Source organism: Spinacia oleracea, chromosome 4 (genome assembly GCF_020520425.1).
Source record: "Spinacia oleracea cultivar Varoflay chromosome 4, BTI_SOV_V1, whole genome shotgun sequence".
NCBI classification, from domain to species: Eukaryota; Viridiplantae; Streptophyta; class Magnoliopsida; order Caryophyllales; family Amaranthaceae; genus Spinacia; species Spinacia oleracea.
In genome coordinates, this window is record NC_079490.1 from 178,419,027 (window position 1) to 178,491,115 (window position 72,089).

A 72,089-nucleotide genomic window follows, 5' to 3' on the forward strand; every position below is an offset into this window, starting at 1 on the left:
CTGTCTTGGCTTCCTCGACCATTGCCACCATGTCCTTGTCCTGCGCCAAGATCTTCTTAAGCAGCTCGGCCTTGTCAGATCTCAACGCAGCCACCTCCTTCGCTTGAAGGTCTATGGTCGTCTGCATCTGCAGGCGGACCTCTTCAATGGACTTGAACGCATAGTCACCATGGTGGGTGGACTCAGCCACCTGAGCTTTGAGCTCCTCAGCAGTGCGGGCCTTCCAGCTCTTGCAGAATTCCATGCGGCAGAACAACTGCAGAAGAAGCTACATATTAGTAAATGACTCTAAAAGGGAAGACAAGTACAAGCAAGTTGGAAATAGACTTACGTCGAGAAGAGTGGCCTGGATCGCACCAAACTGGGCGTCAGTCTTGCGGCCAGGAAGAGAAGCAACATACTCAGCGGGGACGGCCTTAAAAACCTTGCGGCATATAGCCACCCTATCCTTTGACGAATAGTGTGGAGTAGCAGGTACGTTCTCATCCTCGGCAGCAGCTGCATCCTTCCCTTTGTCTTTGGCTATAGGAAAAACAATGGCCTTAGGATGACGCGGAGAGTAAGAAGAACTGCCAGAGGAGGCTCGATACGTCTGAACGACGTTCGAATAATACTTACCGCCCGAAGACCTAGCTCGGCGGGCCACCTCCGCCGGTATCTGAGAGCGGACGTCGGCCGGGATTCCCGAAAGAGGGTCCTCCACCAAGTCCACCACCAGAGACGGCTTGTCCACGCCCATCTCTTCGTCATCAGGGCATCCCCCCTCAGCAACCTTCGACTCGTCTTTCTTCACGAGACGGCGAGGTAGAGGTTTTGGCTTCTTGAAGGTACTCGGAGTCTCCGAGCCAGCCGGCACAGCTCTCTTCTTCAGCTGGGACAGAGTCGTCCCCTTCTTCTTCCCTGACGCCCTAGCCGCGTCCTTAGCTTGCTAAAAAAGAAAGGACAGTCAAATATTAGGCCTCGTCATCTATCGCAAGTCACTCACCATGTAGTGGCTCGTCATTTAAAAGGACGCCCGTCTTCAAAATGACGAGGCGTACCTCATCGATCACAAGCCACTCACAAGATAGTGGCTCGTCATTAAAAAGGACGCCCATCTTAAAAATGACGAGGCGTACCTTATCAATCGCAAGACACTCACAAGATAGTGGCTCGTCATTAAAAAGGACGCCCGTCTTAAAAATGACGAGGCGTACCTTATCAATCACAAGTCACTCACAAATAGTGGCTCGTCATTAAAAAGGACGCCCGTCTTAAAAATGACGAGGCGTACCTTATCAATCACAAGTCACTCACAAGATAGTGGCTCGTCATTAAAAAGGACGCCCGTCTTAAAAATGACGAGGCGTACCTTATCAATCACAAGTCACTCACAAGATAGTGGCTCGTCATTAAAAAGGATGCCCGTCTTAAAAATGACGAGGCGTACCTTATCAATCACAAGTCACTCACAAATAGTGGCTCGTCATTAAAAAGGACGCCCGTCTTAAAAATGACGAGGCGTACCCTATCAATCACAAGTCACTCACAAGATAGTGGCTCGTCATTAAAAAGGACGCCCGTCTTAAAAATGACGAGGCGAACCTTATCAATCACAAGTCACTCAATAAATAGTGGCTCGCCATTAAAAAGGACGCCCGTCTTAAAAATGACGAGGCGTACCTTATCAAGGGCAAGTCAATCGCAGAAAAGTGGCTCGTCATTAAAAAGGACGCCCGTCCCAAAAATGACGAGGCGTACCCTATCAATCACGAGTCACTTGAAAAAACGCTAACTAAGGGGCCCGTCAATAAAAAGTGACGAGGCCTACCTTAGCAAACACGGGTCAGATATCAGGATATCGGCTCGTCACTAAAAAGACGTCCACTATAGACGCTGGACGGGAGAAGTTTAACTTGCAAAAAAGAAAAAAAACGACAACCTAAGAGAATACTCACCTTCTCCTCCAACTCGGCCTTGGCTTTCTGCATCTTGGCCTCATAGATGTCCGCCATCCAATCGGTCATATCGCCCTTCCCAATATCCGCCGCCGATAGCTTGCTCATTCCTTCCTCTGTGAACAAAAGAAATCCAAAGTTAGAAAAAATGAATAGACCAACGCAGAACGGCACATAAATTGGCATACAACCTCGAGTCATGGAATATCCTAAGCCTACGGCCGCTAGAAAGGCCTCGTTCCGAAACTGGCTAATGTGCGGCAACCACTCAGCCGGCACATGGAAACTCTTATCCACTGTTAAGTGGTAAGTGTTGGCCCTGAACAGGACCATTATCTGATCCCACTCTTCGGCAGTAAGGGGGGGAAGGGGCTAGTCACGATCCATGAAGTTGGCGTCACAGTTCCAACGGCTCATTCTCTCATACATCTCCTGGTCGTCAGTATAAAACACGACCCACCTCTTCCTCCACATATGCCACTTGCTGAGCTTGCCGACCACTGTCTGGTAGGTACCACGGCTGCTCAGATTAAACCACCCTTTGGCGGCACTGGGGGAACGAGAGAGGGAGACCAGATGCAGAAAGGCGTTGAAGGACGGCTCCACGTCGTTCAATGCACATTTGGCAATGTAGCCAAAGATATCCGCCCATGAGTTGGGGGTCAGCTGGGCCACCCCAATATTGAAACCATCTAACACCTCCACAACGAAGGGGTGTGGAGGGAATCTCATGCCGAGTTTGATTGACGCAGCATACACAGGGAATTCTCCCTCGGCAAGCAGGCTGACGGTCGAGTCCAGACCGGCCGGCACGCGCATTTGGTACCCTTCCCCCACGCAGAGGTCATCCCTCATCTTGGCTCCGTGCCTGTCTAGCCACCGCATCCAGCCCACGTCTGGGTGAATCTCTGACGGAAGCAATTGGGCCTCCTCCCGTCCTCTGGGCCTAATAAGCTGGGGAGCAGCTTCTTGTTCCTCGGCGGCCGATGACAATGGAGCGACGCTTGGCTCCCCCACTGCCTGGCTCGCTGTACCCTCCGACGAGCTTTCCGCCTGCTCCCCCGCCTCGACGTACTCGTCGATCTCTTGAAAGAGTTCGGCAAATTCTTCGTCGACTGCCGAGGCGGTGGAAGAATATCTCTCCCTAGGAGGTGTCGATGCTTCTTCCCGCAAGCGCAGGCGCGTCGGATCTGCCGTTTGCTTGGTTCTAGCCATGCCTTCTGCATAGTGAACGAAGCACGGCTTAGGGGTGACCAACAATGAAGAAAAAGACGCGATTGGACGTCCGCCCCGACAAAAGATGAACGGCGGAAAAATCTTAAATAAAACCTTTAAACCCTTACCTAGTACTAAGAGGTCGGCCGCTAACAAAGGGAAAAATGACGAGAGGATAACAAAAACAAGAAAGGCGAAAACTAACCTTGAAAGATCTGCAAAGTACTTGGTGAAGAACAGGATGAGTTTCGCGAAGAACGAGATGAGTTTCGCGAAGAACGGGATGAGTGTGACGAGGAAAAGGATGAGTCTCCTGGTGGCCGGAAATCGCCTGATGGTGGTAGGAACACGCCGGAAATCGCCTATGAAAGCTCTGTGAAAATGAAATGTAAAAAATGAAATTTACCCCCCCTCACCTCTATATATAGGGAGTGGCAAAATGGAGAAAGGTGACACGTGTCACCATCTCAACACCTGACCCAAAGATGAAGATGCAAAACAAGAGTCAAGAAGCGATACCCGGAATGTGTTTCCAGAAATGCCCTTCTTGAGGGGCAAATGTTGTGGGCAAAATTACCGTGCCTTCGTGTACCAATAAGGACGTGACACATGGCACGTATTGCGCCCCCTAAAGCAGAAATCATACGAAGTCTACTCCGAGGCATGGGTATTAATCTAGGTATCTACAGTGTATGTATTTAAGTGTGTATAAATGTATGTATAAAACCTATACCTGGAAAGGGGCTTAATTAGTATGTATCCCAAGTGAATGACTAAGCACAATAGGCCCAAACAGCCCACTATTGCCAAAAGAGGCCAGAGAATTGTAAGGAGAAAGGACACGTGTCCTCCTCCCATTCCCCAGCCAATCATGTAAGGGGAATATAATTAGGTCATTCCCCCAAAAACCTAGTACTATAAATATTCCCACTTCCCTAGAAAAAAGGGACACAATCAATACATTCTAGAGCAATTACTGCTCTGCCTTCTCTCTACTTTCTCTCTCTATAAAAATACAATCTTGTTTAATCTGTAAAAGTTACCAAGAAACCTCCCAGGTATCTCACCGGAAAAACCCCACAACAAGGGTGGAAGAGCGAACATCTATAGTAGGAGGAAGGCATGAGTGGCGTTTAGGCCAAATTATTCTGCAATTTTCCACCTCCACTCCACCTTAACTACAAATTTTACTATACACTTTATCGTGTATACAGATCAATGTACATATAATATGCAAATTCATTTTACAAAATGTTTAATTTCATTCAATATGCAAATTAGTTCTGCATAATGTCCAGTCGCATCGATCAATTTTTTTTCCTAGTACATTCAAATTGATTTTATTGCAATATGTAAATACGTCTCACGCATTACTAAAATATTTGATAACATACTTAACAACCATTTGACTATTATTAACTATCACCCCTATCCAATTAACCAGATCAATCTCCTAATCATCCATCAACGCATGAACTAACTTGATCTGGCTAATCAAATCTCAATCAAACAGAAGAAGAAAGATTTCATTTCAATAATGTGATTTTATTACTTGTAAAGTTGTAATTACCCTAATCTTGCCCTAATCTTCTCCATTAGGATGAAATGACATGAAGCAAATAAAGTAGAGGCCCAGCCCCACCATAGCCATAAACATACGCACTTGTTCCCTCTCACGGGTTCCTCGCAGTCTACAGACTACAGTTTTCCACAGTATAGTAATAATAATTGGCACCTCACTCAATCACTCTTCTTTTCTACGCTTTTCTTTTTCTTCAATTCTTCATTTCATTTACCTTTCAACTTACTCTTCTACCAAAGGTAGTTTCACCCACTTTTTTTGGGATGTTTGGTCATTTTTTGATTGACCCATTTGACTAATCTTTGATCTAGTTTAATCATTTTTTTCTGGGTTTGGTTGATTAGGTTTGTGGAAGAACAACTGAGCTGTTGATCTAAATGGGTGTAACAAGGGAAATCAGAAAGTTATCAGATTTTCAAGGTAGGCTAAAACCCTTGTTTTTGTTTTCAATTAATTTTTGTGGGTTTTTTTGTTGATTTTTTATGGTAGTGTAGTTTTTGATTTTGGGTGAAATTTTTTATCTGGGTTTTTGGTTCAGAATTTGATCAACAATGGAGGGTTTCAATGCGTTGGCTTTGGGTTGGTGGCGGTTTCTTGCTCCCTTGTTAAAGAGAGAGAACTTGGATTCTGAACTTAGATATTGCATTTTATTTTGTGAAACTTTATTTCGTTTCTAGTATTGATTTGTATGATTTGATTGAATTGTTCATTGTAATTTGCTAATTAAAGTTCAGTGCAACAACGTTTAGTTAAATAGTGATTATTAGGGCGTTAGGGTATTTGTAGGGAGTAATTGACAATGTGGACTGATCAATGATTTTTTAGTAATTAAGGATTTAGATGAAGTCGCCGAGTAAGAAAAGGAAGGGAGTAGAGGAGCTATTGAATGGTGGGAAGTACTCTTCGTCGATAGCAATATATAGGTCTCATGTATCTTTAGAAGATTACTCGAGGCTACGAAAAAGGGGCAAGGAAAATGTAGCTAGAGATGATGGTAGATTGTCTGAAAGTAGGGTGAGTGGAGTCGTCACTGCTCCACCTTGCGGTAGCTTACCTTCTGGCTCACCTGCAAGAGGTCTCAAAAGAAAGATAGGATGTATTGATGCAGCTACAAGAACAGGACGAAAGAAGAAGATTGAGCAAGATTATAATTTGGGTGCTACGATTGGAAAAGGAAAATTCGGGTCTGTAAGAATGTGCTGGAGCAAAGCAAGTGGTGAGGTGTTTGCTTGTAAAACTTTATCCAAGGGGGAAGAACCTGTGCATCGAGAGGTGGAGATTATGCAACATCTGTCTGGACATGTGGGAATTGTCACACTCAAAGCAGTTTACGAGGATGCTGAATCTTTCCATCTTGTGATGGAATTTTGCCCAGGGGGAAGGTTGCTTGACCAAATGGCAAGAGAAAGGCAGTATTCTGAACAGCAGGCTGCTAAGATATTAAAGGAACTTGTTATGGTTATCAAATACTGCCATGATATGGGTGTTGTTCATCGTGATATAAAGCCAGAGAATGTTCTTCTTACATCCTCAGGGGGGTTGAAACTTGCAGATTTTGGCCTCGCAGTTAGGATTGTTAATGGTAAGTGGTTTGTAAACTATTATGCTTGACGCTTCTTTTGACAGTGTACCATGTCAAGTCTTCTTTAGCACAATGTAATCATTTTATAGTTACGAATAGTATTTATGAGCAGGAGGTACATCATATTTTAGCATCACTTTCAGCTGGCATGACTTATGCTTTTGAATATCAAGTTCAAGGTCATGATGGGCACAGAACAGTTGGATACTTGGATGAGCTTTCACATAATTCCATGTTGTTGTACCTCGAAGAGGTGAAAAGTCTAGATTGTTTTCCTGTGTCGTTGTATGTTTTTTGTGGTATTGGTCAGTTATCTGTTGTTCCCATACTGCTTTTGTAATTGAGCTTATATTCTCCAGCTCAAACCATTCTTTTCTAGTCTCCCTACTGAGCAAGGTCACTACTCTCAAGAGTTTTCATGCACGTACACACACACACACACTAAGAGAGGGGAGGGGGCTAGATAGGGATAGAGAGAAGAGAAAAGGATATGCTATATAGATTTATTTACTCCCTGATGCCTTCCTTCAGGTCAGAGCCTGTCTGGTGTGGTTGGAACTCCAGCTTATGTTGCTCCTGAAATTCTGGCGGGTGAATATTCAGAAAAAGTTGACATCTGGAGTGCTGGTGTGCTTCTTCATGCTCTGCTGCTTGGTGTTTTACCATTTCAAGGAAGCTCTTTGGAGGCTTGTTTCGAGTCCATCAAGAGTGTGGAACTTAATTTTGATAGTGGCTTATGGATATCAGTTTCACAACCTGCCAAGGATTTAATTGGTCGTATGCTAACAAGAGATGTTTCAACAAGACTATCTGCTGATGACGTACTAAGTAAGTTCCAGTTATTCTTATTGGCCTTTCCACAACACAGTCTTGAACCCTTTTTTGCTTTTTATTTCATAGGGATGCCTCTTGCATGCGAATTGGACTTGCCAGCTTTTGCTTCTTCTAGAATTTGTCATGTCATTGTTGTTTTTAAACATTTAGTAATTTCCCTACTATTCACACGTCTCTTGATTATTAATTTTGCTCCAAAGGCTTCTAGGTGCCAAATACTTTATAATCTTGATTTTTGATGCAAAAATAATGACCATCTTTGAGAATAAGAATTACTTAGAATATCTTACTTTTTGAGAGACGGTGGGTTTCTCATTTTCTTTCCAGTTTAGTTTGCAAGTTTGAGGGTAGATCTTTTTAGGTCGTATGTGTACAACAAATTAATCAGTGGAAAACAGCTATTTGATTTCCGTCCCCTCACCTGGATCATTTTATTTTATCTCTTTGCGTTTCCTTTCCGTTTTTGTGTTTGTTCCACATAGTTTATGACTGAGAAACATGTGAAGATACCTGGGGAATCCTATGTTATTTGGTTGTGTTGTATTGTATCATTAACAATGCCCTGAAGATCTGTAAAGGTGGAAATGTGGAACATTCTAAGTTTAATTTTTGGAGAAAAGATAAAATTTTCAAAGTTAGTTAAATGTTTCAATGTCCATTAATGTGGTTATAGTTCAAGCTTGTAAAAAGCAAGTTAACAAGCTGTGTTTGCAGTGGAGATGGACCAAATGGTGACACCATCTGAGAGCTGAATTGGAGACAACTAATTTTTTTTTGAAGAGTTAATTTTGATGCTTATGCAATGGTTGCGTACACCCGACCCCCCCTTACCCTGCTTTTTGCGGGAGCCTCTTTGAGGCAATGGGGTAATGATAATGAATGATAAGTTTTGATGCTTACGCAATGGATTTATAACCCCCATCAGGTTATGACTATTAGGATTGGGATTTGGATGTGATGTGCTGAAACTTTTGGGATATATGATTTGGGTAAAGCCTAAGTTGAGGAGATGGTGCAGCTTGATGATGCTTAAGGTACTTTACTGTTGCACACTCTTGGTTTTCTGTGGAGAAGAATTGATGATGATGGTGCTGGTAATTAGGGACAAACTGAGGATGGATATTGTTCCCTGTAGTTGTTCTGGCTGTGCTGTTTAGTTTCCGTTATTCGTTTGTTCAGATATAATGCCTGCTAACCAGAATAGTTGTTGCAGGTCAAATGATCCAGACTAGAGTTGATGTTGATAGTGAGAGCACTAACCAGCAGGCTCTGTAAGATATAACACATCCTCTCATTTTTCATGGCAGCAGGCCTGCAGAAGGGGTGAGGGAAATAAATTTGGGGTTAGGGCATGCTTGGAATGTGAAAAAACTTGAAGGGGGTACCAGGATTTTGTGGTGGTGGTTAGTAATTGTTGGAAAAGAGATGAGAAAGATAAGGTTACGTGAATATCCCCAAATGAGCGCAACAATACTCCTCTCTTTAGTCTTCCCTCCAATAGGGTAAATATAGATTACCATTACCTCCAAATAGGGGTACTAGTTTCCCACCAATATATCTTCCTTCCTGCACCAATAAGTGGTCGTTTGGTTGAACACAGGAAGTAATACTTCCTTGTAAGTTATTTTTTTCCCATGGGAAGTTCCACTTACGGACTTACCTAGAGGAAACTTCCTTCCCCCCAGTTATTAGCAAGTTGCTGATGTAGGGTATAACTACTGAAGGTTAAAGCTCATTTTTTGTTTGTATATGTTTGTATTTTGTTTCTTCCCTTCCCTTCCCATCCCTTTCTTCTTTTTTACTTTTTATTTACTTGAGATTTTGACGGAGTCTGTTTTGTTTGAGGGTAGGACGAGCCTTTATCAACTTACTAGGTGATATTTCTTGTGTGTGTTGATATTATGGTGGTCTAAAACAAATATCTTATTGTGGCAGAACATCCGTGGCTTTTGTTCTACGCTGATCCACCATTGAAGACACTGACCTCTAAATCAACACCGAGCAAAAGTAGGAGAATGACTTTACGTGACATGACTGTAGAAAGGACTGAATCAGGGAATAAATCAGTTGGTTCTCAAAGAGCTGACTCAGACATTGACTCGTCGACAAGTAGTTCATCCAAGTTAGAAGAGGACAGTGGATTAGTGGATGCTCTAGCAGTTGCAGTTTCCTGCATGAATATCACTGAAACAAAGAGAATTAGATTATTCAACCCAACAAGTTCTATTTCACATGAGTGTTCCTCTAATATAAAAGCTAATCTCTGTACAGCTTTCTGAAGTAGTGCTTCTGTAACTGTTTTAAGCTGCCGGGGTTAATAATAACTTAACCAAGGTAATGTTTACCGGCCCAGAGCAAGCTTAAATCAGAACTTAGATTACAGTTACGACATTAATATATTCTTGACCTGTTAAAATGTTTTTATGAATCGATAAGAAGGTTCTGATCTTTCTGGTAAGGTGTGCATATTTTCTTATGTGAGTTAGCTAAATTTCTGTAAACAATGGGATGTGATAAGTTACTATCTTTATTTGGGTGCATCTTTTGATCTTGATTCTTTTGTGCAATACTTCCATTTTGTATCATTTTTACAGCTGCTATTATCCGTAGATTGATTGAAGGCAAAGCGCTTGAAAAGAGCCATAAGATTTTCGCCATCCAGGTGCCACTTTACTTGCTTATTTTCTATATTAATATTTCCTGAGTATTTAGATGTAGCGTAGACCAATACGTGGTGTCTGAATAGACCTTGCAATCCCTAACACGACAGGAGGGAGGCTTTACCAGCGATATAATTACCCCATACCCACCTTTAAAAAAAAAAAAAAAAAAATTGGAAACATGGCCCACCTTTAAATAAATGTGTAAAAGTGTTGCTAACTTGGTATATACTGCCATTGGTGATATAAGTATTGTCATTGTTGTATATATACTGTCATTGTTGTATTAAAATACTGTCACAATCACCCAAAAAAAGGAAATTATGTATACAACTGTAATGAAATATAAAAAGTAAAGAGACCGCTTAAATGAATGGATAAAAGTGTTGCATATTAAATGAATGAGCAAAAGTATGTATACAAGTGTTATATAAGTATTGTCATCGTTTGCATAAATACTGTCATTGTTGTATTAAAATACTGTCATTGTTGCCCATACGTAATACTTTGTTTGACTTTTCAACTCTTGAGCGGAAATTACAATTTTACCCCGGGTATGGGGTAATTGTGTCGCTGGTTACCAGAGATATAGCCTCCCTCAACACGACAGTAGTCACTACTCACTAGTAGACCTGGTTATCAGGCGGGTCGGGTCAGGGTCGGTGCGGGTCAAAAGAGGGTCGGGTATTGAAAGGATCATTTATAGCGGGTCGATAATGGGCGGGTCAAAAGCGAGTCGTGGGTCGATAGCGGGTCATTAGTGGGCGGGTCAATAAACGAACAATGAAAAATGAAAAACAAAAGAGCCATGTGAAAGTACAAGTGAATACGAGTTATACACGTAATTTTTTGTATCATGACTATTTTAATTTTCAAAATAATTATAGTATAAGTTTGACCCTATAATGACCCTGTCCAATAAAAGCCCTATTAACTTGACCGTAACCCTATATCCATTAGACTACCTTGTCCAATAACCAAGTCTACTCACTAGTCAGTCAGTGGTAACTAGTAAGACACGAACACGATGTGATAACCTGAAATTGATACAAAACCAAACACGTATTCGAAATCCATTTTGCCAGCTCTGTCTGAATAAACAGTTATTCCATCTGTCTACCCTGTTGAGTGTTCGACCCCTAGTGAGCACATAACTGTAAAAATGGTGTCGTTTATTTATATTTCACCATATATTATGATTAATTATGGGGCAAACATGCACATAATAACCAACGAACTTTAGTTATTTTTTAATATCCAGATCATGCGAATATTCCAATAATAATCATTAATCAAATAACAATATCATTATTAAAACAATTACTTATTTTCGGATGCTCCAATAATCAAAAGCCATCGGAGTAATAAATTGATTCGTATTAACGTGGCATGACACGATGCTTGTAAAAGTTCATTAATTAATCGCAATTTAGAATCTCAATTAATTGTCTAATTGCAGATTAGCTGATATACTCCATGTTCCTGATCCGCGGCATCGGGAAAATGACTTTAGAAAAAAAGCCGTACTTAACGCATAAGATACCTGCTTTTAACATAAGGGATTGAACATGCGACCTAACAGATAGTAAGTAAACACTTGACCATTACGGTCAAGGCAACGACCTTCATCAGAAAAATGATTGTCATTACAAATTTTATTCATACAGGAGTGTTACCTCTTTTATCTTTGCTGATGCACAAATTGCTCATCATCATTTCTACCATAGCCATAAGGCGAAACAAGGCTTGAAATGCAGGTACTGATCATTCCACGGTAATCTGGCAAACCGCGAATTTCAACACTCCTACCTCTTTTCTCCCTCAAATTATACCAAAAAACACACGATTCCTCGTCTCTTCTTAGCAAAATCTCCTTACCATTTTCGGAATAAGCAATGGGAGCAATCTTTAAAGACCGAGCAACATCCATATCTGACATACTCAATAATTTCATCCAAGAGTTTTTAACACCATATTTCTTCATCACCCATACATCAACATCACCCAAATTTCCTCCAAAATTCTTAGTCACCAAACATAAACATCCATCCAAATCCCTTAAGTCTACCACCGTATCTAGTTTCTCGTGGCGTATAGGACCACTTTTGACATAATCAGGCATGGGCACCTCACCCCATTGTTTACTACAAACATCGAAACTCGATATTTGATGTTCATTCATGGAAGTACACCAAAACATCCAATCAAGTAGATGATTGTTTATAAGGGGGCCATTTCTAGTAGATGTTATTGTAGCATAATTACATACCTTTTCCTCCAAAAATTTCCAAGAATTAGCTCTTAAACTATATACCATAACTTCCCTAGCATTATGAACAGAGCCATCATAACAATCATACACAAAATTCACAATCCTGACAACTTTATAATCATCAGCTATATAATCATATCCAAACCCATAAATCACTTTCAAAAAATTTCTAGGTACCTGCAATTTCGGAATCCTTCTGTACTGTAGCGTAGATGGGTTGACTAAACAAACATCAGAACGCGAAGTTTTAGCGTTGCAGATGCAGAGAAGCAAACCATTACAAGAACCAGCAATACCGGAGAAACTTAAACCCCCGTCGAAGAAGCTGAGTTCCATGGCGTTAACAGGAGATTCAAAGCAGACCGAGTAAAGGGAGTGATCATGGTTACTGGAGAAGATTAGGAGTTGATTTGAGGAGGAGAGAAATTTATTACGGCGAAGATGAAAATTGATGAAATGAGAGCTGGTGATTATGGTAAGCCATGACTTGGAAACAGTTTTCGAGCGAAGAAGACACTTGACAGGCAAGCGTGCAAGAATGTCGAAGATAATGTCAATGGGTAAGGCCGCCATTGCTGGATTTTGTCTGCTCAACTCCTCCATGAATGAATGAAGAATGAGCTACAAGGTTTGCTATCTTCAAGTCTTAAAGTAATGGCCTTTGACTTATAAGGTGAGAAACCATGAAAATATGAAAAATACTTTGTACTACTTTACCTAAAGATTTAACAACTTATATATCCAACCATCCTCTCAATTCTTAACATTGAAAGTATTGGTTATTGTTTTTGACCAGGAAAGTCTTTAAGTATTGTTACTAGAAGCTAGCATTTTATAAGATGAATTGCATCTCATGATAAACGGGTCTTTAACTCTGATGATAAACGGGTCTTTAACTCTGTGTACGATATGTTACAAGTTCGAATCTGCGTACCATGATAAAGACTAAAGCGAGCTAGATCTGTACATAGTATTATATAGATAACAAGTTCGAATATTCTCTCCTCCATTTACATTTGTAATGCAAGAGTCATTAATTAAATGTTTAATATATGGAGAATGGAGAAGCCTATTATTAATGTAAATTAGTCCTCTATTACATTTTGGTTAGATTGACTAGCCTTTTAACCCTTTCTTTAATGACATATCCATTATTCAGTGGTTGCGCGCAACTTGCAAAAATAATAATTAAATAAAATGTACTTATTCTTTATGGGAACATTATTACGTTACCCTCAACCAAGGCAACTGTTTATGCCAAATTTCGTATGGACGACCTTTGGTTGGGACATAGACGACTAGATAGAATAATTATGCAAATGACAGGAAATAAATGACAGAAAATAAAGAGAGACGAGACAAGAGATGGTGACGCGGAAAACCCGAAAGGGATAAAAACCGCGGGTGGCAATGAGTCCACCAATCCACTATGTTGCCGGCATAAAAAGCCCAGTTAAACACGAGTACATCGTTTATTTGCGTGTATGTAAATATACTAGTAACTCATAATAAAGCATGAGCACGAAAAGGTATTTGGGAGTAGTGATAAATGGATCGGGGACGATTATATAAAGTATTCTGATTAGCACGGTGTTAGCTTTTTGGTGAAGTATAATGGATCTTAGGGAAAGGCTTTTAGCTTTGGATGATATTAAATAATAACGTCTAGGGATTAGTGATGATGGCATTAGGTAGTTTTGCCTTGGGGATAAGTTACGGAGAAGAGGTAGATAACAAGTAGTAGTGGACTTAGTGGAATGTCTCGGTGGAGTTAAGGAAGAAGTAAAACATCTTGTAATTCTTTAGGTGCCATGGTTACGAGGAGAGTATGTAATAAGAAGTATAGGTTTCACTGTGGGTCTTGGCCATAGGTTTTTTCTGCCCCCCTGAAGTCTTCTTGGTGAGGCTATTTATACAGAAGTGTAGGTCAGATAAATGTGTTGGCAACTGCCTCCATGATCTTTTCAACTGCCTCCATGATCTCCTCAAATAATTCCTTGATATTCTCTAACTGCTTTGACCTTGACTCAGCCACAACGACTCCCTAAAAGTAGGAGTTAACTGGTACGATCTGATTCACGTTGACCCGTTCATGCCGTCGACCTCACGTCATACAAAACGACCCATAACAATAGCCCCCATTTTCCTAATTGTAGCAAGCCGGAAGTTAGGAAAATAATCTTCAAAGCTTGTCACCATCTTCGTTTGTTATCGACGCTAATCTGTCACTGTCTTCGGCCTGTCCGTCATCTTTCGTACTTAACCTTGTTCAATGACGTCGCCGCCTGGTGTCATCCACGATTTCTGACAGCACTCGATGTCATCATGCGTATATTGGTGTCTTCATATCGACGTTGGTGTCCTCAGCTTAATTAGATGTAAACCTGTCATCTTGTGAAAGAATTGTTTCTCTTAACGAGCGTAAGACAATAGGATGTAGTTCTTAAAAACCTGTGCGAAAACATGTTGAGACATAACGTTAGTTAGGTATCTAGCGTCATGGCCAACTTTTGTATCTTCGTCCGTAGTTTGATGTTTGCGGGCGTCACGGCCAACTGTTGTACCTTAGTATGTCATTTGACGTTTACAGGCGTCATGGCCAACTGTTGTATCTTAGTACGTCGTCTGATGTTAACAGGCGTCATGGCCAACTGTTGTATCTTAGTCTGTTGTCTGATGTTTACAGGCGTGCATCTATTGTCGCTGTTGTGTGACATCTACCGTATGAAGGCGGTATAAGCCTCTTCATTTGTTCGTAGTCATGCGAAGAATTTAGAGAAGGAAGTTGCGTCGAGTGTGCGTATGTTTGAATCGTTTTAGATGGTTGCAATGACATGTGAGGATAGGTAGCAGACGACTGAGTTGAAGTTACAGGTGAATGAAGTGGATGGTTCGAAGCAACCTTATGACGAATGTCAAGAAGAGTCGAAGGGTTGTGAGGTTTCCTATAACACGAGGACAAGGGATAAGATGTTTGGATGGCGCAATCTATGGAAGGAGACTTTAGCCTATGGGATATTCAGAACAACAGTTTAAGTAGGACATGAGTATTCTGGGTCAGCTTTGTTTGTCGTCAGTGTTGAGGGGGAAAGACGTGTGTTTCTCTGTTTTGTATCTGGCGATTGGTTAGGAGTTTGGACAAGCGTCGAGGGTGCATACACGTCGTTAGCTTAAAATTTTGTTTACGTTGTCTCTGTTGTTCGCTGTAGAATAGATGTCACCTGTGAGGTACTCGAAAAACGAAGTTACGTGCACATAAATCGCACTTGCGTCGTCTGTAGTGGTCGCGCTTAGAAGCGACATGTCGTCGTTGGGATCCAATAAGTTTAAGGGTCATGACCATGGAGACGTCGTCGCTTGTAGTTGATAGCGTCGTTCGTTGATGTCGTGTTCTGATGATGTCGTTCGTTGCTGTTGCCGTTGGTGACGTGGTCAACAAGTGATCTGTAGAAAATACAAAAGGTAGAGGTGGACGTTCGCTTGATGCGATGTTAGCGTTGCTTTTCAAACAAGTGAGATGAAATACGAATACAATATAATTGCGTTTGGAAAGATATATTCAATGCGACAGATAACAAAAACTGAAATTGAACTTTAATCGCAGTGTAGTGAAAAATGTAATAAATTAATTAACGCACGAAGTAAGTGTTAGATATTACTTAATGTGGGCTCGTGTAACGAAATTGCGTCGTGTCGCTGACTGTCCCTTGATGACGATTCTACAATTGACAGCATTGTCCTGATGTCGTGACATCTCTGGTCGCCGATCTTGTTTTCGTTTCTGAGATCACTGTCATCGCTTGTACCACCGTCATCCCATCTGGCGTCGTCCCGTTATGTTGAACGATGACGCATCGCTGGTCTTGACACTGTCCATTCCAACGTTGGTCGACTTATTGGTTGATCCTCGCAATGTGGCACAAGAAAGAACATATGGTTAATGTGAATTCCTTATACTGTCTTAAGAAGTGGACTTTTTCTTAACGTCTTTGGTAAAATCATTTGAAAAACTTACATTACAATATGTCGTAAATTCAAATACATGTGAACTCTTTATAAATTACCTTTCTTGTTAATCGGTTGACGTCTTATCACTTGTCGTCTTTGGGAAACCCCATGAGTTTTCTTTATCCGCCTATTTCAACATGTGATAGTGGTTGAGCCCCCAGTGTTCGTACATTTGTCTTAGCATCGTACCTGTTACCAAAATCTTACGACAAGATCATCATTAAAATAGATTGTATCACATCGTTAGTTAAATCTCAAAGTTGTAACAAGTATATTAAACTGAACGGGAGTATGTACTATCTTGCCCCCCTGTGGCGGCTTTAGGAAGATATCATGACTGAAGTCGGCCATAGATATGATGACGTTCGTTTATATCTGACGCCGCACATGCGTGCCAGCATGATGCAACCTCTAAACGTCCTGTCGAGTCAAATTACCTCAAAACGATTTGATAAAATGGTTTAGTCATTAGAGAAATTGAGACATTCATGGTGCGATGCAAAAATTTATTAGTTAACTTGATGAACGTGGAATACGAGACATATTAATACAAGAGAACAACAATGAATGAATTGAAATGAGAAAGTGTGTGAAAAATAGTTTAGAAGTTACTCATGTGTCATCATGGTCATTGATGATGATTATTCGACATTCCGATTTCCTTAGCTTTCTCGGTAGTCTGGTGGCGTCGTGTCATCGGTCATTGCCATCTCGTGGCGTCGGGGCATACCATCATGATCAAGGTAATCTGTTGTCATTAATATACATACTAACGCGTATAGTCGCGGCATGTCGTTAGTAAATGAAAAATAGTTATCACGGATGATATATGAGAAAATTTCAATAGGGTATGAGATGTTAGTTTATAAAATTTTGACGTCACTAATAAATGAATTGGGTTACTCATACCATTCGATTGTGTTGATGACCCTCACGATCTGCGATGTACGTGGCAGCGACAATACGTGTATGTTATAAATAAAAGATAACTTACTTTGAAAGTATGTTCGTACCTTTAGCCCCCATTGATATTCATGTATCAATCAACGATCTGTTGGCGAACTTACGAAGAAATATATTGTTAAAATAAAGATGTTCGATAATTACTTCTATGTACCATGTTTAACGCCGAGAAATTTCTTGTCGTCATAGGGGTAACCAGAATGGTCGCGTCCTGCTGTTGTGACTTGCTGTCGTGGCGTCGTGTTGTGTCGTCGTGACCTCATGTCGTGTCGTGACCTCGTGTAACACTTCTAACGTTGGTCGCCTTCTTTACTCACGACCTTGCCAAGCGACACGTCAGTACCTGTAGACAGGACAGTACCTTGTCACCTGCATTCAAACGTCGGTCGCCTGATGTACTCATGACCTAGCCAAGCGACACGTCAATACCTGTAGACAAGATAATACTTGGCGACACGACATGATCAAACGACAAGTGGTGACGATGTTAGTACAAAAAGTAGGATAACAACGTATAGCATATATTTCAAAGTGCTTTTGGAAATTAAAACAAGCAAAGTATACTATATAAAAAGCAAATCAAGTATACTATATGAAAATTAAATGAGATAGAGTATACTATATGCTCCCCTGTGGCGACTTCAGGACAACTACAAATTCTCCTATTTGATACTTGGACTGAAGTTAGCCACAAAATCTAGTATTGCCGACAATTTGTTGTTGAATCTCCATTTGTCGCCTTCGTTTTTGGAGACGTCGTCGACTGATGTGGATGTGACGTCGGACGAAACTATGTTGACGTCATGTCATTGGTGGATGACGTCACGTGTTCGCATCTGTTTTAGTGACAACAAGGACTAGAAACAATATTAGTTTAAATTAGAATCACTGGGGTTGAGTTTTATACCATACTTCTCGCGACGTCAAGTGTCAAATCGTCTCGAGATCTTATCAAGGTACGAGACAACTCATATTGTATCTTGTTTGTGGTGACATCTGCATGATGGTCCGTGACGTCTATTTTCGATGTCATCAAGCGTTGGTGTCATTGTTGTCACGATATGCATCATCTAGGTTGAATTCGACCACTCAAACGCGTCACTTCTAGCTATGACACCTGCTGATGTCAACACCTTATCTGGCGATGGCATGTACCCTGACGTCATTCCATATTCCATCGACCAACGAGCCTGGCGACGACACCTGATCCGTCGACGACACCTGACCCGTCGACGACACCTGACCCGTCGACGACACCTGACCCGTCGACGACACCTGACCCGTCGACGACACCTGACCGTCGACGACACCTGACCGTCGACGACGCCTGACCCGTCGACGACACCTGACCCGTCGACGACACCTGTCATGTTGGCGACATGTGCCCTGACGTAGCTCCATCTCATGGTGGCGACAAAGTATGACAACAATCCATAGCCTGGCGACAACTTTATTGGTGAACCCAAGTGGGTCGGATATTGTGTTTGAGAGGACATTTGTGGATATGTGTTTGAAGATAAATCTAGCCATCTCCCCACAGACGGCGCCAAACTGTTTATGCCAAATTTCGTATGGACGACCTTTGGTTGGGACATAGACGACTAGATAGAATAATTATGCAAATGACAGGAAATAAATGACAGAAAATAAAGAGAGACGAGACAAGAGATGGTGACGCGGAAAACCCGAAAGGGATAAAAACCGCGGGTGGCAATGAGTCCACCAATCCACTATGTTGCCGGCATAAAAAGCCCAGTTAAACACGAGTACATCGTTTATTTGCGTGTATGTAAATATACTAGTAACTCATAATAAAGCATGAGCACGAAAAGGTATTTGGGAGTAGTGATAAATGGATCGGGGACGATTATATAAAGTATTCTGATTAGCACGGTGTTAGCTTTTTGGTGAAGTATAATGGATCTTAGGGAAAGGCTTTTAGCTTTGGATGATATTAAATAATAACGTCTAGGGATTAGTGATGATGGCATTAGGTAGTTTTGCCTTGGGGATAAGTTACGGAGAAGAGGTAGATAACAAGTAGTAGTGGACTTAGTGGAATGTCTCGGTGGAGTTAAGGAAGAAGTAAAACATCTTGTAATTCTTTAGGTGCCATGGTTACGAGGAGAGTATGTAATAAGAAGTATAGGTTTCACTGTGGGTCTTGGCCATAGGTTTTTTCTGCCCCCCTGAAGTCTTCTTGGTGAGGCTATTTATACAGAAGTGTAGGTCAGATAAATGTGTTGGCAACTGCCTCCATGATCTTTTCAACTGCCTCCATGATCTCCTCAAATAATTCCTTGATATTCTCTAACTGCTTTGACCTTGACTCAGCCACAACGACTCCCTAAAAGTAGGAGTTAACTGGTACGATCTGATTCACGTTGACCCGTTCATGCCGTCGACCTCACGTCATACAAAACGACCCATAACAGCAACCACCACGTAGTTTCATTATCAGTCATTGCCACATTTAATTGTGACCCGTTGGCCACGAGGCAGGTGAGAACCATTTCTATTAATTTTCTATTTTTATCACGTTTTTTTAAAAAAAAATTGATATTACTAAGACCCTTTTTGTTTGACGGAAAACACTTTGTTGCAAAATATATGGGAGTTACAACATTACTCGGTAATTAGTACTACAATATATTGCGGAAAGGAAACTACAGTGTCCTAATTTTAGCACATTATCGGAGTATTAATTATCCAACGGCTTGGGTTATTAAGTCACTAATTAACAAAAGGCCGAATAATTAGCTATAGAAACGATGATGATGGTGATAAGAAAGTGATTAAACCATTTGTAATAGGAGGTGGAGGTGGTGGTGGTGGTGGTGGTGGCGGCGGCGGAAGTGATGAGGGTAGTACTAGGATTTGTTGCGGAGAAATCATCAGGAGGTAAGGCAGGAAGCAGTGGAGCATCTTGGACGGTAATGGCAAGCTTGATCCCACGAAAGCAGTAACCTCTACCGCTGATGAAGTAGTAAGGCCTTGCTACCGTCAGATTGAAAACATCTCTTCCTCCTCTTGTTATGTTTGTTATGTAGTTATTCTCTACGCAGTTTTCGTACCCCGTTTGGTTCACCTCTAGCACACTTATTTTCTGCTTGTCAAATCCAAAATCTGCTCCAAAAACACATAACACTTTAAAAAAAACCCAAATAATATAACGTAACAAATTTAAAATCAATAAAAACATAAGATTAATTAATATATACTACTACTTACAAAGCCAATCACCAACATAGAAACGTTGATTAGCAGCCCAATTAGACAAGTTAACATTAAGCCTCCAACCAAACCTATTTCCTCCAACCTCATGTAACACCGGAGCTCTAGCGCCTTCTCCTACTTCTACCACTATCCCCATTCCCAACCCTATTATTATCATTCCTATTATTACCATTTTTATTTGTGACTCCATTTTTGTTTAACTTTTGCGACAAATATAACAATAACATGATTGGGTGAAATAGCAATACAAATTTATACTTGGAATATATGAAGTTGGCCTTTTTACGTACAAAAATAACAGAATTGCACATGCATGCTAATTCTATTTCCGCACTATATATTCTTATGACTATGCTTCAAAGTACGTTTTAAATTCAACATTTTAATTTGGTTCAAAACTGCATCTCTTGCATGTCCCTCATGAGTTCCTCGTGATTGTACCATACACATTGTCATGCAATTATTCATGCTTATGATAAGTTAACTCAGACTATGAGACTACTAATTAAGCTACACACGCTGAGTATAATGTCTTGAGCGGTGGCAGTTCTTGTCCAAAATAATATGAGGATCAATGTTTGAAACTTCAATGTCTTACCGAATATATTTCAATAAATATTGTAGGAACTATGACTAATAAGAACAATAATTAGAACAAGCTTATCTGTAACAATGTCATGGCGTGACACCAATCACTGCCCTAAAGTCGAATTTGCCCCGCTAAGTACACGCGGACTCGTAGCAACCGACCCCCAGGGATACACGACTCCAATCCTTCGGTGTACGACGAAGAACTAGATTGAGAACACCCTTAAGCAATGCCCAGAACAATGGAGGTTTTGTGTTTTTTATTTCGGAGAAGAGGAAAAGAACAATTTTTCTGTGTGTTTTCTGTGGAAAAAGATGATGAATTTATAGAGAGGTTTTTGGGAAACTGTAACAGCCATAAACGGCTAGTGGAGCAGTTACCGGAGTAATGGGGAACTGCAACAGTCATAAAACGGCTAGTGGGGTTAATGGAGCAGTTTCCAGAGTTAGTGGGTTGATTAAGTCTCCTGACTTAATCAAACCGCCCTTGACCAAAAAGAATAACCCGGTCCACAAAACCCACCCCACGCCCGCGAACCGCATTCGCCAAGTACCAAGTACCAAGGCCCAAGGCCCAAGGCCCTCGCCCGAGGCCGGCCCGGCGCGCGCGCGCGTGTGTGTGTTGTGACCACCCATGCCACTCTCAAGCACTCTTAAACAAATGATTAAAGGGTAGTGCAATATATAAAGAAGGTAGTATGTGGGTTTTTTATCAATGTGGGACAATTGGTTTTTCATTCTTTTGAAGCATTCCTTTTTGGAGGAACAAACTCCAACATTCCCCCACATGATTCAAAAGAAGGACGGCTTTGGTAATGAAAGATGTTCTGGGCAAGGGATACTTAGTTTTGCAAGTATCAATGTCTTGTGGACTTGAATTGATACCTAGTGCATACTAGTATGTCATACAGCCATATAAGGTGGATTTATCCTTGAACCCTGCATGGGGATTGTAGTAACACAACAGCGCACCAAACTTTTCTCAAAACAAGTAGTGTTCTCGCGAACTTTAATAGTCAGTGCCCCACAAGTTCCTGGTATTTCATGAACGCTCTAGAGGTCCTAAGCCAAGGGACCTCATAGGGGGTTGGGCGTAGCCCCCACATTCACATAGGTAAGTTCATCAGGTTTATACTGTCATAAACCACCTCAATAGGCTATGAACTTATTAAGAGCTTTGGCTCATCCTTACTCATTTGACAGTAAGACAAAATACTACATCACTTTATTAATAGGAATGGCAGTAGTATACAAAACGCGAGTTCTTTTGTGACTTAGTTTGACCCATTGAACTTAGATTTCTCCAAGATGGGTATCCATCACAATTCACTCCTCAATAGGCTTTAAACCCATTCCTTGTGCTGACTCATGCACCATTTTCTTACAAAGGCCTTTGGTGAGAGGATCTGCAATATTCCTCTCCGACTTTACATACTCAAGTGATATCACATTATTTCTGATCAGATCTCTAACAATTGCATGCCTCACGCGAATGTGCCTCCTTTTTCCATTATAGGATTGATTGTTCGCTACCCCAATTGCAGCTTGTGAGTCACAATGCATGGACACTGATGGAGTTGGCTTCCCCCACAATGGTATGTCAGCTAGCAGGCTCCTTAGCCACTCGGCTTCTTGACCTGCCAATTCTAAAGCAATAAACTCAGATTCCATTGTAGATTTAGCAATACAAGTTTGTTTGGATGATTTCCATGAAATAGCACCACTAGCAAGAGTGAAAACATAGCCACTAGTAGAATGAATCTCATCATTATCTGACACCCAATTAGCATCGCAATATCCTTCTAAAACACATGGTGTCCTATGATAGTGCAAACCCCAATTGATAGTGCCTTTCAAGTACCTCAATAGTCTTATTAAAGCATTCCAATGATCACGATTAGGACTATGAGTATACCTACTCAATCTACTAATAGCATATGCAATATCTGGTCTAGTATAATTCATTAAAAACATCACACTTCCAATGATCTTGGCATATTGTTCCTGAGACACACTATCACCTTTATTTTTCTTCAAAGTAATATTAGAATCATATGGGGTTTTCGCAGGTGTACAATCAAATTGATTAAATTTCTTTAAAATTTTCTCAACATAATGAGATTGGTTTAAAGACAGCCCATATGAAGTTCTAATAATTTTTATGCCAAGAATAACATCCGCCTCTCCCAAATCCTTTATTTCAAAACAAGAATTTAAGAAGGCCTTAGTTGCATTAACAACATCTATATTGGTTCCAAAAATTAACATATCATCCACATATAGACATATGATCACACAACCAAACTTGTCAAGTTTAGAATACACACAAGCATCAGAATCATTAACACAAAAACCATCAGAAATAATAGTTTGATGAAACTTGTCATACCATTGCTTAGGTGCTTGTTTTAGACCGTATAACGATCTAATGAGTTTACATACCTTGTTTTCCTGTCCAGGAGCAATACATCCCTCTGGTTGCTTCATGTAAATCTCCTCTTTCAAATCACCATTCAAAAAAGCAGTTTTCACATCCATTTGATGCACAATAAGATCATGAATAGATGCAAGTGCAATTAAAGCTCTAATGGTAGCAACCTTTGTCACAGGAGAATAGGTATCAAAGAAATCTAGACCTTTCTTTTGATGATGACCACCAACTACTAATCTAGCTTTAAACTTGATCAAATTTCCATTAGTATCCTCTTTCTTTGTAAAAATCCACTTACTTCCTAAAGCTTTACAACCCCTAGGAAGTTCAGTCAAAACCCAAGTATTGTTACTCATGATAGACTCTATCTCACTATTTATGGCCTCTAACCAAAAACTAGAGTCAACAGACCTCATAGCCTCCCCATAGGTCCTAGGATTTTCTTCTAAAATAAATTCATCTATCTCATGCTCATTCAGAAACTCATTTTCAATAAGAAATGCAGTTATGAAATTAGGACCAAAACTAGACTCAGTTCTAGCTCTCTTACTCCTTCTAGGTTCTACATTAGATGATGCAATGTCATGATGCACAACAGAAGAAGATGGAGATGGAACAGGTAAACTTGCTTGCACATTCAATTTCATAGGAAAAATATGCTCAAAAAATTCAACATCCCTTGACTCACGAATTGGACCAAAACCAGATGCATCCTTAAGAATGAGTCTATATGCAGCACTGTTAGAAGCATAACCAATAAAAATCCCATCAACAGTCTTAGGCCCAATCTTACTCCTTTGGAAATCAGGAAGTCCTATTTTTCCTAGACACCCCCACACTTTAAGGTAACTCAGGTTTGGTTTAAAACCTCTCCATAGCTCAAAAGGGGTTTTATCTAGTTTTTTATGGGGAACACGATTAAGCACATAGCAAGCAGAAAGAATGGCCTCACCCCACATGTTAGTAGGCATACCCGAACTAATAAGCATAGCATTCATCATATCCTTAAGGGTTCTATTTTTCCGCTCAGCTATTCCATTTTGTTCGGGGGTATAAGGAGCTGTAGTCTCATGAATAATACCATTAGTTTCACAAAATTTCTTAAGGGGATTGCTATCATACTCTCCACCTCTATCTGATCTCAGCCTTTTAATCTTAAGGTTTAATTGGTTTTCAACTTCAGCCTTATAGATAAGAAACTTTTCTTCAGCCTCATCTTTAGTACTCAACAAATAAACCTTAGTAAATCGGGAAAAATCATCAACAAAAGTAATATAGTAATGCTTACCTCCTCTACTCATTGAATTCTTAAAGTCACCTAAGTCACTTTGAACTAACTCAAGTAAAGAAGAAGTACGAGATACACTTTTGTTAAACGCTTTCTTAGGGTGTTTAGCCTCCACACATACTTCACACTTATCGAAAGAAGTATGGCTAAAGTCAGGAATTAAACTAAGTTGTTTAAGTCGTTTAACAGATGCAACATTCACATGACCTAGTCTAGAATGCCATAAAGAAACAGACTCAGCAATATAAACAGAAGCAGTAGGAGTTTTATTATCAGAAACAACATCAAGCACAAACAAACCCCCATTACAAAATCCCTTTCCCACAAAATCCTCATTTCTGGTGAGTACAAGTTTATCAGATTCAAAAGTTAATTTGATGCCAGCTTTGTTCAATAATGCACCAGAAATGAGGTTTCTGCGAATATCAGGTACATGTAAGACATTTTGCAAAGCAATGGTTTTTCCGGAAGTTAATTTCATAAAAACCTTTCCTTTGCCAAGAACACTCACAGTGCTTGAGTTGCCCATGAAGACACATTCTCCTTCAGAAACTTTTTCGTACTCCTTGAACATCTCCTTGCTAGAACAAATATGACGAGTTGCACCGGTATCAAGCACCCATTCTGTTACGTTGCTCACCAAGTTTACTTCCGACACCACAGCAGCAATGATTTCATCCTCAACAAGATTGGCTTGAGCTTTATTCTCCTTTGCTTTGTTGTTCGGTCCATGCCCTTGTCTGCAATCTTTTGCAATATGCCCGAACTTACCACAAGTGAAGCAGTTTCCCTTGAATTGCCTATTTCCCTTGAAGTGGTTGTTGGCTTGTCTGGTCCCATGAAGTTGATTAGAACCTTTGCCTTTCGAACCTTTATTATAACCTGCATTTTTAGATTCAACAAGGTTAGCTGTAGAAGAGGAATGATCCTGAGATTTCCCTTTGGTTTGGATGCGATTCTGCTCTTCTATCTTGATCCCAGAAACCAACTCTTGGAGGGTGAAATCCTTCTGTTTATGCTTCATGGAGTGAACATAATTCTGCCAGGAAGGAGGTAGTTTTTCAAGAAGACAATTGGCTTGAAACTGATCACAAAACTTCATTCCTTCAGCAATAATATCAGCACATAGATTCTCATACTCATGTACTTGATCTAAAACAGGCTTATCATCAGTCATACGAAAATTTAACCAACGAGAACAAGCATACTTCTTAGTCCCAAAATCATCAGTACCATACTTAGATTTCAAAGCATCCCAAATATCCTTTGCATTCTTTGACTTACTATGAATCATGTAAAGGGAAGTAGTCATATAATGCAACAACATACCACGACAGGTCTTATTATCCTTATCGAAATCCCTAATAGAATTAACAGGGGCTACATCAATAAGAAGAGTATAATCTACCCCAATTTGACCCAAGAAAAATTCCATTTTATCAGACCACATCCTATAGTTCTTCCCATCAAAATGTTGCATTTTCGACATATCAGGAATGAAAGCATGGGAAAGCATGGATGAGGAAAGGGGTACAGCAGTAGGAATATTATCAGCCATAATTCACGAAAAGAAAAGAAATTCGACTTTAGATTGTAGGAACTATGACTAATAAGAACAATAATTAGAACAAGCTTATCTGTAACAATGTCGTGGCGTGACACCAATCACTGCCCTAAAGTCGAATTTGCCCCGCTAAGTACACGCGGACTCGTAGCAACCGACCCCCAGGCATACACGACTCCAATCCTTCGGTGTACGACGAAGAACTAGATTGAGAACACCCTTAAGCAATGCCCAGAACAATGGAGGTTTTGTGTTTTTTATTTCAGAGAAGAGGAAAAGAACAATTTTTCTGTGTGTTTTCTGTGGAAAAAGATGATGAATTTATAGAGAGGTTTTTGGGAAACTGTAACAGCCATAAACGGCTAGTGGGGTTAACGAACTTACCAAGTACCAAGTACCAAGTACCAAGTACCAAGTACCAAGTACCAAGTCCGAGCCCGGCCCGGCGCGCGCGCGCGTGTGTGTGTTGTGACCACCCATGCCACTCTCAAGCACTCTTAAACAAATGATTAAAGGGTAGTGCAATATATAAAGAAGGTAGTATGTGGGTTTTTTATCAATGTGGGACAATTGGTTTTTCATTCTTTTGAAGCATTCCTTTTTGGAGGAACAAACTCCAACAAATATGTCATCTGCATTTTATATGTATTACTAGATTAGGTCCCGTGCATGCACGGATAATTTAAAATTATGTGACTAATTTTTTATATTTTTTATATTTCGTAATATAATTTGACTGAAATATTTCGCTCCTTAAAGTTACTACATTATTAATAAACGTATTTATATAATCATCTAACTCAGATGACTCAATTTTCGCCATACTACGTATTACGTATTTTATATGCTTGATACGTTAATTTGACCAAAATACTTGATTTACTAATATATGTTGATTTTTATATGTTAAGTTATATACTAATATGTTGATTTTAATTTAGGTATATAATTTCTGTATAGAAAATTTCCATAACGTGCACCGTAGATTATGATTCTATATTTTTTTCCTTTTTTTGGCAGTTTCACGATTCTCTATCAAATCTATTACTATAATCTATCAAATCGTTGCAAAATGCCTTTAATATCGCGGAGTACACAATTTTAGTTTTGGTAATTTAAGAGAAAAAGGGAAAAAACTTTTTGGCGGGAAAAAATCGCACCAGGAATTGACACGTGTCATTCCTGGTGTCTCTTTTAGTATATAGTAACTAGTCTTATATGCACGCGATGCATGCGAGATTATACAAAAACTAAAAATCGTAAGAGTACATCTATAACCCAAAAGTAAAACAGAAACATTTGTCACACATGATGGATTACTCAATATCAAACCTCATAAGATATTGTCTAGCTCCTATTCATGCTTATACTGTATAGATATTGTCTGGATTACACATTATGGATTACTCAACAGAAACCTCATATTACTCAATTTCATTCTTATACTGGCTGGCTCCTGCCCAGCCTAAGTGCAATGCATCAATTGCAATAACTCTTGACACATGTCTTCCCATTGGATATATTTCCTTATTGTCCACGTGATCCCCATCGAATTGAAATTTAGCATCATACCTACAATTAGTTAAAAGATTCAAGATGAGAATATTGCATATATAATTGTAGGATCATCTAATAAAGGGACACAAATTCTGTAATTGTAGAATTTTAACAAAAACTCTGGTTTTCACCAGTTTTACAGAATGGTTCTCAGTATTGCAGTGTATTTGGCTTACTGTTTACAAAATGGTTCTCAGTAAAAATTGTAAGCAATACTGCTGCTTTGCTGGTGCTTAGCTACTGTGGCTTGTCCAACAGTTGTTGTGTGGAGTGATGCTGTTAGTGTGCAGCATGTTCATTTTTTTGGGTGTTAGTGTGCAACATGTTCAGACTAATTGCACAACCAAAAATTACCATCAATCAAAGTTTTCCCATAAAAATAATAGAATTAGGGAAAAATAAAACAAAATTGAGAATACCTTTGAAGATCTTCATATTTTTCGGCAATGTGTCATGAATGGATCAAACACAACAGGGATGCAACCAGCAATGAGAGAATCAAACATGGACTTTCTCGTTGGACTGTGCCTTGGAGGCTGAAGGCTGATGCCATGAAAAGTTTCTCAAAAAGTGCTGATTCAACACATGATTCTCCTATACAGTTTAAGAAGTTGCAGACTTTATTAGGAGCAGAAGTGCATTGTGCAATGAGGATCGATCTTATGCTCTCCCAACGCTTGTGTGGGGTCCCAGCAAAGCTGATGAAGTACTTCCGATTCATCTTCCCGATGTTAGACTGTCATGCTATGATCTCCTCATCTGAGCTGGGATTGAAGTAGGTTGGGTATGGGAGTCCTACCTCGTTAATTGACCATGGTTGTCGTTCAATTATAAGCTTCATCGGGTTCTGGAGTTAGCAAGTATTTCCACAAATAGATAATTACAAAAAAAAAATCACATACCATCCTGGGTAAGCAAAAGATAATCAGAAGCACTCAAAGTGATTACATTTTCGATCAATAACTTGAAATTTCCTCAACTAAACTAATTAAATTAAAATTCCAATTAAATAAAACGACATGAAGAAAACAGAAAAAGATAAGGGGACTTACATGGGGATTAATGGCTTCTCAAACACTGATAGTGGTGTCTCCGGACTCCAGCTAAAAAATCTAATGAGAATTTCCTGAAATTCAGAAACACCCATTAATAAGCAAAATGATATTCGATCCAGATAATAATGCTGCTAATTTCAAATTCTTAAACAAAATCCACCCAAAAAATAAAATTTATCACTACAATTTTAAAACCCTAACTGCCAAATAAGGCAAAAACACTATAAAAATAAAAGGACACATTTTTAGTCAAGCGAAAACTTATTAGGGCCATTCATAAATCTCTAGAAATAACGGATCTGTACAGAAATATTAGGGCCATTTACAAATCTCTAGAAAGAAAGCAGCAAAAGCCACCATTTTCAGGATATTTAACTACAAATGGTATTATAAAAAAAGAAAATAGGGAAATTAAAGCTTACCCATGTGAGAAATTTTGTCGAGAATTGATAGAAACCCACAACGTTTTATGAAGAAGAGGGTTGAAATTCAATTTGGAAGATAAATAAAATAAAATGGGGAGAGAGAATAAATACGAACTTCAATTTACAAAAAGGGGAGACCAACAATTAAAACAACTTTGCATTCTCAATTAGTAGATGTTCAGCTGTTACCCATCACTTAATATATAAATAGATGATACCTTTACATTAGGATTTTGAGATTTGAGATAGCGTCCAACACCAGACACAATGCCTCCACTTTCGATTCCCATGACAAAGATGTCCACTTTCCCTTGAGTGTCCTCCCATGACAAATATGTCCACTAATCTGAAACAAATGAACAAATCTGAAAAAACTGAACTGAACAAACGAAAAACTTAACGTAGTTGACCAGATTAAATGAACTAATCAGAACAACTGAACTAATGAAAACAAAAGAATCTAATTGATATGTTTATTTTAATGTAATTCTGCTTCTTTCTATAGAAAAAAAACTTGCACAATTCTATGTTGTTTAGACACTTTTGTCTTTAATAATTGTTCACTGATTGTTCATTCTTGCTATAGAAAATTCAGTGATTGTTCATTCTTGCTATAGAAAATTCAGTGATTGTTCATTCTTGTCTAAAGCTGCCATAGCCAATAAAGACCAAAACAATCAACAGCTACCCACAATCATTAAGGTAATGAACAAAAACTTAATCTCAGAAATTCAAAAAACAAACAAATTTTGAGGCATTTCTCAATGTTGTCATTTGATCAAACACGTTACAACACTCGTCAACATTAGGGAGAGTCAATGAAGGAGAACCAAACAACAGAACTGAGAGTCAATGAGGGAGAAAAACTGGCTTACAACAGCATTGAAAGAGTGGATTTGTCAACATTAGGGAGACCAACAATGCCAGCTCTCAAGTACTGATCTTCCCCTACTACCGTGATTCGTGAATGGGTGGTTTGCGACTAAGAAGAAGAGCTCTTGGTTTTAAGGCCGCGTTGATCACTCGTAGTAATCATCAATTCATTAAAGTTTCTTATTTACTAAGTTTAAATTAATGGTAACAATTTGAATAAGAAGATAATTTAAATAAACATTAAATAAAAACAAACAACCAAAATCCAAAACAGGAAGAAAATATTGAATGACACGAATATCCGATTTTAGAGATAACCTAATTGATTGACCATGGATTGTAAACAAAGATCTAAGGTAATGCTAAACTACCCACCCTAAATTAATCATTTCTAGACTAAACACTATAAAATCACATCAACAATATCCAATCAAAACAAATTTATCCAAAAATCATAAATTCGCCTCTTTAAAAACTTCACCCAAAAAAAAAGTCCAAATTCACATAACACCAAATTGACATAAGTAAAGCAAAATTGAAACCGTAATTAAACGAAAATAAGAAATTGTGAAACTCAACTGGTTAGATGATGATGAGGGTTTTGATTTTCGAAGAGATTCAACGTGAAAAGGGCCGAGCGATTCCGCCTCCTTCTCCATCTCCACCAATTGATGATTAAAAAACCTCAACACAAAGATCAAACGAATAAGAACATGAGTTTTAATCCGAATTTATCGAACCTCTGTGATGTTTCTTGAAAAATGAATAGAACTGGAAAAGCGGCCAGTGAGATCTCGATGCACGTGATGCGTGCGGGTATTTAAAAACTAAATATTGTATTAGTATTATATTACATTTAATCACCTCAAATAATAGGCAAGAAATAATGTTCATAAATTTTATATACAACAAATTTGACATGTCTATAATAAAAATATCTAAATAGTGCAACAATGTACGGATATATACACATATTTTTATATGATGAAAAAGCAATGGTAAAGAGTAGTACCAAAGTACAGAAATAAAAGCATAAAAAGCAGAGTACACTTTGTAACTTAAAAACTTTAATGTGGCAAATTTAGTTACACCACATTTTAGCTAACCATTGGAGTTGCACTAAAGACTTCTTTTCTTATTAACGTTTCGTATCAGGCTTCTAAAATGCTAGGACCGGCCATGGCTCTAAATACATCTCGTACATTTCGATGCCGATGGTATCGATGATATAAAAATCAGTAGGCCATTGTTTGATTATTATTTTTTTGGTGAAAATAAACATTATTAGACCTTAATGAAGATCTATTCGTATTTTTAATTTACTCCCACTTGAGGGAAGTCGTAAAAAGATAGTAACGCATGTTAGTTCGTCACTAATTAGTAATTTTATTCATTTCTTAATCATTATTTGAAATCGACTTAATTAATCCTCTAAAATTCCAATTTTGATCACTTAAATTTAACTACTTTATGTTTATCACACAAACAATTACTGAAATATGGACCAAATGACCATGCTCCCTTTCATTTTCTCTCTCCTCCTTTCCCACCTTTCCTTTCTCTCTCTCCATTACAGTGAGTTTACAACAACCAATTAACATCAAAATTACCAACTAAGAGTTTGTTCGGCATACGAATAGTTTTTTTTAAAACCATCAACATTAGTTTTCAGTTTTTAGTTTTTTTTAAAACCATCATTATTACTTTTCAGTTTTTAATTTTTTAAAACTCAAATCCAATTTTATTTCATTTTTCTCAAAACTGAAACAAAAATACTTTTAGTTTTAGGCTCCCTTGAAATTAAATTACAAAATTTTGTTAAAAGTATAGATTATTATTTATTAGATTGTCATCATGTACCCACTTAGGTCCCAGCCACCTGTATTCTAGCTTATGAGCATGCTATACACTTGTATTTCAAAACAAAGAGTGCAAACTGTAAACCTTCTTTTCAATAATAAAATTACGGAGTATGCCTTCCATTCTTCCTTAAAACCAAAAATGAAAAACTTTCTTTATCCAAATCCATAAATTTATCACCAATTCACCATAGTTGAGTAATTTTGAGATTAACTTGAAAAAGATTCGAAGCAAAAAACTTTAGGAAAATTACCCGATGGCTATGTTTCTGAATATGATCATCATTCCTTCTTTTAAATCTGAGGTTCGGACTGCCATGATTACAATTGGGTGGAGATTAAAAAAATTTCCATTGTTTATGGTGCCGATAACCACAAAAATCATCACCATTTTTGGCGATAACCATGGGAGGAGCGAGAAGATGATTAGCGGGGTAATGGGGTAAGGGGAAAAATAAAACAAAAAATATAAAACCACTAAATGATTGTAATTGTTTTTTAAAACCATTTTACCGAAAAGGTTTTGTTTGCAAATTGCAATATCTCAAAATCAAAATAGGAAACCAAAGCATTCTCGAACAGCCCGCTCCATTGATTATATCTTCAATGGCGGAGTATTAGAGAAGATACAACCAAAATCATAGATTACGACCCGAAATTGATGCTTTCGGTATTAGAGGTAAGCTTGAAATGTAATCGAGCCAAATCCCTAACGCCGCCGCAGCAACAACACCGCCAGTAGCAGCACCGTTAGCAGCAACACCAGCAAAAGCCGATCAATTTTGTTCTCGTTGCGTGGCTGCGTGAGGAAGGCTAACGATTCATTTGTCTTTTATACAACCTGGTTTGGCCTAGTCTCTCACTTTTACGATGTGGGATGAGTTGATTTCAACTTCTAAATTCAAATTTGACTGCCATAAATTTCTGTCCGTCAATTATGGAGATTTTGGCGTTAGAAATTGGAGGGGTCTGGCACACTGTTAAACAGTGAAGGGTGTTATTGTAAATTTCTTGGGGGACACGAAAAGTTACTTTACTAAAAAGCCCTCGGGATAATATACCAAGAAATATTTTGCAATCTAAGGGATGTAAATATTTCTTGTTATTGTAAATTTAGTCAACTGAAGGTTTCGTACAAATGGGTGGCTCGATTTTTTGTGCTAATTTAGGAAATTCATGGGTAATTGAAATTATGTCTCATGATTATGCTATGAAAAGTATTAATTTGTCTCCTCAAATTCAATTAGAATTGGTTCGTTTTAGTTAAGCGAAAGGTTTTGCATAATTGGGTGACTCAATACAAATTTTGGAATTTAATGGATAGCTATGAGCTCTTATTTTCGTCAAACATGGAATAATCTGATCTGGGGTTGCTGTAATTTGATTTTTGGATGTGAACATGTTCATTTTTGTTGACGGAGTAATCTGATCTGGGGTTTGTTGTAACATGTTCATGTCTGTTCATTTTTAGAGTTTCCTGTCACAGGTAATTGCAAGAGTAAGCTGCTATTCACCTGTTTTCGTAATCCTTCTTTTCCTTGATTTATACAGAACATGTTCATTTTTTTTGATGGTTTTTAGATTTTGGGTAGTTTGGTTGTTTACTTGATTGTGTTTGGTTGATCAGACATGAACATAACTTGCTTCCTGCATTTTGGTTTAAGTGATTATGTAGAATGATAAGAAGGGAAGCGTGTTGCTTGGTTTATTTAATACTCGACTCTCAATTTTTCATGGTTAAGCACGAAGTTGTTTCAGGTTCTTTAGTGTGTGATTGTTACTTTGCAGTATCATGCCTTGAATATCATCGGAAATTATCATGTGGGTCATCGTTTATGTTCGATTCGAATGTTCTGTAGTATGAATTATAGTTGGTTTTTATTAGGATTCATGTTGTTTTAGATAGTTAGGTTTTAATAATTTCAATACACCTACTGGTTCGGTTTTAATCAATTTTTTGTCTATGGCGGTTTATTCAATTTTTTGTCTATGGCTGTTTTAATCAACTTTTATGTATCTTGCAATTCCTTCAGTGCTCCTGTATCGTTATTATGGCGGTGAACCCATGACTATGAACAGTGTTCTCATGATGATTTTTGGGTTGTTTGTCAATGGATTATGTGCATTCATAATTAGTGTTGTTTCTGCGGATTATAACAATCATAGCTCAATATTACTGTTATTATTTATGGTACAGGATCAGCGGGTGCAGCATTAAGTCCTAAATATGCACACGATGCCTCTGAGATGTGGATGACCGAGGCTGAAATGGCTTTTCCGAACTAGAGGTATCCACCATTAGCCAATCCCTTCATGATTTGTTGTTCTTTGAGGTTTCATGATTGCATTGAATAGAAGCTAAAACATGTGTCTGTTAGCTAAAACATGTAATAATTCTAATGTTGAAGAGAATAAATTGGATTTTGGTGAAGACGATGATGATGGAGGAGAGAGAAAGGGCAGGAGAGATTAATCTATCTCTAAAGGTTGAATTACAGGTGTCATTTTAGTTTGCTACAAATGTAAGAAATTCATTAATATTTGCTCTTAATAAACTAAATTACTCTTTTTTGTTAGGTTTGATAAGGGATTTTGAGTGTTAAGGTGTTTATGTGGATTATTTTTGTTACTATGAGGTTGAGAATTGCTGTGACAAATTGTTGATACGATAGTAATTGTAGTTTCTGGGTGTTGCTTTAGTTAGATGATGGGCCTGGATCTTGAAACTTATTCTACTTGCAAGATCATTTATTCATTCCGTTGCGTGCGTGCATATCTACTATTCTACTTGCAAGATCATTTATTCATTCCGTTGCGTGCGTGCAGATCTACTAATCTACTTGCAAGTTTCAAGACCCTAGCCTTGACACCCTAACCCCAACATTTATTTGTTTATTATTTTTTAATTTTTTGATGTGATTTTTATTTTAGATTGATTTAATTTGCTATTTTTATGGGTTTATTTTTGGGTTTAATGAAATTGATGACTAAAGCCTCGATATTTTTGTTAGTATTTGCTCTGTATTTTTGGTTTGATTTTTTTCATTTGTTTTGGGTACTTTGATGCTTTTTTGAAGGTTTTATGCGGTCAGTGGGGAGGTTAAGGATTTGCAAGTTTCTGGGTTGTTTTTTGCTATAGGGCATGAACCGGCTACTAAGTTTTTGGGTGGGCAGCTGGAGTTGGATGATGATGGCTATGTGGTGACTACACCAGGGACGACGAAGACCAATGTTAAAGGTAAAATTCTGTATTTTTCAAGATCTGCAATTGGAATTTTGTTACCCATATGAGATAATCTGCTGTGTATTATGTAGTTGATATTTTTCCAGATATAGCTGACCTTTTATATATAAATGTGAACATTTGCTTATTATTCATGCTAAATAATCTATAATTGTGAACAATTGCTTATTGTTCATGCTAAAATCTGTGTACTGTCTGTGTACATGACTAGCTCATAATAATTAGAGCAACTGTTACTTTTTTGACAAATTTTGTTATTCACAACAACTGATCAAACCAAACAATTGGAGCTATTAGTTATAACTGGGAGTTTAGGATAATTTGTGTATTGTCTATGGATAATTTCGAGCATTAGACGGATATTGGAGCTAAAGTCGATACGAATATTATTTTTAATCGTTTTGGCATTGAAGGTTGATTGAAATTGAGTTGGTTATAGTCATAACATTTGCTGATTTGAATTTATACTCATCATGAAAGCCAATGTTATGAATATAAAATTTGTCGATAAAGAGATTTCAATTTATACTTGAGTTGGTTGATTGAAATTGGGGGTGCATACATTTTTCGGGTTTAATTTGATCAAGCAGTTTGGTGTTTTGTATTATGAGGTTCATTAACTCATTTAGTTTTTGATTTAATATTTCTGAAATTTTTGGGATTATTTTCTGAATTTATGAGTTAATTGATTCTTTCTAAATTTTTGAATTTTTTTGATTTTTTCCGAGTTCATCAAAAGTGGAGACGCATCAAGGAGAAGAATCAACAATCCGGGAAAAATATCTACGAAAGAAGAAATATAGTAATATGATGCAAATTTTGAACTGTTTTAGTTGTTTTTACTTTATTACTGGATTTGAGTAAATTGTGTTCATTTCTTATTTTAAGTAAAATCACCACGAATTATGTAATTTGGTCTGGTTTGTGACAATATATCCATCTTTTTTTTAGTTTGTGTATAATCTCGCACGCATCGCGTGCATATAAGACTAGTTTTAGTTAGTGGAGAGAACATATCTATCACTTCACCAATTCTTTACCCAATTCAGGACATTGTTTTGTGTGTGAATGAGTAATAAAGACAAATACAAGACAATTATGGAGCCTAATTAAATTTCTTCATTTAAATGAAAAAGATTAGAGGGAAATCACTATTTCTTGTTTATACATGTGTGATTTGCACTATTTCTTCTCTATTATATAATGGAACTCTTGAGGTCTTTTAAGTAAATGACTTTTAGGTGTCCCTCTATAGAATAGTCTATAGTACCCTCATCAACAATTTGAATTAAGAAAATTGTATTAAATCTATATTATTAAATAAAAGTAATGGAGAATGAGAGCGCTCCAAAACCCCAATCCTCACCTCTCATGCGAAGCTATTTAAGAAAATTCAGGCAATTTATAAAAAGTGAAAGGCAAATCAACAAGAATATTCACGCACAATTAATTGGGTCACGGAAATGGTAATAACAATAATCAACCAGTAACGCACAATTAATTGGGTCATGAAATAGTAATAACAATAATCAACCAGTACATGGCAGAAAGTAAGTAAGGAAACAATTTAAATAAATTATTCACTTTCAAATTTCGTCAGAAATATATGGTGCAACGTGGAAGCACTATACACTTTAGCCATAGAATATTGAATATATATATATATATATATATATATATATATATATATATATATATATATATATATATATATATATATATATATATATATATATATATATATATATATATATATATATATATATATATATATATATATATATATATATATATATAATTAATTAAAGCAAAGTGGTGAGTAATGAGAGTTAATCAAACCCCAAATACTCCTCTCTCAACTATGCCGCATCATACCCACTTAAAAGGCAACCTATCAATTTACGTCTTCAATCATGCACCAATTAAGAAAGAAATAAGGAGAATTAAAACTACTAATAAAAGGGTTAACAAAGTATAATAAAAGTATTGAATAAATTGAATAAAAGTACAAATAAATAAGGAAGGTTTTTTTAAAAAAAAAAAAAATCAAACATTCAGTACAAAGGAAGGGGCATATTTTAGTCTGAAATAATGTTTTGAGTTTGCATTCCATCAATATTAATTGACATGTGATATAATTATATATGCAAATACAAATGTTTATGACATAGTTCTAATAATTCAAGACATTAAATACAAAATATTATGTAACAAAAAATCGGTTTTGAAATATTTAATCCAATATGAACTGATCGAGTTTAATTTAGACCTGAATTAAAATTTGGTGAGTATCCAATCCAAAATCTGAATTAAATTAACCTTTTGTTTATCTAATATTTTAAATAATACGGTAAAAATTAAATTAAAAACCGGCTCAATGTTGGCCCAAAGTACTCATAACAACACCAACCATTCAAAAAAATATCTATATTGTAAAAGCAAAGTAGTGAAGCACGAAAGACTACCAAATCTCAATCTTCAACTCATGCACCAACAAAAATGGAAGTATAATGACATTGAAAAAGAGAATATAAAAATAGTAAGGTTACATATCTTTATATTGAAATTTTAATAATATAGATATGATGATTGACTATTTCGAATCAAATCTTCAAAAATTATGAAATAAATTGAAGAATAATTCCAATCAACCTAATAAATATAGAAACCAACATTTGTTTAAGTATTCCAAATAAATTTCATAAAACTAATCAAGCAAAATCTAAAATAAAATTTGTATCATTTAGAAATAGGGAGGAAATAATATAATTTCAATCTCCACATGGACCATCACACATTACAACAATCCCCAACAAGATAACCAAAATTAATAATGTAACATTTCTATTAAAAAATGGACTATAAAATGATCAAATTGGTGGAGTTAAATTCACTTCTCTATCATAATAGAACACCGTTGTTAGAGTTGTTATCCGGATCATATGATCATGAACAAATTTAGCAAAGCGATTCATATCGCAAGCAAAACGACATAGATTTCTTTTTTTGTTCCACTATGAGCAGTTTCCACTGCATTCGGCGAGTGGATTAATCTCCCGCGGGAGTTTGTATGGGTACCTCGATAGGCAAGATCCCTCCCAACTGAGGTTTTTTCCATACCCAATACTCGAACCCGAAACCTTAGTTACGGAGCAAGAGGTTATTAACCACTCACGCCTACCTTAGTTCGTTGCAAAATCACATAGATTATAGGATACAAATCACATTTTACGGAAGAATATTTATTCACCAATGGTGGATTGGTTGAAGAATAGTTTTGAAGTTTCGATTTGTCATTTACTGTTGTGATTTTCTTGAATTACATTATCGTTATTATTTAATGTCTTAATCCGGGATAAGTATAATACAAATCCAAACATGTACTCCATACTATCAAAAAAAAGTCCAAACATGATATTCGTGTTCATCTTGATGTTTCTTAATTATAGGTAAACATTCTTAATTTTTATATTGACTTAGTAATTTTATGCTTTTGTACAAACTAGTATATAATTAAGGAAATTTTGGTATTAACTACCTTTAAAATACATCACTTTTGTATTTACAACTTTATGAAAATTTTATTTTAAATTACTACCTTAAACTTCCAATTTTTTTTATTTACTACCACTTTACAGTTTTCTCATTTTAAAATTAAGATATCTCGTTCGTTTCTTAATCGTTTAAAGTGATTCAAATTTCATTATTTTTCTTTTTCTACAGGGATTTCATTGAGAAAGTCCTTTAAAAAAAAATCGTTTGATAATTCATAAATATTTTAAAATTTTACAAATAATATTTAATTTGTTTAAAATTTTATGAAATGTTAAAAAGTAAGATCCCTATGGAATCCTTACACATAAATGAGAAAAATGAGTTTTGAATCACTTAAAATGATTAAGAAAAGAGAGAGATATCTCAATTTTAAAATGAGAAAACTGTAAAATGATAGTGAATACAAAAAAATGGAACTTTAAGGTAGTAATTTAAAATAAATTTTTCATAAGGTAGTAAATACAAAAATGGTGTATTTTTAAGGTAATAAATACCAAAAAATCCTATAATTAATTACAAGATTTATGGAAGGTTTAATGCAAATTTGCAACTTATGCTATTTTTCTAAGGGAACAATCCGATTGTGGATAAAAATCAAAATAAGATTATTTAATGACAACAATTATTCGGTAAAGATGTAAATAATAAATGTAGTATTCATTTTTCAAGATTCAATTCGGAGTAAATACAAAGTAGTAAAAATGCATCAAATTATACAGTAAAATAAAATATAGTATTCACTTTTCAAGATTAATAGCAAAAAAAATAATATGAATATTTATATATACACAAGAGATGTAGGTAAAAACTACACTTTACTCGGTAAAAGATGAATGTTTAATAAAATGTACTAAAAAACAGAACATGATGCTCTGCATAATTATACAATAAAGATGTAGGACCAAAAAATATAGTAATAAAGTTGATTAATAATATATGTTGGTAAAATAATGAGTCGTCTAAAGTTTTATATTGGACGAAAACGAAGATAAAAAATTCGGAAGATCGAAGGTCAAACTAATATCTGATTATTTAAGGGGAAATCAATATCTTATTTGGTTTATTGATTATTATTTCGACCTTGCACAACACATTTTAGGTTGCTTAACTACCTAAATAAAATAAGTACTTCAACAGGTTTCAATCTACTATAACTAAATACTCTTCTGATTTTAATTAGCTCATATTGAGCTTAAAATTAAAAGGGATATGGTTTACGTTTATGTAGCATAAAGATGTAATTGGCTCTTGAAAAAATAATTCTCAACCTTCGGTACCAAAGTTTTTCTTGGGTGCTACCTACACAAGTAGAATGTTTTAATCCAAAATATTCTTATAGTGTTAGTTATGTGCTGCAAAGCGACTAGGCGAATAAGTGCATGAATTAGGCAATATATTGCGAGCAACATAATAAAAGTGAAACACGTTATATGTACGTTTACTTTTTTTTTTTACATTGGTACCACAATTTAGATTTTTCATCAGGTAAGGCATGGTTATTACATTTTTTCACTATTTACATGTTTGGTTCATGTTATGATCGATGATTTATACTCCCTCCGAATCTAAATGTTTTTCCCATTTCCTTTTTAAGTGTCCCAAAATAATATTCTAATTTGTTTTCTTTCCCTTTTAACCTTTTAATCTCATTGGTTTATTAATATAAAATCATGCAATCTCATTGGTTAGTTTAAGTATTGATGCATTGATGAGTTGACATTTTGATTCTTTAAATTCTATTGGCTCTCGCAAGTCAAAACTTTAAAAGTTGTTTTGTTTTCTTGTGTAAAAAATCAGCAAAGACAACAACTCCCAATAAAATACAACAATAAATGCATATCAACTCTCAATGTTGTTTTATTTTCTTTCTCCTTAATTACCGCGTAAAATAGCAAATGGAAAAAACATTTAGATTCGGAGGAGTAATATTTTTTAGATGAACTTTGTGAATAATTTTTCTTGTTTTTTGTTTATGGTGATTAATTATAATAACACAATTTTAATTTTTATATAAATGTATATACTTTCGCACACATCGCGTGCATATAAGAATAGTAACAACATTATCGTAAGACCAATGATGTTGTAAATTTGTAATTGAGCGTAGTATTAAATTCGGGGAACTAAGTAATTTATTGTCAAGTATCCTATTTCCTACTTCGTATATTTGAATGATACCAACTAGGGGTGTCAAATCGGGTCATCGGTTCGGTTTCGGTTCGGGTTCATCGGTTCGGGTTGAAACCGGTTCATTTTGCTATCTGTTCGGTTCAGGTCGGTTTGAAAATTTAACGGTTCGGTACGGATTCGGGTTATGTGTTATGGGTTCATATCGGGTCGTGTTCATATCGGGTCGGGTTCATCACGGGTCGGGTTTGTATCGGTCGGGTTCATATCCGGTCGGTTCATATTTGGTCGGGTCAAAACCGGGTTAAGTCGGGTTCATATCGGTTTAGGTTCATATCGGGTCGGGTTCATACCGTGTCGGGTCGGTTTGTAGTCGGGTCGGGTCAATTCGGTTCGGTTTGTTAACGGGTTTAGCCGGATTGTAATCGGGTCGGGTTTATATCGGGTCGGGTTCATATCGGGTAGGTTTCATGTTTAGTTAGATCAATTCGGATACAAATTACAAACAATGTCGAGATATTACTAAAATCACAATTTTCAATACGTTTATACAATAATATCTAAATTATTAAAGCAAAGTGACACGTAAAAGAGGCCATATAATTTGATTACATGATTTATAACTAATGTTATTTTCTTTTTGATGAACAACTAATGTAGTAATGTTCACTATCCAATTAATTTCATAAACTTAATTAAGAAAAGTCAGTCAATATCTTTTATTATGTCATGTAATATTTATCAATCAAATGATACAAATGGAATCAAAATCATCTATGCGCTCCCCCACCATGCCAGAGTATTATGAAACATGTATTGATGAACTAACTACTAATAACGTAGTAATTAATAATCGATAATGATGAATTAATACGTAATGAATTTGTAAAGTTTGTAAATACAAGTTTGTCATATATTCATATTGGTTTAAACAACAACGAGACTAACATGTTCATTAACGAAACGAGACAAACAAGTTCAATTGTTAATGAATTAAGTCGATTCAATTAAAATAGCATAGTTTTTCGATTAGTTCTTAAGTTAAAAGCTTATAAGCTTATAAGGTATTGAATTAGATCAATTTAGTTTAATGATCGATTAGACAATTTGTCAGTTGAATACGAGTCAATAAAAGAGAGCACATTCAATTCTACAAGACTATAACTATACAATAATATATCTATATTGGAAATACATCTAATACAGAACAATATGTTAAATGATAACATGTTTAGTTACTTAGTCGGTTGATAAACAACAGTTCGAATACTCGGTTGAACAACGCACATTGAATTATATCTTTGATTTATAAAGGTTTAAGAAGTACAATTACTTACGAATTACGGAGTATATCATTTGATATCTTAGCATTTCGGCTCTGTTTGGTTTGACGGAAAATATTAGAAGTAAAAACTTATTTTTGAGGCGGGTTATGAACGGTTTGAATTAAACGGGGTGTAAACGGGTTACCGGTTGTAAACGGTTTGGGTTGTAAACGGTTCGGGTTGAAACATTCCGGGTTGTAAACGGTCCGGGTTGAAACGGTCCGGGTTGTAAACGGTTCGGGTTGAAACAGTTCGGGTTGTAAACAGTTCGGGTTGAAACAGTTCGGGTTGTGAACGGGTTTTCCCCGGGTTGAAACGGTTCGGGTTGAAATAAATCGGGTCATTAACGGTTTTCAGGTCCATTCGGTTCGGGTAGAAACGGTTTCGGGTTGACGCATGACGGTTTGTTATCGGGTATCAGGTCTTAATCGGTTTAATATTTTCGAGACGGTTCGGGTTCGGGTTGAATGTTATCGGTTCGGTTACTTTTCGGATTCCAACTAACGGGTTATTAACGGTTCGGGTTCTTAACGAATCGGATTAACCCAGCGGGTTCAACGGTTCGGGTTGAGATTTGACAGCCCTAATACCAACCCTAAGATCTACAGAAGTGTGGAATTTGGTACTTTAACTAGGGCATTGGGCACGCCGATGAAAAGTCATTTCAGGGTTGACTCGGATTCGGATATTAGTTTGATGCTATGTACTCAATAAACATACGAAGTATATTCCATCTGTTACTTAAATATCACATCATTTTGTATTTTACACATATTATTCATATTAAATTTTTGGTCATCTTTTGTGATTTATATGCATCGATATACATTTTCTAAATATCAATTTTTTATAATTTTTATTTATATTTAATTCGAGAGATTATGAGTCAAAGTTGTATTTTGGAAAACATAAAGTCAACATGGTGCAATATTTAACAAACGGATACCTCCCTATTTTTCCCTTTCATACATTACGACCATTAATCTAAGAAACTGATCATCCATTTCTTGTAAAAAATGAAAACACCCTCTCTAGGCCATGGAATGATGAAAACACCCATTATCCCATTAGTGAAAGATGGTTGTGGGTCGGCCCGACCCGGCCCGTAAAAGCCCGGCTGGGCACAAGCACGAAAAAAGCACGGTCGGCACGGGCACGAAGTCGTGGGGCGTGGGCCGGACCTGGGCCTTAATTTTTTTGGGAAAAGCGCGCACGACACGACTAGACCCGACACGACAAACCACACTAAATTTAGCCTTAGCCACGACGGCCCGATCTGGCCCAACACGAAAGCCCGTGGGCTTGGGTCGGGCCTGAGACTTGTTTTTAACTTTTCGACCCGGCCCGACCCGACACGACAACATGGGCCTGACGAGGGCTCGCCTCGATAGGCCCACGGCCTGTGGACTCAACATGAAGCCCAACCCGGCCCGACCAACGGCCATCTTTAGGCCCAAGTATATTTGCAATATATGAAAACTTTCAACTTGACTATTGAACTTTTCAAATGGTAATACAGCTAACATGACCTAACTAAGCACAACTAAATTAGGCCCATCCCCTCATATTAGTTTTTCTTTTTTATAATGGTCAAACTATAACTTTTATTTGACTATAAAGCGATTGAACTCTATCCCTAAACAAATTTAGAAAATGATCTCCTACATTGCTGCTTAGAATTTTAGGGGGGAAAAAATATTCACGAAAGGGTAGTGAAACAAAAAATTAATTAAATTTGAGATTAGTGAGATGGTCATTGTAGGAAAAGGCAAACTCTTGTAAGATTCATGTTTTCGAACAAGACACGTACTATAGGGATTAATTTTTAATGTCCCACAATAGCGTAAAACTTGATATTTGTTTTTGTTTTTGTTTTTTTTTTTTTTTTTTGTATAGAGAGAATCACAAGAACAATACGGAGTATATTACGGAGTATATATAGACATGAATGAAGTGTAGGTATTAGAGAGGTCGTTTTTTCGGATATCAGATATGTGTGGCAACACACATATCAACTAAAAGACAAAAAAAGAAGTATTATTCATGTAAAAAGAAGTACCATTCTGTAAAAAAAAAAAAGGTACAACTTTTCTTTAAAAAATACCAGTTAATTTATTTTTTTGTCATTTTTTCTATTTTGTATTTTGCTATGATATACATTTGCAAGCACATATCTGATATACGAAAATACTTCCTCGACACCACCTCAACAAAATTAGTTGACATCCACCTCAAATAAGACTTATTGTATGACAACAAGTCAACGATGTTTATACTTCACTGTACAGGAAAGTCTTACCAAAAAAAATTGTGCATAAAAAAGTCAAACAAAAACAGTTAGGTTCATATCATGATAAAGCTCTTTAATTAAAACCTTTTCTTCTTTACGAATCAAATTAGTAAAGATAAAGTAGTGTAACTTGTTCCGTAAGGATCAAGGCAATTCCAGAATTTGCTCAAGGTTTGCTGGCTAAGCACATGAGTTTTCCATTTGCGTTTGACAAGTTTTAGGTAAGTGGTACTACTATATTAACCACTTGTATTGTACCCCCTCGAAAATTGAAGTTTGGTTTTCACAAATTTAATCAAACCCATACTCAATTTAATTCCTCCCTTACTTTTGCTGCAAGAAGCTAAGCCATACCTTCATTAGCAAAGCTTCTATACCTTTGCTTTAGCGCGTGCATAAACAAAATGCAAGGTCGTCGATCTAGCTAGGGTGCGCACAACTGAGAACAAATCCGCTGCCATGGAAAAATCTCCACAAGCTAGTGAAAGACACCATAGTACACTACATTCCTCTAATATTCCTCCCTTAATACCAAAATCATACAACCCTAAAACCAAGCACAACAATTTATCTTTCAACTACTCACCAAAACACTCCATCATCATCTTACTCATTTGTTTAACCATCTTTCTTCTCTTCCAAATCCCATCCCTTGAATATCCACCGGAAATTAAGTCATCCATCGTGAAAAAGGACGACGAATCAACAACAACGGCTGAGGAGAAGCTTCGACATGCGGTCACATTCCTCCCATTGAAGGACCTAAGGTACTCGAGCACGGCCCTACAAGGTCACACATGGTTCATGAGCTCCATGTATGACACACATGACGAAGGGGATGTACAATACCAAAAGTTCCCTTCAAATGAGTCTAAGGGTAGGGTCCTATGCATTAAGGGACATGATACACATGATGGGTCATGGAATTATTATGCACTTGCATGGCCTAATGCGTTACCCCATAACGCTACCCTCATGAAAGGCGTTACATTTGTGTCGTATAATCATTATAATTATGATAATATATGGCATGGTTTGTCCGCTGTTTTTCCGTTTGTCGCATGGCATATGAAGAATGGGTGCAAGTTACCGTCTAGGTGGGTGTTGTACCATTGGGGTGAGCTCAGGGCTAAAATGAGTCTTTGGCTAAGTTTAGTGTTGCAAGCCACTTTTGATGCTCCTGTCAATATTGAACTGTAAGTTTACTACTTCCTTCATTCCTTAAATTTTTTACTTCTATTCTTTCCAACAACTCATGACTTTGACTCGTAATATTTTGAATTATACTTTCGGTCTGAATTTATTTTATTTGGATGGGCATAATCAGGGGCGGAGCCAAGGGGGGCTGGGGTGGGCCATGGCCCCCCCTACGGCTATGAATAATTATTAAATGTTGCAACAATAAACACAAACAACTTGTAGTTGAGATGGTAAATGTAAACTTATAGGACATTTTGATAGCCCATCACAGGTTCAAGTCTCTCAATATATGCAAATTTTAGTTGGCTATTATTGCTTTTTGTTTTTACTTTCATATTCTTCTTTCATTTATTGGTTGTTATGTTTTTCTCCCTAAAGACAACTTGATTTTTATGGCCAACGTTAACAAATTAAATAAAAGGTAAGATTATATTTTGAGCACAAGATATTTTTTTATTTTTGAATGGATATGAATATATTCTGTATAACATTCATCGTAGTAAATTTGGTCCCCCCAATTAAAAATTTCTGGCTCCGCCGCTGATTATGATGCAATATTTATACACAGGTTCGAAGGGATCGAAGATGAGAACCCAGTATGTTTCGAAGAGGCAGTGGTTATGAGGCATAACGAGGGAGGAATGTCAAGGCAAAGAAGGATGGAAACATATGATCTAATAAGGTGTAAAGCTAGAATGTTTTGTAACGTAAGTGTCGATCGTAAGGCAGATGAAATCGGAATGACTCTGTTGATGAGGACTGGGGCTAGATCTTTCAAAAATGATGCAGCTGTTATTGACATTTTTAAAACTGAATGTGATAACTTTAAAAACTGCGACTTATTCGTAGCTTATTCTAATAATCTCACCTTTTGCGAACAGGTTAGTCCATCTATATACCTTTCTGTACTTCTACATCACAAATTCACGACTGATGATTTTTTTAGTTTGGCGCGTACAGAGTATTCCCTCCGTTATTTTTTGTTTTTTACGTTTTTTTTTTTTGGTGTCTCAAAATGTTATTTACATTTGCTTTTATATTACGTACTCCCCTTAGCTATTTTATTTTATTTTTGTTACGTATTTCTTTTAGGGTGTCTCACAATGTTTGTTACGTGAGAGAATTTTTCCTTTTATAAACTTACTAGATTTTAGCTCGTGTGATGCACGGATTCTATTAAATTGTTAAGTTAAAATAAAACTCCTATATATATACTAACTGCTATATTTTATATATTTTATTATATTAGTTTTTTTTATTTTGGATTAAATTTCATTTTAGATTTATTTTTTAATTATTAGAGTGTTTGACTTCGGATGAAGTTGTATATGCGTAATATTAATAATTAATTTATAAAAATATATACGTGACACCTAATTATTTATCTACGTGGCACTCGAATTTTTTTTATTCAAAAGTAATTTTGAAATTTTATTTTTATTGGCCGAAACCATTAGATTTTCTACGTGGTGCTCTAATATTGGATTAGTGTTTGATTTTGGATTGAATTTGTTTTAAATTAGTGTTTAATTTTGGATGAATTTTATTTTTTGGATTAGTGTTTTATTTTGGATGAATTTTATTTTAGATTTATTTTTTAATTATTAGAGTGTTTGATTTTGTATAGAGTTGTATAGTATATATTAATAATTAATTAATTAAAATATCTACGTGGCACCTAATTAATTATCTTCATGGCACTCAATTTTTTTAATTTAAAAATAAATTAGAAATCTTATTTTTCATTGGCCGAAACCAATAGTAATCCTAGGTGGCGCTCTAATATTTCGGCAAATACGTCTCCTTTATATATGTATAATAATTAATTAATTAAAATATCTACGTGGCACCTAATTAATTATCTACATGGCACTCGATTTTTTTAATTCAAAAATAAATTAGAAATCTTATTTTTCATTGGCCGAAACCAATAGTAATCCTAGGTGGCGCTCTAATATTTCAGCAAATATGCCTCCTTTATATATATTAGATTATACTGTCAATTTTTGTGCCAGCTTTTAATTTTAATTGGTCCAATTTTTTCAACTCATTAAATTTCTTTACAATTTCCCAAGTATGTTAAGTTAGCAATCTGTGTGCTTTTCCATTATTGGTTCATTTTGATAAATAAAACAACCTTATTTGTTGATGTAATGATTAGTGGATTGAGGTTTTACTTGAGTTTATTTTTTTTAATAAAAAATGAAAGATGATTTGCACTATATTCAAAGAGACAATAAATGTATATTTAAAATAAAAAAGAAAAAGAGTATTTATCGTACGTTAATAAACGTGCAAAAGTCCAAACGTAAAGAACAAAAAGAAATGGAGGGAGTATCGCATAATTGCTTTAATATTCTATCAAAAATTTTGTCAAATGATTATTTTAACCAATTAAATTCACTGGATCATTTAATCTTTCACACTTTTTCATTGGGACATTAAAATTTTCTCATTTTCCCAACATCAGAGTTTTCTCATTTTCCCAACATCAGAATTTTGATAAAAGTGAAAACATTATAAATAAACGTAATTTTTCTTGTTTAAATAAAAAAAACAATTGAGGAATCTCAATGTACATTAATTAGTCGTTAATAAACGTGTAAAAAGTCAAATGTAAAGAACAAAAAGAAATGGAGGGAGTATCATTTAGGGATATAGGAGGTACGATTTTCCATTTTTGCAATTATAAACCATTGCTTCTGTTTGATGGAGCATATAGGATTCGTTTGTTTCAACTTAATTATTCTTACTTTTTTGACTTTTTGTAACAAATTACGTTATGATAAATAAGGCTATGTTCTATTCACCCTGTGATTTGAATTTTTATAGTCTATGCTTTGATTTTTCTTGATCTGGTCTGAATATTTTCTGTCTATATCTTTTGCCTTTTCTGTTCTGGTCTGAATATTTTATGTGAATACTTTTGCTTTTTTTTTGGTATGGTCTGATCTAATTTTTTTCTTATTTGGTCTGATTTTAGAAAAAGGTCGCAAGTTGCGACAACATTTAGTCGTCGCAATCTTATGTGTCAGAGTTTAATTGATACATATAGGCGTCACGTATGTTATGAGTTATCATATATTTTTTTTTTTACTATAAATGAATTACTTTTACTACGAAAATATGTAAAAAAGGTAGTCGATATATAGAAGGAAACAAATTAGAATATTAAGATTTTTCTATTTTTTATAAACATGTATAATAAGATATATAAGTTAAATATTTAGTTTTCAATTTAAATGATGACACATAAGCATGCCATGTCATAATTGTGACACGGCTTAAAGGTCGCATGTTGCGATCTTTATCATCTTCGTTAGAAAAATACTACGTAAGTAATAAGCAACAAGAATAAGGCTGAGATATGTTCAACAAAAATAATGTTTTTTTTTCCTAGAAAACTTTTACACACAAATAAATCCTAGTCCGTATTAAATTTAGATAAGTGAAATTCTACTTCATGTGTATAATTAATGTTATTAATGCAATTAATTGTGTGGCCCTTTAATGATGACAGGTTGAATTGATGAGCGCAACAGATATTTTGGTATCACCTCATGGCGCCCAATTAACCAACATGTTCCTAATGGACAGGAATAGTAGTATTATGGAGTTTTTTCCAAAGGGTTGGCTAAAGTTAGCTGGAGTTGGCCAATATGTCTACCAATGGATTGCAAGTTGGTCTGGTATGAAACATCAAGGTGCTTATCGTGACCCTAATGGTGAACCATGTCCCTATCCCGAGGACGACCGCCGGTGTATGTCCATCTTTAAAGGTGGTAAAATTGGACATAATGATACTTATTTTAGAGAATGGGCTAGAAATGTGTTGAATGAGGTGCAAACTAGCAAGATTGAAGTAGCCACCACTAATAAGGGTCCTACTACATCGGGTTGTGCTTGTACTTTGTGATATCAGACATGCATCCTTGTGAGAGTTACTAGCGCGCAACTCCAATAACTTTGATAGAATTGGTATATCCTCTGTTTAGACCACGAGCTACAAATATTATCTTTATACCAATGAGATGATCATGTGGTGTTATATATGTAGGATGTACGGTTCTGTATCAAGTTCAAAAAAATCAAAGATTTTTTAGAGCATGTGTAAAATAGTTGAAACTTCAAAGTCATTTATTTACTCATATTTTATCCTTAGTTTGTCCATGAATCTATCTGATTTTCATGGTTTAAGAATTGCATGAGCTATATTTTTTTATTTTAGATAAATTGTGACTACCTTGACACCATTGATTTTATAAGGACTGCATTCGGTACGTAGTTGTTACTTGTTAGTTATTACAAAAAAAAAGAAAAAATAAACCAAAAATAAAATACCAACTTTCAACCAAGAAAAAATAAACCAAAAATGTAATTGGGTTGGACCATAGCCCATTTGCTGGAAAGTAAATGTTCCTGCATGTTAGGCCCAAATATATTAAATGATTTAGATTACATTCGGTTGATTTTGCTAGTCTACTACCCTACCCCACCTAACTACTAACTACTCCCTCTGTTTCGAAATACTGACACCGATTTGACCGAAACATAATTTAAGGCATATAATTAACTTATTATTTAATTAGGTGGTAGTTGATAGTTAGGTACTTTTTTTAATATAGTTAGTGAGAAACGTGTCAACTTTTTTAGGGTGGTGGGGGGTTGAGTGTTTTTCTAATGTGGTTTAGCCGGGTGGTAGAGAGAAACGTACCTCAACAAGGTGTTTGGCACCTCCCCCTTCGAGGTCCCAAGGAACTCGAGGAGATCACTGTCCACTATCATCATCCTGCGCAACAGTTGTCCTTGGTGGACTGCGAATTACTACTCCTTGCCTCCTTGAGCCAAAGATGCCCAAGGACCTTGCGCCGTCCTTCAATATTCTGATAAGACCTTTCTTCCCACTTTCCTTGACCTTCCCCTTTCCCTTCCAATCCTTTTCACTCCCTTGCTCCTCAAGAGCCTCGACCACTTTCTCCTTTCATCGGCTTGTGCGTGATGGCCTCTCATGGAAGTAGGTTATGGGTGATCAAGTACCTCAATGCAGCTTATTCTGAAGCGGCGTACTTCAACTCCCCCTCCTCTGTCAGAGCTCATCATCATATTGATTCTTATAGAGGATGGTAGCTTCCATCATCCTGAAGTAATGCTCTTCTGGAGGGGGGGGGGGGGGGCATACATGGGTGCATTAGGAGAGGAGGTTTCAAACTCCAACCCTTGGATGAGTGGGGAGAAGTTGTGAATGTCGAAGATGCTTGTACGGTCTTGGTTGGGAAGTGAGAAGTACGGGAATGAGTCTACCAACCATGTAATCCCTCCATTTGAATCGGTTGCAATGTAACCCATTCCTTGAAGTGTTCCCAAGTTGAGAGTTTGGATCGGAAAAGTATCGGATTCATCATGGGGGACACAAAAATTGTGGGCTAGATGGACAACCAAACCACTTAAGGCTATTCTGTGATGGTTAGTCACGTTGACATTTGAGCACATGGTTGATTATCCAGGACATATTGTCGAGAGGTGTATGAGTGGCTTGGCCACTGGCTCTTTTTAGCATATCATATAGGTAGTAGAGGTTTTCGACTTGCACCGTGTTCCTCTCTACCCCTCGCGCAAGGAATGTGGTGGATATAATTTTGAAGGCTATGCGGAGTGGTGTATTGTAGATTTTTGTGGCTCGAGATCTTATGTAGTAATATTTGTCTTGGTCAGTAATGGATTTCCAGAACTTGTCGGCATCATAATTGGGGTCGATGAATCCTTCAGGTTGGGTTGGGGTACCATGCCAACCAAAAATATTTTGTAGGATATTTTTGGAGGTGAGGAAGAGTTTACCCCAGAAATAGAGGGTGATGTGGTTAGGGATTCCAGAATTATCATGATTGAGGACCATGAACGAACCAAGAAACTCAAGAGTGAGTCTTGCATATGGGCTTCCATGTATAGTTTTAGAGGCCTGGCCTCGAGCAACTTGACCACATCATCATGAAACCCCAAAAGCATTGAGAGTAAGGGGGTTGACGTATATGGTCGGGTCTACCATCTCCAAATTTGCGTATACGAACAACTTTGAGTTTACCATCTGATCCGGGTTGAGGTTCAAGTCCCGGATCTTCTTCTCCAATTTCTCACTCATGTTCTTCTTGTTCCACCAGTTGTCCATATCACTCTCCTTTTCTACACCGAACTTCAAACCTCCAAACAAATTCAAGTACATGTTCAAGAGTATAATCCAATATCCAAGCAACAAAGAGTTTCAACAACCAATTCCAAAAACATGCAATACATAGTAATTCGAAGTCAAACAGAGGATTATAGAAGTAGGGAAGAACTTAACCAACCGTGGTCGAGGAGAACGGAATGTACTCTGATTATTCAAGAAATTCGTGAAAAACTCGCCCCCTAGTCGTCCTTCTCGAGCTCACCGATGTTTCCTTCATTGGGGATTGAGAGTGCGAAAACGGGAACTCGGGTTGGAGATTGAAAATTGGTAGGAGGTGGTTTCGGGTTTCCCAAAGACTGGCGATGTTGATGGTGGTGACCTTTAGAGGAGAGGAAGAGGTCGTTGATTTCTTGCAAGGGAGATGGGTAACCGACGGTTTGGAGGAGGGAGAAAGTATTTTTGGGTTTTGGTTCTTTGGAAAAGTCAAAAGTGAGGGGAGAGAGATGATGTAATTGGAATCTTTTTTAATTCCTTTTACATTGTGCAGCCTTGCACGACCCGTGCAGGAAGCCTCCCCCATGCTGGCAGTAGCTTTTCTAAAAATCCAAACTGCTACGTGCATGTTTGGCAAGGGGCGTGCATCAGTTCCTTTTTTCTCTATTTTTCCCCTTTCTCTCACTCCGCGTTTTGTACGGCTTGTGCGTCTTGGGCACGACCCGAGCACCTCTGTCTTGCTTCTTCCAACAATCCTCCCTAAAAAAGTCATCATCAATCAAGTCCAAAAGCTAAAACTTAAACTAAATAAAGCGATAAAATATATGGGTTGACTCCCACGAAGCGCTTGTTTTTATTCATTAGCATGACCCTTCTCGGGATTAACTTAGTCGGGTTCCGGTTTGGAATGCGGAAATTCAGAGATCTTAACTTGGACCATTACTTACTTTCCACCAATCATAGAGTAATAAGTGTGGGTTCTTCTTTCTCCCTTTACCTGAAAAGGGGTACCATGAGACTCCTCATAAAGCCCCGGTTTCCTTGCGAGGCTCTCATAAATGGCTTTGGCTACGTCCACCGTTGTCTTCATCAAGCTTCCTCCTGAAGCCTTGTCCACGACATCCCGGTCTTCCGGTCGTAGGCTATGGTAGAAGGCACTAACAAAGAGTTATTTCGAGATGTCGTAGGGAAACTTGCCTTCTTTGCCTTGTACCTTTCCCAAGCATTAGCGAGCGGTTCCTAATTTCCTTGGATAAAGCTTGTTAGGCCATCCTTTAATTCTTGAATCTTATGGAAAGGGATGTAGCACATCCGAAAGGTGGCATCCATCAAATCCCATGTTGCGTGGCCCAATCATACCGTACCATGCCTTGGCTCGTACCTCAAGAGTTTAGGTGTAGACATCTAAATCGTGTCTCCCCTAACGGGACGATGACGATACAATTATCCTAGCTAGGTGGTTGGTACAACTCCATGCGGAAGTCCCAAATGCTAAAATGCATTCCAAAATCCAAAATCCAAAGTCCAATTCCCGAGCCCGTTCCCACTACGGAGCTCGGTGCAAAATTCAATTTCCAAAAATCCATTTCAAAATCCAAACACAATCTCACCCAATGGACCACTCCATTGGTCTTACAAGGCCTTTTCTAGTCAAAATGACATTAAGCAAACCAAATTCGGGCGTCGACCCACAAAACTGAGCATGTCGGGCCCCGTCCCGTAAAATCGAGTTCAAACACGAAATCGAAATTCAAAACCGCTTGTTTTTAGACGCAAATAAAGTCTTAATCCCCAAGCAATCACTACGTGCCAAGGTCGTACCAAACCGTACCAAGGTACAGCTATACAAGACAAAGGCAAGGACGACGTCATCGTCCTTGCTTTGGCGGATTCTGGGCCACGTCACCTGCGCCAGGCGTAGCTGGTTTTTTGATTTTAGCCGATTAATCCCCTATTTAAACCCTCATTTCCTAAGCATTTGGGGCAACAAATCAAAACACATCGTCATAATTTCAAAATACTCTCTCAAAATCAAATATAAAAATCAAATCCTAAACTACAAATTCCTATACAATTTCAAGCATTTAAGAAATTGGGAGCAATAATCGAAAAGCTAGCCTAACTCTAAATAGGTAATTCCGAATTCCTAATCAAATCTACAATGCTTTCTACTCTTCTACCTTTCTAAACAAAATCCAATGATGTTATCATTAGGGTTCATACCCTTGATTAACTAGGAAAATTATGCCAAAGGTGTTATCTTTGGGAGGTTTCACTCTTGAAATCCTCTCTAAATGATTGTCCAAAACACCACTTCAAATATGTCATACAAGATTCAATATTTAATTCCAAAAACGATTAGTAAAGTTGACACTTTTGCTCGCAAAAGTGTTATTTACAACAATCGCATATTTTTACAAAATCAAAACCTTTTCAAAAAGTTCAATGATGTTTAGAAAAGTGCAATCCCTTTTCTAAACTAGAACCCATGAATGTTCATCTTTCATGATTCAAATACAAGTTATATTTCAAGATTCCATGATGTATAAGGTTGTTTGTAATCACTTCCTTAAACTAGAATCAATTTCAAGTTATGGAGCACATTAAAGGTGAGGGCCTTTTAACATTAAAAGGTCTAACATTTGAGATTCAAAACTCCTCATTTAAATGTTCAAAGTTCAATATTCAAGTTCTATTTCAAGTTCAATATTCAAGTTCTATTTCAATAACCAAAATCAAAGATGCTTTATGATGAGCAACTCATCTTAAAGTTGAGATTTTTAGAATTGAATCCGTGTCAGGCGCACTTATTATTAAGTAGTCATTTGGCGTTCGGATCTCAAATACAATAATACAATTTCAATTCCGCAATTTCAATATCGCACCTTTCAATAACGCATTTCAATATCGCACCTTTCAATACCGCATTTCAATATTGCACCTTTCAATACCGCATTTCAATATTGCACCTTTCAATACCGCATTTCAATATTACACCTTTACTCTTGCAATTTCAATTCCGCATTCACCTTATTTTTAAGGTGATGTGGTTTTGTACGCACTTTCAATAATTCCTCTATTTTGGTGATGCTTTACTTGTTTATTGCTTTTATCACCTCATATGCTAAATTCAACAATATATAAAAGGTCACATCACGCTTAACGAAGATGATTCTTGGACAAACCGGCCTTAGGTTCCTTTAATTAACTTTAAAGCAAAGTGATCACATACAAGTAGAAATTTTCATGTCCTAAATGCATGTTCAACCCGACTTAATGTCATGACTAGGGTTATCCGAAAACAATCTTTGTCTTGCACTCGAACGTTTTTCTAAAGCTCGCAAAATAAGCATCTCGTTCCCTTGCCCGGATCTCACCCATCCGTTTCTAATATATCAATGCCTTATCCACAAAGAGTCAACTTTGGTCCTTCCAAACCGGACCCTTAAAAATTGTTTGGTGGCGACTCCTTCGAAATTCAAATTCTTTCAAAACCACGTAGGGAGATCAAACGTGCAAAAAAAAATCCCCTGCAATTCTGGCGACTCCACTGGGGAGTTCTAACTTTCAATCCGATTATACGACCAAACTTTGAGCAACTTGCCACTGCCACTCTCAAGTTCTGGATGCCAGAAGTAGCGCTGGGCGTAGGCCCCTGCGCCAGGCGCTGCTGCCTGCATTCAGCACAGTGGCTTCCAGTGGCTGGTTGCCCATTCTGCCCAAGATTTCGAGTGGGAGTTCAGCTCAGATTTTGAATTTCGAAGAACTCTCCTAAACCTTGAGAACGAATGCCGAAAAACGAGCTTTTCAAATACAATATTCGAGTACAATTTTCAATTTCTAGGCATGACATACATGTTTTCGAAAACCATATTTGTGCAAAAGGAATTTCTACCTTGCCCGATACGAATGTGTTCTACATTCGGGTTAGCCCCGGGGGCAACGAAATGGTGATTCTCCATACGGTTCCTGACCAAAGTGTATGACCATTTACGCGCCTACCAAAACTTGGCATTTGCTTGACATTCCCGATGTCAAGTATGCAGGTCGTCCGCCAACCAACACCTCCCCCTTGAGGAGGTGAAACCGTTGTTTCCGAATCTGCCTCTTAGTCAAGCACCCTTTCGACACCCAAAGCCTACCACTTGCATCATACAAAACTTAGACCGACCTTAGGTTGAGAACTTTGCATGTCGCATTTATATACTTGTTAGTGTGACAACGTGCTATTTGTGCATTGTGTGGGCGTCTTTGCACGCGTGAATGGCTAACCTCGACTTCTAGCTTTGCTAAAACCATTAGCCTCCAACTAGGACACCTAACCCCTAGGAGCATCATTCAAACCTTATGCATCTAAAATCGCCGATTTAAGGTCTTTTAGAAGTGCCACTCCATTTGATTCAAAACCCCTAACAAACGTCGTCATAATACCGAATTTTCAAGTCCAATTTCCAAAATCTAAATTCAATTTCAATCCAACGGCGTCATAATGCCAGATTTTCAAGTCCAGTTTCCAAATTCTAAATTCAAACCCAATCCAACGGCGTCATAATGCCGGATTTTCAAGTCCAATTTCCGATTTCCAAATTCAAGTTCAATCCAACGCACCATAATTCCGGATTTTCCATTTTCGAATTCCAATTCCAAATTCAAAATTCAATCCAACGGCATCATAATGCCGGATCTTCAAGTCCTATTTCCAAATCCAACGACGACATAATGCCGGATTTCCAATTCAATCATTCAAACCTCCAATTCCATATTCAAAACCTCAAATTCAAATTTCCAAACTCATAACAGCATAATGCCGAATTTTCTATTCAACCTTTCAAACCTCAAGCTTGAATCTCCAAATCCATGTTCTTTAATTCAATCTTTCAAGTTTCAAATTCTATGTTCAAAACCTCAAGTTCAATTTTCCAATTCCTTGAGGGCATAATGCCGAATTTTCAATTCAACCTTTCGAATCTCCAAAATCTATGTTCAAGGCCTCAAATTTCCAAGTCCATGGCGGCATAATGCCGGATTTTCAAGCCCAAAATTCCAACACCTTCAAAACTTCAAATTCAAAGCCCTGTCTTCTATACAAAACTCCTCTTGTCAAATTCCAAGTTCAAACTCCAAATCAAACTCAAGTTTCAAATTCGCTTTCAAGTCACAAAGATTCTTGTCTATCATTGCTCCCAAATACAAAATTCAAAAGCACCTTCAATGGGTTGAAATTCCCCTAAAATATTCCAAGTTCTATTGACGGGTTGAAATCCCTTTGAAATAGTACAAAATCCAATTCCCTTTATTCCAAGTTCAAAGCTTGTCAGGCAGAAACTCCGTCCCTCAAAATTCAAGAAGAAGTCTCTGAGCAGCTAGAGGCCGGGTTTATTTGAGAATCCAAGTATCCAAAATAGATTGCCAACGCCGTCCCATTTCCCAAGAAGGATGGCAAGGTTCGAAAGTGCGTTGATTACAGGGATCTTAACAGGGCTAGCCCTAAAGACGATTTTCCACTACCTCACATCGACATCTTGGTCGACAACACATCAAATCATGCCTTACTCTCTTTTATGGACGGGTACGCAGGCTACAATCAGATTCCCATGGCAGAGGATGATATGGAGAAAATAACCTTCATCGCTCAATGGGGTACATATTGCTACACAGTTATGCCGTTCGGACTGAAAAACGCGGGGGGCTACCTATCAAAGAACAACCACAGCCATTATGAGCGACATGATTCACGGAGAAATCGAGGTATATGTCGACGATATGATAGTCAAATCCAGAGAGCAACATGAGCATACAACGGTACTTAGAAAATTCTTCGACAGGCTTAGGCAATACAATATGAGGCTCAATCCTCAAAAATGTGCATTCGGGGGTAACGTCAGGCAAGTTACTCGGGTACGCCATCAGTTCTCGGGGCATCGAGGATGATCCTTCAAAAATCAAGACCATTCTAGACATGAAACCGCCAGCGAATGAGAAAGAAATTCGGGGGTTCCTTGGCAAGTTACAATACATCAGCAGATCATTTCAAAACTCATCATGATATGTGAGCTAGTGTTTCGAAAACTCCGCAAGAGTGAGCCCAAGGTATGGGACGAAGATTGTCAACATGAATTTGACACCATCAAGGACTATCTTTCAAATCCACCAGTGTTAAAGACAACAATACCAGGGGCTCCCCTCAGGCTTTACCTTACAACAACTGATTCGGCAGTAGGGGTCATGCTTGCCCAAGAGATGGAAGGAAAAGAAAATGACGTGTACTATTTAAGCAAGAAGTTGCTCGATTACGAGACCAGATATACTCAACTCGAAAGACTCAGTATCTCCTTGGCTTGGGCCACAAAGAAACTCCGACACTACATGCTCTCTCACACAGTGCACGTGGTTTGCAAAGCTGATCCTCTCAAGCACCTATTTGAAAAACCATCTCTCAATGGATGGTTGTCCAAGTGGTTGGTTATGTTAGCAGAATTCGATCTGAAATACATTCCTCAAAAATGTATCAAGGGTTCAGCGGTCTCAGATTTCCTAGTCGGCTGCCCCATCGAGGCAGAAGAGGAGGATTACGACCTACCCGATGAGCAAATTCTAATGACAAGCGATGACAGTTGGTCGCTGCACTTTGACGGTGCCTCCAATCAAATTGGATGTGGTGTCGGGGTAATCCTAGTAGCCCCGGACGGCACTCACATTCCCATATCAGCAAAGCTACCATTCAATGTTACAAACAATGTGGCCGAATATGAAGAATGCATTATGGGCCTGGAATCCGCCATAGCATTGGGCGTCCAGAAACTTCGAGTATACGGGGACTCCTCCCTGGTCATCAATCAGATTCCCGGCAAATGGAAAGTCAGAAGCGAAAGCTTAGCCCCATACCATTCCTATCTCGAGAAGCTATCTAAGCAAGTGGAAGGGCTTTGTTACACCTACCTCCCAAGAGAGGAGAACCAATTCGCCGATGCACTGGCAAAACTGGCATCAATGGTCAACATTCCAAATGGCATGAATGAAATGCCCCTTACAATTGAAACGCGTCAAGAAGCAACGTATGTCCATGCTATTGACGACGTCGAGCCTGACAGAGATGAGCCTTGGTTTACAGACATCTGAAGGTATCTACAAAACTCTGAGTATCCACCGCATTTTCCAAGCAAAAGTCAAAGGGCTTTAAGCCTACAATCAGCCAACTTCGTCCTAGAAGGCGGAATTCTATACAAGAGGTCCTCTAACTGCCCTAACCTCCGATGTGTTGACAAACATGAGGCACAAAGAGTCATGGACACCGTACATGTCGGGGTCTGTGGTACTCACATGAATGGGAAGATGTTGGCCCTCAAAGTCATCAGGGCTCGGTATTACTGGACTACCCTCGAGTGGGACTGCTACTTCTTTGTCAAGAAATGTCCTATCTGCCAAAAGTGTGCGAACCTAAAGCACATTCCCCCATCCTTGCTATATTCTCAATCTTCACCATGGCCATTCTCAGCTTGGGGTATCGACGTCATCGGCAAAGTCACTCCAACAGGCACCGGGGGTCATGAATTCATACTGGTTGCAATCGATTATTTCACTAAGTGGGTTGAAGCCAGATCATTCAAAGTTTTGGGTGAAGGAAATAATGCCCTTGGTCCAAGTATGCATTCTATGTTAAGTCTAATAAGTGCGGTTCAGTATTAATTAACAAGTTAATAATTCAGTGAGATCAAGTGAGCTGAATGCCTAGCTAGAGGCCGCTTCAGTTCAAGTGGAATTAATGATATTAATCCACAGCTTACTCTTGACTGAACCCGTAGGGTCACACAAATAGTACGTAAACGGATCAAGTATTTAATGGCATTAAATACTCCATCTATGGATATTCGGAATCGACGGATCTTGGTTTCAGTGGGAGCTGAGGTCGTCACAGGCAAGAAATGAATGCTCCGGAAACGATGATATTGCCGGAAACGGAAATATGGATCGTATCGGAAATATAAATATTATCCAAGTCGTAGATGTTGCCGGAAACGGAAACATGGTACGTATCGGAAAATATTATCGGAAATGGAAATATTGCCGGAATCGGAAATATTGCCGGAAACGGAAATATTGTCAGAATTGGAAATATTATCGGAATCGGAAAATAATTCCGGAAACGGAAATATTAAATATTTGTTCGAAACGGAAATTAATTCCGGAATCGGAAATATTAAATATTGTTCGTATCGGAAATGAATTCCGGAATCGGGAAATTAATCAGAAGCGTATCGTACGAATTAGCATCGGACGAAGGCCTGCCAGACGAAGGCCCAGCACGAAGCCGGGCCATCGCCCAGCAAGCCAGCGCGCCACAACGCACCAGCCAAGGCTGCGCCAGGCCCACCGCAAGGCAGGCCCAGCGCGCGCCAACGCTGCGGCAGCGTGTGGGCCTCGTGGCAATGGGCTGCGAGCTCGCGGGCTGCGCGCGCGCGCATGGCGCCCCTCGTGGGCTGCTGTGCGTGCGTGTGTGTGTTTGTGTGCTATACGAATCCTAAATCTATCAGGTTTCGACATATGATTAAATTCCTAAACCTAAAAGGATGAATTAATTAAATAAGAATTCTATTAGGATTCTAGCTTAATTAATTCGTATCCTAATAGGATTCCAGTTCCTTTTCCATACCTCTATAAATAGGTGCCTAGGGTCATAATTTATAGATACAATTAGAGTATTCAAGTATTCAAAGTGATTTTTGAGAGCAAAAATTCAGTCATATAATTGCCTACATTAGCCGAAAATTCTAAGTACCTTAAGGGCGATCCTAGTTGGTCAAGCTTAAGGCGGATCCGGACGTGCTGTGGACTATCTACGAAGGGACGACACTTGGAGTCCTAAAGACTTGTTCTTGTTCGGTTCGGGCGCAGCTAGGGAAGGCACGCAACAAAGTGTATGCATCTAAACTATGCTAAATGATTATGTGTAAATAATATGCTTTCCTGGCTTTATGGTTTTTCCGCATGATTTATGAATTGTCATATGTATCATAACCTAACAGTGGTATCACGAGCCTCTTATTATTTTCATAATCTAAATTGCATGAACATGGTTAAATATTACAAATTTGCAAGAATTAAAAGGGGTGATTAATTTTCGTAATTGTTAATTAATTGCAAATTGCGTTTATTTAATTATACGTACGCAGTTTTTCGGCAGTTTCTTCGTTACTCATCCAAATCGAGTGATTTTTGTGTCAATTCCGCATGTAAAAGGCATTCTAAAATTTTGACTTTTCGAACCCAGAATTCTCAAATTCGAAGCCTAACTATGACTTTTCGGAGGTTTTAGTTTTTCGAATGCAAAATTTCGTAAATTTAAGATGTTAAATTAAATATTTGCGATTCTTGTTGATAAATCTTGAATTTTTGATTGACCTACTGTATATGTTTAACAAGTTTGAATGCCTAGCCTTGTTAATTATGCAATCTAATTTGTAATTATGATTAATTTGCTGAAAATTGGAATAATTTAGAATTAATTTGATTTTCATAATTAGTTATAATTTAATTAGATACCTATGATTAAAAACCACCATAAAAATTGTAAATTTATGTTAAATTTTAAATTTTTATGACCTAGACTTGAATCCATGTTAATCGGAAATCAATTAAATAATAAATTTTCGATTTTTCGCCCTAAAATTATGAAATTAATATTATTTATTAATTTGTCATTAATTTTGAATATAAATTTTAAATTTTCATGCGATTCGCTCATATAACTTGCACGCACAAAGCAATGGACGCTACGTGTTACCCTTAAGGGGTGTTGTATAGTGCTGGCATGTGACGACGAGCAAGGGAGCTCGTCGCCCATGCGGTACGAATGCAATGAGCAAGGCCATGGTGCACGAGCACAAGGCAGCAGCCCTGCCTTGTGTCGTGGGCTGTGTGCGATGGGCGAATGGGCGAGGGCGAGAGCAAGGCATGAGCAGTCGCGTGTGGGCAGCAAGCGTGCTGCGCCACAGCGCGCACTGCCTCGCGCAAGCATTCGGAGCCTCGCGCGCAGCGAGCGCAAGCTCGCGTGCCACGAGCGCTACGCACAGCGTCGATGGCTCGCGCGCAGCGAGCGCCAGCTCGCATACTGCTGCCTCGTGCGATGAGCGCAAGCTCACGTGCGGGAAAGGCAGGCGCACAGCGAGCGATGGCTCGCATGGATCGAGCGCTGGCAAGCGAGCGCAGCGAGCGATGGCTCGCGTGCATCGAGCGCTGGCGCGCGCAGCGAGCACCAGCTCGCGTGATGCCTTGCGATGGTGAGCAGCAGCGATGCGACGCAGCGGCATGGGCTGCGCGCACATGGCCAGCGATGGTTGTGTGCGTGTGGCCCATGGGCGTGCGTTGCGTGAGATTGTTGCGTTGCGATTAGATCGTTTTGAAATTTTAATTTGAAATTTTCAGTTTACGTAATTTTAATTAATTTTAAAATTAATAATTTAAATTATTTTCTTGGATTTTAATTTTGAATATTGTAATTATAATAAATTTTATCTATTTAAATAATTTTACTAAAATTAAAATCATGAATTAATTTAAATACGACTGAAATTAAATTAAACTTTTTAGATTCAATTATAAATTTATATGAGCTTTAAATTTTAATTAAATTTGTATGTTTCCGGTTAGACTAGAAATACATTTTTATGTTTAAAATTAGTAAAGCATATGAATTTATTGGTTTAAGTGGGAACCCCTTTTTAGTCATAAACTCTTGATTAGGTCTACAAATCCTTTTAAAACAACTTGATTAGAATTAATAAGGACTGAATAATTTGTAGATTATTGGTGCCCTTGATTAATTGCTGCAAATGTTTATGTGATGCATAATGTGTTTTACTAACCAGCTATGTGGGCTGACAGGCTAAATCACACTCCCATCAAAGATAAACCTAACGTTCACCAACTAAAAATATAGCAAGGGAAGCAAGGATCGTATCCACAGGGAAACAATGTTCTTTCTACTATTAATCGGCAATTCTAGACTATTGGGAAACAAGAATATAGGTTGATTTGTATAATGAAACTAGGATGATAATAAAATAGGGAAAAATCAGATATTAAAAGGTCTAGGGCACAGGTTCACCGATGAACAACATTCCAGGATGACAACAATCAATAATAATCAATAAAACAGTTAATTAGACTAGCATGCTCTCTCGAATCGATACTAATCATAGACTTAGAATTAACGGGCTCTCGCTACGTATTAATCCCAATTCTACCTATTGAAACAAGCCTAAACATCAAATTGCATCTCTCGAATCTTAATTTGATATTGCGAAACTAATACAATCAAACCTGCGCAAATCTAATTGCAAAGTAGATAAGGGCAATCAATAGGAATTAACAGCTAAACCAACAATCAACAACAATTAATCATCCTTTCACATTCGTTCATGGATTCCCAAAACCCTAGAAAATCAACTACTCACACATATTAACAATAAGCAAAGCAATTGGCATGATTGAAAACATAATTAAAGCTTAAACAAAGAATTGAAATAAGGAATAATACCTAATTGAAGAACAATGGCAATTGAAAGCTTCGATTTTTGATTGAAAATAATACTAAGTGTTTAGAACAAATTAGAGAGAGAAAATTAAGCTTAGAGAAATAAAACTAAGTGTTTTAACACTAGGCTATGAGATAATGAAGTAATAAGATAATCAGATGTCCAACTAAATTCTAAGGGCTATATTTATAGTTTTGCCCAAAAAGCCCAACAAAAACCGGAAATACTAAAGTAAAACGCGCGCTAAAAGGCTCCTGGGTTGTCGTCGCCCGGTCGGGCGGCTCTCCGCCCGACGGGCGTAAAGCTCGAAGTCCGCCCGACGGGCGCAGGGCTGCCCGACGGGCGTAAGGCGATTCTCTGAAAACCTTCTCCGCGCGCCCGGTCGGGCGGCTCTCGCCCGTCGGGCGGAGGGCGATTTCTTCTGCTGCTGCTTCTGATGGGCGCCCGGTGGGCACCGGGCGAAACTCCGCCCGTCGGGCGCCCTCTGACGAGCTGTTCCTCTGTTTGCTCGCCCGATGGGCGAGGGGCAATCCACCGGGCGGAGGGCTAAGTGATCCGCCCTTCGCCCACAACACCTAGTCTAACTTCCGGGGCTCGATCATGAACATCCAGGGCTCCCGTAAGTCGACAAAAGTCGTCCCGAACTCCCTCGGGATCCTGTAGTGGCCTAAATCATCAAGAAACGGGCCTAACAAGACCAATTTCTCACTAAGTATTCCTGAAACTCACGGCACACTAAAATACACAGATTAGTACTAAAATGGCTCCTAGGAGCTCATTTGACGCATGAAATTACTAAGGGACGGGGGTGAAAATATTATATAAAACGCACATATCAAACTCCCCCAAGCTAGATCTTTGCTTGTCCCTAAGCAAAGAAATCATCGATGAACACAAAACCAACTTCACCCCAACATATTTCAAAATGAACACATGATTCAAGGTAAAATCTAACAAGTATGCATCAATGTCAACCAATCCGGTCCATTCAATTGCTAATACTCCTTAACAATCGTCACGCAAAGCGAACCACAAATGCACAATGGAATTCAAGACTAGTGCTCACACACTCGTCACTCATTTATGTGGCGGATAAAAGATGTACCCGTTCGCTCTCCTCCCAACATATAAGTGAACAATGCCCTCCCAAACTTACACACTCGTGTGTTTAGAAAAACATACACTCAACCTAGTAGTCGACTCGTAATGTGTCACGTCATAACTTGCATTGATAAACAACTACTTTCACATTAATACAACTCTATGCACAAAGGTCAGAAGGTCTTTCAAGCTTGTAATGATAGGCTTAGGTAAAGGTGCGGTAAATTTGGGTAAAACGTGAGCTTAAAGCCTTAGCTTTGGGGAGCTTAAATCCTAGTAAAACCATGGTCAACCACAAATGATGACCACAACCACAACTTCCCACTCAACACATGATGAAACAACAAACAAACCACACTATACTTTCTTGCCTTGATTTCACAATTGTAACCAATCACTCATGAAGATAAGAAATTGTAATACCGGAGTGACAAAAGCTTGATTCAATAACAATTTTATTTTTATTTTTTTTTTTTTTTTTTTTTATTTTTTTTTTTTTTTTGCTCAATCTCATTTTTTCTTTCTTTTGGAACCTTCACACAATTTTTATTCTCCTCATCTCATTCATTTCATTTTTTTTCAACAACAATCATGATAAGAAGAACTTCCCTTTTCGATATTCAATATGCCCAAAATGTACAAAATGTATCACACTACAACTCCCTCACCTCACTACTATTAGCTCCCCCAAGCTAGGCTTGGGACTAGTAACCAATGGGGAATTTACGGGCTTGTAATGTGGTTAGTCACCGAATAAATGGCACAAGCACAACATGGGTAGAAAAAGAGGGAACAAACGTATCTAATCTCATCTGAAGGCTACCTAAATAGAAAAATGCCTTCGTCCTTCACAATGTGCATGTATATGAGTCATAAAACACTACTAATAGTTGCAAATCAATACTCAAAATCAATGACACACCAGGAAGCTATCACACATCCTAACCAAGTCAACTAGTCAAGCACCAAGTCCACAAATAGTTAGTCGGAGTTGAATCATGTTAAGGCATCAAAGCAATCGAATATCAAATCATGGCTAACACATCTACATTGCCCATCATCACATACCAAGAATCAAAACAATTTTCGTTCAAGGGGCACAGGGAAGCATGATGTTGTATTCGTCGGAACGTATTTTTGTATTTTTGTTTTTATATATATTTTTTTTTTTTCGAAGCGATAAACTAATCTTAGAACGCATTAAACGCACCAAAGAAACACACAAAAATAAAGAAATACGAAATGAAAAGAAAAACATACCTAGTATATACAGGTAATGTGAACCCCCCCAAACCAAATCAGACAATGTCCTCATTGGCTCAGGGGTACCGAACCATCATCATCATCAACAACATCACTGGTGATCTTGGCCATCATCACCATCACCACCATCATTATCATGGCCACCGTGGCCGCTGCTGCCTGCTCCAAACCCCCCGTAGTGGGTGGGCGTGAAGGTGCCCATGGAACCGGGCGCTCCGTACCCCTCTGTGGGGTAAGTGAACCAGGAAGGGTGCTGATGATCTGGGGCAATGTAGCCCTGCCTGGCGTACTGATCATAGAAGGGGAACATAGTCCTCTGGTGATCCGCGGCAAACTCGTGGAAACCGAGCTCAAGTCTGCCTAGCCTCTCATGAATGGCCCCTAACTCCTCTGAAGACCCATGCTCCCCCTGTGGAGCCGGGCTACCTCTCTGTCCCGACCCCCTCTCTCTACGCCCTCCCCTCCTGTGGTGGGTGCGAGGCGCGGCCTCGGGATGTGGCTGGGGCTGGGCTAAGGGTGCTAAATCGCACTCCTATCAAAGATAAACCTAACGTTCACCAACTAAAAATATAGCAAGGGAAGCAAGGATCGTATCCACAGGGAAACAATGTTCTTTCTACTATTAATCGGCAATTCTAGACTATTGGGAAACAAGAATATAGGTTGATTTGTATAATGAAACTAGGATGATAATAAAATAGGGAAAAATCAGATATTAAAAGGTCTAGGGCACAGGTTCACCGATGAACAACATTCCAGGATGACAACAATCAATAATAATCAATAAAACAGTTAATTAGACTAGCATGCTCTCTCGAATCGATACTAATCATAGACTTAGAATTAACGGGCTCTCGCTACGTATTAATCCCAATTCTACCTATTGAAACAAGCCTAAACATCAAATTGCATCTCTCGAATCTTAATTTGATATTGCGAAACTAATACAATCAAACCTGCGCAAATCTAATTGCAAAGTAGATAAGGGCAATCAATAGGAATTAACAGCTAAACCAACAATCAACAACAATTAATCATCCTTTCACATTCGTTCATGGATTCCCAAAACCCTAGAAAATCAACTACTCACACATATTAACAATAAGCAAAGCAATTGGCATGATTGAAAACATAATTAAAGCTTAAACAAAGAATTGAAATAAGGAATAATACCTAATTGAAGAACAATGGCAATTGAAAGCTTCGATTTTTGATTGAAAATAATACTAAGTGTTTAGAACAAATTAGAGAGAGAAAATTAAGCTTAGAGAAATAAAACTAAGTGTTTTAACACTAGGCTATGAGATAATGAAGTAATAAGATAATCAGATGTCCAACTAAATTCTAAGGGCTATATTTATAGTTTTGCCCAAAAAGCCCAACAAAAACCGGAAATACTAAAGTAAAACGCGCGCTAAAAGGCTCCTGGGTTGTCGTCGCCCGGTCGGGCGGCTCTCCGCCCGACGGGCGTAAAGCTCGAAGTCCGCCCGACGGGCGCAGGGCTGCCCGACGGGCGTAAGGCGATTCTCTGAAAACCTTCTCCGCGCGCCCGGTCGGGCGGCTCTCGCCCGTCGGGCGGAGGGCGATTTCTTCTGCTGCTGCTTCTGATGGGCGCCCGGTGGGCACCGGGCGAAACTCCGCCCGTCGGGCGCCCTCTGACGAGCTGTTCCTCTGCTTGCTCGCCCGATGGGCGAGGGGCAATCCACCGGGCGGAGGGCTAAGTGATCCGCCCTTCGCCCACAACACCTAGTCTAACTTCCGGGGCTCGATCATGAACATCCAGGGCTCCCGTAAGTCGACAAAAGTCGTCCTGAACTCCCTCGGGATCCTGTAGTGGCCTAATCATCAAGAAACGGGCCTAACAAGACCAATTTCTCACTAAGTATTCCTGAAACTCACGGCACACTAAAATACACAGATTAGTACTAAAATGGCTCCTAGGAGCTCATTTGACGCATGAAATTACTAAGGGACGGGGGTGAAAATATTATATAAAACGCACATATCATGGGCCATTCATGATAATGAATGGGTGAATGGTATATATTGTATATGTACTGTTTTGCAGGTTATGAAGTGACTAGTATGGCCCAAATAGGATAGAAAATATGGTCTGCATACCATTAATTTGAATGTAATTGGTCTAAAGTACCAAAGTTGTTTTTCGATTCAAATATGGTCTGCGTACCATCAAATAGTTGTAATTAGTTTTTAATTATAGCTTATCCTATTTAAAGAAAATGGTGCCTCCCACGGAGATTTTCAAGACGGACTTTGAAGTTAAAGCTTTAAGATGAAGTCGGGCCATACTAGATCACATTTATCTTATGCATGTTTTAAGTTATTTATTGCTTTTAAATATGTCTTAAAATGCATGAGATCAAAAGCTTGATTATGTTGCATGATTAAGGATTTTAGTTCACTTAAAATCTAACCAACATAGTAAGAGCCTTAAGTTCCAAACTTAAAAATTGAGTTATAAGGTGCCATGCCAAAATATACACTTGCTTGGATATCCTTTACATCAATCTAGTAATAGTTTTCGCTCAGCGAGGTGTTACTTATTGGTCCTAAAGGGGAAAGGTACACAAATAATTGTGAGTACATGTTAGTTTTGGTGAAACTCAACGATATAAGTAAGGAGTCATTTTATGTCGTGGCAAAATCGATAGGTTTACCTAATAAGTTCTTAGACGTGCCTATCAACCAAGAATAGTTTCTAGACTATTAGCAAAAGGTTTTTGCTTACCTAAAATGTTTTAGAATTGAGTCGACAAACTGTGCTTAATTCTTCAATGGTTTTAGGGTCTTGGAATCATTTTATTCACACCTGCCGGAACACATAATTCGAATAAAATGCTAATGACTTGTTTAAATTGCATGATTGCTTTCATTTTCAAGTTATTATTCATGATAAATGTTTAGACTTTGCATGCTTCAATGTATGTTTTAATTATTGTTTATAATTAAATATCTTGCACTGCAATAAATCCTTTTAGAAAGGTAACAGTAAATTTCCTCGATTGGTAGTGAATCCAAGAACGATTCACGGAAATGAGAGAAAGTGAGCAATTTAAAATGTACGTTTCTTATAGCGACTTTTATGGTTGTTTTCGAACATCAAAGTCGAATGGCAAACCAATTGGTGCTTGTGAATTCAAAATACACTGTAGTTTTGAGATCATAAAGCATTGAGTTTAATACGCTCAGCTTTACCAATGGTTAAACAACCTAATATCTTTGTCCATTTAATTCTCGAATGAGTCTAGTCCCTAGACATTCGAATAGATCGATGCTTAGAGAACTTTAGAAGCTTCTGGTAAGATCATCTAGTTGAAACTTAATATTCAACATAAATTAAATGGTAAAAACCTTGTTGGGGTGACATTGGACATGTCTAACAAAGTATAAAAGTCAACACTAAAGAATTCAATTCTTAAGACTATAAGAAAGGGTACAAGAAATAGGAAAACGAGGAACAAATGAAAGGAATTTACGATTCCGTTTCTACCTATAAGTTTATGTTTAAAGAGAAGTGACCTAGCAATCAAACTTCCTTGGTATCATATACCGCTTGAGGTTCTTACTTCGGTAATAACTCAAACAATGGAAGCTAGGCTACACTAATGACCTACAAGTGGGAAATGAAGCATGGCAATGCTACATTAGTTGTAGGGTGATCTAGTTTGTTTTAAGTCCTTTCAAAGGCTGGAACTTAATGGCTATTTTGTTCCATAATCAGCATACCTAAATTTCTGCTTCAAACACAGAAAGACTCACATTCAGAAGAACGAAAACAATGCTTGTTTGTTTGTTTATTTGAATGAAATGGTCATTTACGGTTTGAGTCAATATGCTTGATTAAAACAAACAACTCTTTAAATAAAAACTTTACTAGGTTCAAATCAAACCCTTGATTTGAGTTCCATTAATCTTTGGCATTGTTGCTTAGACCATATCAACAAGTTAACATTCAAAAGCTCTATTTTTATGGACTTTTGAAAGTTGATTGATTTCTAGATCATTCAAGACAAGCTAGTCTTACTTGTTGAAAGTAACAAAAGATATGAACTATTGTTAGAACGCCTAGACAATAGAATTCAAAGCTAAAGAAAGATTTTATGACTTTATTATTTCACATGGATTTGAGTGAATATAGGTTTATTTACTCAAAGTGATATAAACTTGAATCTGTTTGGCTAGTTCAAAGATTCAGAAGTATAAAAATCCCCTTGGCAAGAAATCATAAAGATCTAGGATAGATCATGTTAATGATTACTTGAGACCAAATATGATCATCAATGATTGTGTGTTGTAATTTCACGATCTAGCTCCATAAGATATGGCATATCTAAGTTGGAATGATCGAAGTCAATTAGTACTTGATTCGATCAATGATGAATCATAAAGAATTTTCCTATAATTTCTAAAACAAAAATGCTCAACTACCACCAAACTAAACCAAATTCGTCAAAGCTATTGAAAAATAATTTCAGAATATCTTTTCATAATATATCTAAAGAGTTCCTAAACTAGTTGGAGCTTAGTGTTTGTTATTTAACAAACTAAGGCCCAAGTATAGATATATGTTTCATTGTGATTTATTCAAATGAGACACAAGGGTATTGTTTCTACCACGAATTTTTGAGAACATAATGTTTGTTTGCTCGAAATAATGTCCTTTTGGGATCCGTTTCCAAAATGACAAGTGGGAGAAAATAGACCTCGAAAGTCTTCGAGGCGAACAACAAACATAAACGGACATTCCGGAGGCTTTTCGAAGTTCTTTAGAAAATCCGAACACGTATTCTTTAAGGACTTTAGAAGTGGCTTTAAAGAATAGACTTCTCTTAGAAGACTTTACAAGTGCTTCAAAGATAACAGAATATTCAAAGGACTTTCAAGTGGCTATTGATATTCTGTTGTTTGATGTTCTATACCCAAGTAGGCATAGAGTTCAAATCACTGAAACTATGAGATTCTTCTATAGTGAAGAAACATGGAGTTCAGGTCACTGAAACTATACAATTCTTCTATTAGACAGTGAAGAAACCTACAACTTGCAGTAAAACTATTATCATGTAGATTAATGAGCTTGTGACCTGTAAGAAAGCTATGACGAAACCCAGATTCCCTAAAATGGTTAGAGGCCATATATAGACTCAAATGTTTTAAATGGTTAGAGGCCATAAAACATAATCAATGTTTTGATGACAAAATTGAAATTTTGTTGATTTGCAAGAATAGTTTCACACCTATTGGTTGCAAGTTTGTTTTAAGGATAAAAACCATCAAACATGAAATTGTGTTCACACACAAAGCTAGATTAGTTGCTAAAGGTTACAAGCAAATTCATGGCATGGATTGTGTTGAAACCTCATGCATAATCGTAATGCTCAAGTCTATAACTCAAGCAATGATTGCATATTGGTACATATGACAATTGGATGACAAAACGTATTCCTCAATCAAATGTTGGAAGAAAACTATGTACATGGCATGTCATAGGATTTGTGGATCCAAATAAATGCTTGAAAAGGAATGCTAACTTATGAAATCTAAGTACAGATTTAAGCAAGCAATTGGGAATTGGAATTGTATTTTAGTGAAGCTAATAAGTATTTTAGTTTCATAAAATGTACATGATTCTTATAGATATATAGGAAGTTTAGTGGGAGTACGTAAAACTTAATTGGTCCTATGTGTATCATACACATATCTCTCTATTGTGAAATAACATTCAAATGCTAATGACTTAGATTTGAAATTATTCATCAATGACGGGCCAAGGCGAAACTTAGTACATAATGGGTATTAAGATCTATTTACAAAGATCTTATATTAATGTTTTGGATTAAGTAATGGCATTTACTAAATCAAACACGAATGCCTCCATTGGAGATATTCGACCCATGTGAATAAATCTAAGTAAAGAATGTTTGAACTATGTATAAGCATTTACTAAGTTAAACATCAAAGGATCTAAGTAAGATTCTTAACCTATATTATATGTCAAAGAATTTAGCTGGATTTAGTATCTACTGAAACTAGATGAGCTAAAGTTACATGAATAGAATTCAATTGGGAATTATTTTGCAAAAGAATTTATCATGTATGATATAATCTGAGGATCGCCAAAACGTATCGTATGGCTTTAGGCATGACGAACATATACCAATCTCTATAGATCTAAGTGAAGATCAACTAGATTGAGATCAAGAATACTTATGGTACTTGAAAAGGTACATAGGAATAGTTCTTGATTCAAGGAAATAAAGATATGCTAAATATTGATGCTACACGCATAAACACTGGAAAAGGATCAAGCAAGACCCTTTGGAGTTAACCATTGATAAGGACGAG

At 37.7% G+C, this 72,089-nt stretch overlaps 4 protein-coding genes across 5 annotated transcripts; 2 read left to right on the forward strand and 2 right to left on the reverse strand.

The window, feature by feature from the left end:
• Positions 1 to 4,802: 4,802 nt before the first annotated feature.
• On the forward strand, positions 4,803 to 9,704 carry LOC110791096 (serine/threonine-protein kinase PEPKR2). 2 transcript variants are annotated; one of them, XM_021995851.2, is made up of 5 exons: positions 4,803 to 4,973; positions 5,079 to 5,154; positions 5,568 to 6,316; positions 6,848 to 7,144; positions 9,086 to 9,704. In XM_021995851.2, the coding sequence occupies exons 3-5, from the start codon at positions 5,575 to 5,577 to the stop codon at positions 9,427 to 9,429; spliced, it is 1,383 nt and encodes a 460-aa protein (XP_021851543.1). In that variant the 5' UTR covers positions 4,803 to 4,973; positions 5,079 to 5,154; positions 5,568 to 5,574; the 3' UTR covers positions 9,430 to 9,704. The 2 variants fall into 2 exon arrangements, with proteins under 2 accessions (XP_021851543.1, XP_021851542.1); XM_021995850.2 differs by having other exon boundaries at positions 4,804 to 4,973; positions 5,273 to 6,316.
• Positions 9,705 to 11,393: 1,689 nt separating this feature from the next.
• LOC110791081 (F-box protein CPR1-like) lies at positions 11,394 to 12,953 on the reverse strand. The gene has a single exon (XM_021995840.2). The coding sequence runs from the start codon at positions 12,683 to 12,685 to the stop codon at positions 11,492 to 11,494; it is 1,194 nt and encodes a 397-aa protein (XP_021851532.2). The 5' UTR covers positions 12,686 to 12,953; the 3' UTR covers positions 11,394 to 11,491.
• Positions 12,954 to 19,627: 6,674 nt separating this feature from the next.
• LOC110791077 (early nodulin-like protein 20) lies at positions 19,628 to 20,548 on the reverse strand. Its single transcript, XM_021995838.2, has 2 exons — positions 20,285 to 20,548; positions 19,628 to 20,179 (listed from the first exon to the last, which is right to left on the reverse strand). The coding sequence occupies exons 1-2, from the start codon at positions 20,478 to 20,480 to the stop codon at positions 19,791 to 19,793; spliced, it is 585 nt and encodes a 194-aa protein (XP_021851530.2). The 5' UTR covers positions 20,481 to 20,548; the 3' UTR covers positions 19,628 to 19,790.
• A 24,068-nt stretch (positions 20,549 to 44,616) lies between these two features.
• LOC110791083 (uncharacterized) lies at positions 44,617 to 49,854 on the forward strand. Its single transcript, XM_021995841.2, has 3 exons — positions 44,617 to 45,667; positions 46,240 to 46,552; positions 49,192 to 49,854. The coding sequence occupies exons 1-3, from the start codon at positions 44,931 to 44,933 to the stop codon at positions 49,585 to 49,587; spliced, it is 1,446 nt and encodes a 481-aa protein (XP_021851533.1). The 5' UTR covers positions 44,617 to 44,930; the 3' UTR covers positions 49,588 to 49,854.
• The last annotated feature ends 22,235 nt before the right edge of the window (positions 49,855 to 72,089 follow it).

Coding starts and splice junctions, on each gene's coding strand:
- LOC110791096 (XM_021995851.2), top strand. CDS start 5,575: ATGAAGTCGCCGAGTAAGAAAAGGAAGGGAGTAGAGGAGCTATTGAAT. Junction 6,317..6,847: donor CGCAGTTAGGATTGTTAATG/GTAAGTGGTTTG, acceptor GCCTTCCTTCAG/GTCAGAGCCTGTCTGGTGTG. Junction 7,145..9,085: donor ATCTGCTGATGACGTACTAA/GTAAGTTCCAGT, acceptor TTATTGTGGCAG/AACATCCGTGGCTTTTGTTC.
- LOC110791081 (XM_021995840.2), bottom strand. CDS start 12,685: ATGGAGGAGTTGAGCAGACAAAATCCAGCAATGGCGGCCTTACCCATT.
- LOC110791077 (XM_021995838.2), bottom strand. CDS start 20,480: ATGGAGTCACAAATAAAAATGGTAATAATAGGAATGATAATAATAGGG. Junction 20,180..20,284: donor CTATGTTGGTGATTGGCTTT/GTAAGTAGTAGT, acceptor TTTTTGGAGCAG/ATTTTGGATTTGACAAGCAG.
- LOC110791083 (XM_021995841.2), top strand. CDS start 44,931: ATGGAAAAATCTCCACAAGCTAGTGAAAGACACCATAGTACACTACAT. Junction 45,668..46,239: donor GCTCCTGTCAATATTGAACT/GTAAGTTTACTA, acceptor ATTTATACACAG/GTTCGAAGGGATCGAAGATG. Junction 46,553..49,191: donor ATCTCACCTTTTGCGAACAG/GTTAGTCCATCT, acceptor TAATGATGACAG/GTTGAATTGATGAGCGCAAC.